Below are 68,970 nucleotides of genomic sequence, written 5' to 3' on the forward strand. Positions count from 1 at the left end.
ATCCAAATCACCAGGCAGCAGGTAGTGAAAAATACTTATATGTCCCTTGACCCAAGAATGAACAAGGAAAGGGGGCTACATTTACATAACTGAGTACTTCACAGTAAAATAATGACATCTTGAAATTTGCAGGCAAATGGATGGATCTAGAACACACTATATTGATTGAGGTAACCCAGACCCAGAAAGAAATATTGTATGTATTCACTCATAAGTAACATTTAGACATAAAGCGAAGAAACACCAGCCTAAAATTCACAATTCCAGAGAACTTAGACAACATGAGGACCCTAAAGAGGCATACATGAATCTAATATACAGGGGAAGTAGAAAAAGACAAAGTCATGACATCTGTTAGTTCTCAAACACAGTGGTGTTTGTTATACAGCTTGTTCCCACGCAATAGAAAAGAACTTTTTCTTTTTTTAATATTTATTTATTTATTATGTATACAATGTTCTGTCTGTGTGTATGCCGGCAGGCCAGAAGAGGGCACCAGACCTCATTCCAGATGGTTGTGAGCCACCATGTGGTTGCTGGGAATTGAAATCACGACCTTTGGAAGAGCAGGCAATGCTCTTAACCTCTGAGCCATCTCTCCAGCTCCTGGAAAAGAACTTTTTCAATCCTGCTATTGACATGATATTTTTATGAATTCTGATGTCATCATCACATTTCCAAACAATAATTATTTAGTTTCTACATTTCCTTATGCTAGAGGACCTGACAGACCCATGTGGGATCTAATGTGTGCTATATATATATAAGACAAAGCCTATTCCTGATTATATCTTGAACCTGAAAAAACAATGGAGTCAATTCTACATCATCTGGTATTAATTATGTGGTTTCAATATCCAAAGTTACTTTTTCTGCATATTGCAAATCAATAACTTTGTTGAGAAGTCCTTTAAAATCCCTTAGTACAGAAAATAGAACGCTAAGACAAATAACTATTAAAGGGACTAAAGATAATCTAAGATAAACTATAATTATGCTCTAAACCTACATCATCCAAACCTCTCCAGAATCACAAAAGTTCTAATCAATTGATTATTCTTGCAGAAGGCCCAGTGTAGGTGTGGCATTCTTCTGGGAACAACTGTTCACAGTTGTTTAGTCCTGTGCCATTAGGCAGAAATTCACAATGACTGGAAAGGTTACCGAGAAGTTTCTTTATGTCATGGGGACTAGAAAGCAGAGAGAAGGAATACACGAAAGGCCAGGGAAATATATAACTTGCACGGCACATCTCCAGTGACCTACTTCCTCCAACTATACTCTAAAGATCACACTAACCCCAAATGGTACCACCATCTGGGAAAAACAAGTCAATAAGCATGTGAACTATGGGCTCAATTCAATTTCAAACTCTAACCATGGCAATGAACTCCTAAGCACTAAAGCTAGACTTCACAATTGCTAGCCATTCTGTGTCATCAGTTTATCTAACATCTATCCATCTGTTCACATTGTTTTCATAATCTGCTTTCTAGGAGATCGCAGTGGGGCATGGGGGGATGTTAAAGTCCGTAGTGCAAGAATTAGATACCTGATTTTGGGTTCCCAGCACCCAAATAAAATGTCAGGTTCTGGATGCCTATGCCTGTAATTCCAGGTCAGGGGAAGAAGCAGACAAGAAGATTCCTGGAATTTATTGATTAATTAGAGTAGGAGAATTTGAGCGCTCCACTTTGAGATACTGTCTCAAAAAAATTAGAAAGACAGATTGATAGGTACATAGATAGGTAGGGAGATAAAGCACTTGGAGTCCAATCTCACGGCTACATGGAACTATCTGACAAACTAAACCAAAACTAAACAATGCTGACAGAATATCTGTAGTTGAGAGGCCTGAGAAGACAGGTGAGATTTTCTTGTAAGAAGAAGGAACTCAGTTTGAGCCCAAGAATCCATGCTGAAGAGAAAACGAAAAAAGTCACAAGGACTTTTAACACTAGTAATGGGAAAGGGACATGGAGACAAATGAGTACCTGGGGCTTGTTGGTCAGCTAGCCTAGTCTACTTGGAAAGTTACAAAGCAATCAGAGACCCTATCTGAAAAGAAATAGAAAATAAAAGTTGATCAAATCAAAGGCCTGAAACCAGAGATTCACTTCTGTCTTCCAAATATATACACACACATATGTACAATCACATACTTATATTTCCACAAGTACATACACACAGAATGCCCAAACACACACAGAGATGTACAATAGCACATAGAAATTCATACAATAGTACATACAATTCATTGCTAGCTTTGATTGTGTCTTTCTATGGTTATTTATGCTGGTTTGTATTTGTAACGCACACATTCTCAGCTATTGAGTAGGTCTGATGTAAAAAAGATATCAGCTTCGTGACAGGTTTTGAATATTTTGCAAAGCAAATCTCATGTACAAGGAACATCTGTGGTGGGGTGATTATTCTGTTGTATACTCTGAAGAATTGTCACTCAATTTGCTTAAATAAAGCAATGACTGGCCAGCAGATAGGCATGAGACAGAGGGAGCATGTCTAGATTGTGTCATGCTAATAAATGTTTTACTATGTGGAGAATATGTGTTAACTTAAAAATGTGACAGGTAGTTAGTAATAAGCCTGATATATTGGTCAAGAATATTCAATTATTAAAAGCCTTGATGTAGTTACTTTGAACTGGTATGTAGGAAAGAAAAGACTGTGAAGGCGTAAGTCACAAACAATGCCACACCAATTCGGGGTTATGATTATTAGGGTGGTATTTATTTAAAGGGGAAAAAACTTACAGATCACTGTCCCAGGCAACAGCCCTCTACGCAACCAGGAAAGGAGTCTAGTCACAGGCGGAGCAGGAAGTGAAGAGAGAGAGGAGAGGGAAGTGGCCGCTTTTTTAAAGGGAGAGAAACCACGCCCCAGTGGGCTGGTACCTCAGCGGTGATAGGCTGGAGGAGTGGGAGGACCTCCCGCAACAAGACTGTTTAAAAATGGCATTCGGGAAGAGCAGAGGCGTTCTGTAGGGCTGGGTTGAAAGCCTCTGTCCAATAGCATCCGCCTGACCCCCAGTTGGGGGGCACCTAGCCAGGGGCTGTCCTCCCTTACTCTAGCCTTGCATGTACTTGGTATTAACCTAGACGTGGAGAGCGGGTCTCGCTCGGGGGTCAGAGAAGGAGGAGAGTGACCAGTCCTGGGCCCTTCCTGCATACCTGGTGGCGACCTGAACTCCAGCCCTGGGGAGTGGGCAGGACCTCTAGCCACACCTCGCTCCCTGCTTTTCCTCTCCTTCAGCGTTGTCTACTAGCTACTTTTCCTGCTCTCTGTCCCAGGAGACGAACGTTTGAGCCTGAGATGGCAGCCACCCTGCTCATGGCTGGGTCCCAGATCAGACTTAATGCCAATGCCTTCTCGACATTTCTAACCATGTCTCTAATTTCAAGAAGAAAGGCTGGGACTAAACTCCTAGATGCTAAGTAGTGAGGAAGCATTGTGTGATTTCAGGCCCCTGTGACATTTGAAGATATGGCCATGTACTTCACTCAGGAAGAATGGAGACCTCTGGATCCTACACAAAGAGACCTTTACAGGGACGTGATGCAGGAGAATTAAGGAAATGTTGTCTCACTGGACTGTCAGATCAGGAACGAGAACGAAACAACCCGAAAGAAGAGCTTAGTGAAGATGTGGAGTTTGTGACCATGTCCGAAGAGCCTATTGGGGATGCTGAGAAGAACCCGGAAAGCGAAGAAGTCTTTGAAAGTGGGGACAGGTCCGAAAGACAGTGGGGAGAGCTGACCGCAGAGGAGTGGGTCAGCTACCCTCTCCAGCAGGTCACTGACCTGCTGGCCCACAAAGAAGTTCACACAGGCATCCGCTATCACATATGTTCTCTGATGGAGGAAGGTCATTGGTTAAATAAAAAGAAACTGCTTGGCTCTCATTGGTTAGAAGATAGGTGAGAGGAGTAAACATAACAGAACGCAGGGAGTAAGAGGAAGTGAGCTCAGACTCCACAGCTCTCCTCTCAAGAGCAGACGCCTCAGAGAGACGCCATGCTCCCAGCTCCCGGGAAGATGGATGTGATGAAGCTCAGACCCAGGATGGACGTAGGCTAGAATCTTCCCGGTAAGCGCACCTAGCTGTGCTACATAGAATATTAGAAATGGGCTAGTCCAGGTGCGAGAGTTAGCCTAGAAGAGGCTAGATAGAAATGGGCCAAGCAGTGATTAAAAGAATACAGTGTCCGTGTAATTATTTCGGGGCATAAGCTAACCAATCAGGCTGCCGGGGTGCTGGGAACGCAGCCCCGCTGCTCTTTTTACTACAGTTCTCAGTGTGGGGAGGCCTTCAGTCAGATTTCAGACCTCAATCGACACCAAAAGCGCACACGGGACACAGACCCTACAAGTGTTACAAATGCGGCAAGGGCTTCAGCCGCAGCTCCCACCTTATCCAGCATCAGAGAACACACACGGGCGAGCCACCCTATGACGGCAACGAGTGGGGGAAGAGCTTTGGAAGGAGCTCTCACCTCATTCAGCACCAGACAATCCACACCGGGGAAAAGCCGTACCACTGCAACGAGTGCGGGGAGAACTTCAGCCGCATCTCGCACTTGGTCCAGCACCAGCAGAGGCACAGGGGAGAGAAGCCCTACGAGTGCATGGCCTGTGGGAAAAGCTTCAGCCACAGCTCCCATCTGATCACACACCAGAAAATTCACACCGGGGAGAAGCCCTATGAGTGTAACGAGTGCTGGCGAAGCTTCGGGGAGAGGTCAGATCTCATTAAGCACCAGAGGACTCACGCGGGAGAAAAGCCCTACGAGTGTGTGCAGTGTGGAAAGGGGTTTACACAAAGCTCCAACCTCATCACCCATCAAAGAATTCACAGGGGAGTGAAGCCTTACGAATGTACCAAGTGTGACAAGAGTTTCAGCCGGAGCTCAGCTCTTATTAAACACAACAGAGTCCATACCGACTAAGTCCTATATTCCTGAGTAAGAAATGACTCGTGGAGGTAGTTATATTTGATTTGATATCAGTGAGCTTCCTTTAGATTGACTTTCCTTATTGTTGGCCACGTTTTCAAACATGGTAGAATACGACCCCTTTGAAATTCCGACCCACAGCGTTGGGGAAGTTTTCCCCTTCTCCAAAATAGTTAGTTTTCTTCACTGGTTTTATTACAAGAATCGCTTCATCAGAAGCAGCCCCCGTTCCTAGTAACTTGAAAGCTGAAGACCATAGGACAAGATGCTGGTGGATGCTTAGTCCTGGAAATGGAGTAGGTTTTTAAAAAGTTGTTTTTTCCTCTCGTATCTTTGGCCCCAAAAGACTGTAGTGGGAATGTAGAACTGGACTAGGGTGGCCGCAGCTGCTCTGGAAGAAGGCATGCGGACTTGTCCTGGGTAGCCACTGTTCACACACCGCAGTGGCCGGGCTCATGCACTTCCCTTCCAAAGGGCTTTTTCCTTGAGTAGCTCATATTGGTACCTTGCCTTCTTGTGCACAGGATTCTGCACGCTGAAAGCAGTGACTGAATCACTTCCCTTGTTTCTCACTTGTATATAGCTTGCACGCTTTTGAAAGCTACCCGAAGACACAGTGTGAAAGGAGAAGGGTACAAGGTTGAGGACCAAGGGCCCTTGGATGGTGGTGACCTTAGCAAGAGATACCCATTGATGCTGTCATTAATCAGGTTTATGAATTGTCTTCAGAAATCACTTTAGAGATCGCAGTGTGGAAACTGCCTTTAGGAAAGGACAGGACCGCAGGTGATGATGGAAGGAGTAGAAGTGGGTTGACTCCTTCAGGGAAGGGAGCACCGAGCCCTTCCCAGGGAGCGACAGTCCTTTCTGTGTCCTTTGCCATCTACCTTTAACAGTTAGGTCACTCGCCCTTGTACTGCTAACTCTAGGGTTTGATAGGGCCACGCCCCAGTCTTTATCATAGCTCGCTTAAAGGAATGTGTATGTATAGTGAAGTGTGTATTCTAATAGCAGAGACCGAATTCCTAAGAATCAGCATGTTCTTACGTGATGTAGACCATAAGATAGAACTGTAGGCATACTCCATGTGAGAGAATTCCTTTACTTTTCTTGTGTTATGGGAAAGAATTTGAACACTGGTGCGCAGGCGTGCACTCTCCTGTAAGGCTTGGTTTTGTACAGAACTAAACTCTTGCTCGTATGTGTCCATCAGTTGTGAGACAATGACTGGACAGTTAGGTCCTTTGCCCTTTCTCAGACTGAGTTATCTTCTCCTGTGATGAAACCTCTTTGGCCTCATCAGAAGAAATGAATAAGCCTAAAGAGGAGTGTGTTTCCCGCCTCCAGGTACAAAGAGTTACAGTGAGAGTTGCCCAGTGTCGCCCAGTACCTCAGTTCTCTTTATCTCAGCCCAGGCAGGAATTATGAGTAGCCCGGATATTGGTGCTTACTCCGTCCCCTGGGGATGGAAGGGGATGGGGCCCAGTGCATTTTATGGTGCTTAGTGCAGACTTGCAAATGTTAACATGTTTTTTTTTTTCAAGAAACCTTTTTTTTTGCAGGGGTGGGGATTGGGGGTGGCACATGCCTTTAATCCCAGCACTTGGAAGGCAGAGGCTGGCAGATCTCTGTGAGTTCAAGGCCAGCCTGGTTTACAGGATAGAGTTCCAGGACAGCCAGGGCTACACAGAGAGTCCTTGTCTTGGAAAAAACAAAAAAATTTTTTGTTGAAGTTCTTTGGGATTTGGCATTTAGTGCTTTCACTACAGAGTCATTGTGAGTGAAGCTGGGTGACACCTACCGTGTCATTCACTAGTGACAGCCTCAAAAGCAACCAAATGAAAAGCACTCCGATTGGCCCCTCCCATTTGAGCATGAACTTGGGGCAGGCACGTGGTTTCTATTCTGTACGACATCTAGCCTGCTGTGGGTATTCACATTTTAACCGTTAGGTGACTTATGTATTCTTGGTAACTAAACTCAGATATGGCATCTGTATGTAGCCAATGACTTGGTTGAGTCATTGTAAGTGTCTGCTTGGGAGTAGCTTTTAGAAGACAGCACCTCTGATCCAACTTCATTTTACCCCTTTCTCTACCCGGTCCCCATCCCCCCAGCCCTGCAACACCACCTCCAGCCTAAAGGTTTTGCTAGTGTGCCATTTGCTGCTTTTGCCTTGTAGATGAAAGGCTCAGGGAGGGTCTCTGATTGCCTTCCCATCTCCCCATACCTGTCTGCACCAGCTGAGTGCCCTCCCTCCTGCAGTCATCCGCGGCCCACTCCCAGTGCTGAGCTCTGTGGAAGTCATGCCTTTGTCACACTTCACCAATGCTGTTTGCATGACTGCTGTTTGCAGGCCCCTGGCTGCTCCTGCACATACCCAGACACTCTGTGCCTGTGTTCTGTGGTTGTGGAGAGCGGATCCCGTTGGTATTGGTCAGTTATCCTAGTGTCTTGTCTATGGCTGTATTATCCTAACAATATTCTATAATTAAAGGTATAATTTTTAAAGTAAAAAAAATAAAAATGGCATTCCAATGTGTGGCCAAAAATTTCAGATAAAATCTGAAATACCTTGGAAAAGGAATCTAAACACAAAACTACATAGACAAATGCAGCTTCTCGGTAACTGCCTTTATTTGGTGGGCTATGCTGGAGATCTGTGATCAGAGGCTCGCCTCCTATTACAGATGGCTTTCTAAATCAGCATTTGCAGAAAATAGGCAGTTCTTTAAAGAGACATCAAGTTTACTCATATGGTGTCTTCTTTCTCTTTCTGACCTGAGAGTCTAGGTTATGAACCTGCTGGCCACACCCCTGTATTTCTGCAAATCAAAGAATGTGTGGATCCCTGACTTGATTCTCCAGGACAGACATGCTCAGGAGTTAAGGTCATGTGTTTGTGGCTGAAGCCCACCTTTAGTCTTTTATTCAACATGACTGCATCTTGAATAGTTTCTAGATAGCATTATTGGGAATTACCTTCAACACCTTCACAGAAATGTCCTTTCTTAGTCACTGCACTGATCTTCTTTGCTACTGTGCACTATATCATACAGAAATTTACCATACAGTTCTGTGTTCAAAGATATGATTGCTGACTTCTACTGCAGAATGGTATTTTCCCCATTTTTAATTCTGTGTCCAATTTCTTGATAGTTCAGAATTTTGAGTTATTTAAATGCATGATGATTGATTATGGTCTATAAACAAAAGTCAGGATAAGAGAAAATTTTAAACTTTGAATATAAAAGTGATGTGTTTACTGTCATTAATAGGTGCCACCAATAAATGATAACAACATGATTGCTCTTTCTGGCCAGCCAAGAATGATCTACAACCTCGTAGAATGAACTTAAGCATGGGTACACCTGAATAGTAAGTATTTATGTTCCAATTATGGCCAATTGCTTTGGTTAAATAGCCAACTATCTTTTATTTATATTTATTTATTTGTTTGTTTGTTTGTTTGTTTTTCGAGACAGTGTTTCTCTTTGGCTTTGAAGCCTGTCCTGGAACTAGCTCTGTAGACCAAGCTGGTCTCGAACTCACAGAGATCCGCCTGCCTCTGCCTCCCGAGTGCTGGGATTAAAGGCATGCACCACCATCGTCCGGCCGCCAACTATCTTTTAAAGACTTACATTTTCAGCTTGTTTCCTGATTATTTGTTTTGTTTTGTACTTTTCCCTCAGTTGAGGAATATTTGGGCTCAGAAATTCTTTAAGAAGAAAGACTGCCAGGCGATGGTGGCGCACGCCTTTCATCCCAGCACTCGGGAGGCAGAGGTGAGTTCGAGACCAGCCTGGTCTACAAGAGCTAGTTCCAGGACAGGCTCCAACACCACAGGGAAACCCTGTCTCAAAAAAAACCAAAAAAAAGAACAAAGACTAAATTAGTTTCCAATACTATCAGTCCTTTATTTCTTTTGGGCAAAGGATGAGTTAAGATGAACTTCGATCAGCCTTTTATACCTTACTGTTATAAATGACATGTTCATGAGGCTGAAAAGAAGGCTCAGCTCTTAGAACATTGGTGACTCATCCAGAGAATCTTTGATACCCAGCACCCATAAGACAGCTCACAACTGTCTGTTCCTCCAGTCACAGGAGAGTAGACACTGTCTTCTGGTCATCACTAGTACCTGAGATACACTTGCTACACTCACTGGTCAAACTCCTACATCTAAGTTGAATTTCATTCCTTTTTAAGGTAACAGGCACATAAAGAAAACCTATTTAAAATATAGAATCAAATACACATCTGTCTTTTCAGTATTTGCCCATTTTGTACCCTAAGAGGCCAGAAGAATGCACCCGATCTCCAGGACCTCCAATTACAGGGAGTTCTATCCAATCAGATATGGTGCTATGAGTCAAACCTGGGTACCCAAGAGGAGCAGTACTCCTGAGACAACTCTCCAGGTCCCACATGTGTCATTATAATTCTTAAGGTAGAGGAGTCACATTGTTCCTTCTGTCTCTTATCACTTGAAGGATAAAGTCCACTATAGATGGTTGTCAAAGATTCAATGGAAGGAATGTGAATGTAATTTGTATATTGCTTCTTATTTTCATTGTTAAGAGACTTCTCTTTATGTGAGGGAATATTTAAAATGTTGGTTGAAATCAGTCTGACTCCAGGCAGATTTTATTAGGAAAACTTCCATAATTTGGGAGTCTTTGTCTTTTGTGATGTTTTTGAGATAGGATATGTCCACATAGCCATTGATGCCAGGTATGCATTATGTGGAACAAGCTGGCATCAAACTCACTGAGATTGGACCCACCCACACTCCTGTGTTCTGTGATTAGAGCCATGCACCTCTATGTTGAGCTGAAATGTTTGTAAAGGACTTATTGAGTAAAAAAAAAAACACATAATGAAAGACTTAAAAGGGAACATCATTGTTTTGATAAATAACAATATTTCTTCAAATTGTATTATTTAAATGGCCAAATAATTTCATATGTTCAAAATAATGAGTCATTGTTATTGCATTGTCAATTCCATCCATTTAAAAATGTTTGAAGTGTGCTTTTGTGACTACACCTGCGACATGATGTGCATGTAGCACAGATAGGAAAACTAACAGGGGTCTATGATCTACGTCCACGTTGTGAGTTTTAGTCCTTAAACCTTGGGAGTCATTTGACTGCAAATACACTGAAAGAAACTTCTTTTGGTTTAAAAATTATTTGTGAATGAGATGATGTAGGAGTGTGTATAAGTAACTGATGAAGTCAACAAATATGAAAAAATTCGTAAGAGTATTAGGGTAAACAAGATATAGAAGCCAGGTTATCAGACTTAGAGGCAATGAACTTTAATAAATGATGCAATTTTCTGGCATGTAATTTTGGTTTTGAGAAAGTATAAATACATGTCTTGTTCTCAGAATGAAGAAATTAAAAAAATCTGTGCTGGTAAGAATATTTTCACATGCATAGCAGATTGACTATTCAAATTGTCCCATGGTCCTCTCTTGTTGTATGAAATTGCATTTACAATTTGAAAAGAAAATAAGACTCTACTGTTGTAATATTTCTTCTAATTGAATTTGAGCACCAATGAGATGACTCAGTGGGAAAGGACTCTTATGGGCAAGACTAGAATCCCAACCTCGATTACATGTTGAATTTTTCAGGAAAATGGATGGAGCGAGAAAACATCATTTTGAGAGAGCTAACCCAGACACAGAAGACAATTATCACATGTAGTCAGTCATTAAGTGGATTTTAGTCATAAAGCAAAGAAACCCAGCCTACAAATCACAGTCCCAGAGAACTTAGACAACATGAGGACACTAAAGAGACATACAAAGTTCTAATATACATGTGAATTAGAAAAAGACAAGATCTCCCGAGTAAATTGGGAGGATGGGACCTTGTGAGAGTACTGAAGGGAAGGGAAGAGGCAGGAGGGGAGCAGCAAAAAAATGTAGAGCTCAATAAAGATCAAAAAAATTTACAAGAAAAGAACATTAAGTTATGGTGTCAGATAAACAGATGATTGCTGATTAGACTACGTTATTACATCTATAAAACATGAATGAAAATACTTCTTTAAGTACACATAAGGTATTTAACATTTCTTATTATTTATTTTATCAGTCATTTTAATGTGAATACTGTCAAATTCTGTTGAAAAACCACATACATTTGGAGTTCATCATCGACCCTTGGACTTGTATACAGGGGGCAGACATATGAGCATCATGAATTCAAAATAATCCCTGAATTTTTCCTGACATCCAAGCTAGGATTAATAACAAACAAAAGCTGAAGGGAATTTCTGAAAAGATAAAAATCTAAACCAGAAACAACCCAAAACATTTACTCAAAAAGTATGTTCCCACATGGCCTGACACTTCAATAACCAATGGGAAACAAGTATGATGGGTTTACCATTCTATACATTATAGCAAAAAAATACCCATCACTTGGTAAAGGCACAAAAAAAGATGAACAAAATCCATAGAAGTAATATAAAGACTACAAAATAGAATTCACTAAATGGATTTGCCACACATATAGCTCACTTTAGTACACACTTCAAATATTTCAATGTAGAAACCATAATGCAATGATCTCCACCAGTCTTGATTAAACATGGTATGTAATTTACTTCCCTCAAGGTTATGATAAAAATTTTTACTTAAAGCTAGAGAAAACTGTGATTTCTAAAGAAATTAACCAATTGTTGTCATGAATTGAACTTTCTTTTTTCTAAGAGTGTGTTCCTATTTCCAGACTTCAAAAAGATATAAATAGACTAAAAATATATGAGGCACTAGAGTCACGCCTAGGTGAGAACTAATGTCAGATGTTTGACAGCTTCCTGTAATTTCTTCTGCAATAATATCCAAGGTATTATCTTTATGTGGATACAGAATGCACATTCAAATACACACAAATACACACACATACATCACATAACTACAATGAACAAAACTTTTAAGACAGTTTTTCACTCATGAAAACATTTCTCCTGTAAACATTCATTCATTTCTGTAAAAGAGGAGCTGAGAGTCATCGTACAGCTTACTTACACAATGAATTGGTTCATGTAAAGAAAAAGCAAACTTAGACTTGAAGTAAAAGAAATTAATTCTTCTAAGAAAGCTTTCCAGGCCGGGCAGTGGTGGTGCACAACATTAATCCCAGCACTTGGGAGGCAGAGGCTTTTCTAGGACAGGCCCCAAAGCTACAGAGAAACCCAGTCTCAAAAAACAGAAGAAAAAAAAACAAAAACAAAAAAAGAAGAAAGTTTCCCAGTAGAAATATCTGGTTCTGATCTCCTCTACTCTCAAGGGAATATTTCATAATATATGTCCAATTACTCTGTCATCTTCTGAACTAAGTTCCCAAACAGAGGCATCAATTGTATCTTGGCTCAACTCCAGGAGTTTCTGAAACATTCCAGTAAAAGAGGTATTCACATAAATCTTGAATCAGATTTATTTGAGAAGGAAGAAAACATGAGTATGAATACCTCTGCAAAGTGTGGAAAGGGACAGCTGCATGCTTAATGAGCATAAGGCTCAAATAGGACTTCTTAATAACCGAGAGCAAAGGAAATTTTGATGGTGGGAATTTGCTGGATTTCAATACCTGATCCTGAAAAAGCTCCGGGATGGGCTTGATTTTATGCCGAGGGATTCATTGCTTTTGTGCGCAGTGGACAAGGATAGAGTTTGTTTTTATGGATCTGATTTGAGAGCCAAATTGTGTTTCTTTACTGGCCCCTTTTAACGTTGGCTGTTTTCAGAGAGATGTTGTTTCTTTAACTACTTCTAGATTCAGAGACAAGGTACTTTCTTTTGGCTCTGGTTTCAGGACCAATGTATGTTTCTTTAAATACCCTTTCTCCAACCAATAATGCTTCATAAAATGTTTGTCCATTAGTTTGCTACTTCAAACTAAAATAATAAGAGGTATCATGATGCTTGAACAAATTGTTGACACTATAAAATTCTTTTCTATACAATAACTGTTTTTGTTTAAAGAATAATTTACAATAAGCCCTCAGTTTTTTCCTCAGGTCCTAAGATTATGGTAATATGCACCACAAACTTAATCAGATTGATTACACACAAAAAGTCTTACTCCTATATGAAGCACAAATCATTCTGACACTGATTTTCATAGAGTATCACTACAGTATGATTTTTCTCATGTTTTTAAAGAACACACATATTAAACTCAGGGTTTCTCTATAAGATGTCTTATTTTACATATTTGGAGATGATTGGGAAAAAGGATTCAGGACAGATTTCATTCACATGTATCTCTCCAGTATGTGTTCTTTTATGCAATTGAAGATGATTGTGACATGCAAGTCCTTACCACATTGATGGCATTTATAGGGTTTCTCTCCAGTATGGGTTCTTTTATGATTTTGAAGAGCACAGTTGTGAGCAAAGACCTTACTTCATTGATTACATTTAAAGGATTTCACTCCAGTATGTGTTCTTTTATGCCTTTGAAGATGACTGTGTTGAGCAAAGGCCTTACCACACTGATTACATTCATAGGGTTTTTCTCCAGTATGTGTTCTTTTATGTTTTTGAAGATGACTAAGATATGCAAAGGCCTTACCACACTGATTACATTCATAGGGTTTCTCACCAGTATGTGTTTTTTCATGGTATTGAAGGTGACTATGATGGGCAAAGGCCTTACCACACTGAATACATACATAGGGGTTCTCTCCAGTATGTGTTCTTTTATGCATTTGAAGACTACCACGGTGAGCAAAGGCCTTACCACACTGATGACATTCATAGGGTTTCTCTCCAGTATGTGTTTTTTTATGACTTTGAAGAGTACTAGGTCGAGCAAAGGCCTTACCACACTGATTACATTCATAGGGTTTCTCACCAGTATGTGTTCTTTTATGCATTTGAAGAGTACCACGGTGAGCAAAGGCCTTACCACACTGATGACATTCATAGGGTTTCTCTCCAGTATGTGTTTTTTTATGACTTTGAAGAGTACTAGGTCGAGCAAAGGCCTTACCACACTGATTACATTCATAGGGTTTCTCTCCAGTGTGTGTTCTTTTATGCCTTTGAAGATGACTGTGTTGAGCAAAGGCCTTACCACACTGATTACATTCATAGGGTTTCTCTCCAGAATGTGTTCTTTTATGCTCTTGAAGATTACTAAGATATGCAAAGGCCTTACCACACTGATTACATTCATAGGGTTTCTCTCCAGTATGTGTTCTTTTATGGTATTGAAGGTGACGATGATGTGCAAAGGCCTTACCACACTGACTACATTTATAGGGTTTCTCTCCAGTATGTGTTCTTTTATGCATTTGAAGAGTACCATGTTGAGCAAAGGCCTTACCACACTGATTACATTCATAGGGTTTCTCTCCAGTATGTGTTCTTTTATGCATTTGAAGAGTACTAGGTCGAGCAAAGGCCTTACCACACTGATGACATTCACAGGGTTTCTCTCCAGTATGTGTTCTTTTATGACTTTGAAGAGTACTAGGTCGAGCGAAGGCCTTACCACACTGATTACATTCATAGGGTTTCTCTCCAGAATGTGTTCTTTTATGACTTTGAAGAGTACTAGGTCGAGCAAAGGCCTTACCACACTGATTACATTCATAGGGTTTCTCTCCAGAATGTGTTCTTTCATGCAATTGAAGGTAATCCAGATGTGCAAAGTATTTACCACACTGACTAAATTCATAAGGCTTCTCTCCATTATGTGCTCTTTTATGCATTTGAAGATTACTTTTCTGAGCAAAGGCCTTACCACACTGATTACATTCATAGGGTTTCTCTCCAGTACGTGTTCTTTTATGTGTTTGAAGATTATCCTGACATGCAAAGCATTTACCACATTGAAAACATTCATAGGGTTTCTCTCTAGTATGTGTTCTTTTATTCTTTTGAAAATGACTGTGATCAGCAAAGGCCTTACCAAGCGCATTAAATTTATATGATTTTTCTTCATTATGTGTTCTTTTATGACTTTGATGAGTTTCATAATGAACACAGTCTTTACCATCTTGACTATATTCATAGGGTTTCTCTCCAGTGGGTGTTCTTTCATGCATTTGATGATGACTGTGATAATCAAAGGCTTTACCACATTGCTTAATTTCACAGCATTTTTCTCTGGTATGTGTTTTTTCATTCCTTAGAAGGTGAGTGTCATAAGACAAGGTTTTAGCATAGTGAGAACATACTGAAAATTTCTCTCCAATTTGATTTCTTTCAATCCTGCAAGGATAATTTACACATGTAAAAGCTTTACCACATTCAATATACTGTTGAACCTCAGATCTGTATGAATTAATTTCATAATTTGTTCCAGTTGTAAAAATGAATCAAATATTAATGTCTTATAACTTCATTTAAAATCATGTTTTCTTCTTTCATTAGGAAAAATATTTGTGATGATAATTCCTTTGTGTCATGGTTTACCATTTCATCTATACCTATCTCTATATTTTTCTATGATTTTTTCACATTTTTTAAAAGAAATGCATACACTGAGTGCCTTACGATCTTTACTGCATTCATAAATTTTACTGTGAATCCTTATACATTGACTAAGTGAACTAAGACACTAAGAAGTATTGGCAGACTTAGAACTCATGGGGCTTTTTTTTTTAATGTGAAGTTGTTTATGTATTAACAATGATGGTAAAATACCAATTACTGTATACTTGCACTTAATTGAACAAGTATACTCTCCATGGGAACTACAGTTTATCTTCTAATTGTTCTTAATGAGTCGTATGCTACATCTTTCCATATCCATATTCTCATATGCTTGTATCAAGAGTTCACATATGATATACATAGTAAGGAAGAATAGTAAATAAAAGATTTCCACATTGAATCCTCATGGTTTCACTTGCTGTTCCTCATAGACTTGTGGTATAGATATTAAGGTTTCTCCACAACAACTGCCCATTGACCCTTGACTCTAACTGCCACTTTCACTAAACTTAACAAGTCACAAAAAGTCTATGAGTAATCCAAGTCTTACCATGAGCTATTGATTTAGGAGAAAGTTTGCAGCTACACTCATCACTGAAATGTGTATAAAGTTATTGTCATAAGTAGCAAGAAAGAAATGACCTGGCAGATCTACTACATAGCCCTCACGTTGCTATGATTCAAATGGTGATTATCTGTTTAGTCATTGCTTCCTTGACTTTTTCTTTTTCTTTTTTTTTAGTTTTTTTCGAAACACGGTTTCTCTGTGGTTTTGGAGCCCATCCTGGAACTAGCTCTGTAGACCAGGCTGGTCTCAAACTCCCAGAGATCCGCCTGCCTCTGCCTCCCGAGTGCTGTTGACGTTTTCTTAAATGAATGCCTTGCACATGCAATTCACCTATGAGAAATTGAGGAATATGGATTTGTGAGAATTTAATAACCATCAATGCATTTAAAGCTGTGCTTATTTACAATGCTGCTTTTGATTCATTGTTCCAGGACATATTAGAAACTCATCAGAGGCACATTGTTATAAACTTGCACAGGAAAATTACCTTGTAGGTCTTCTAGAGCATTGACTATGTTCTTCAGTGTTACAGACCTCCAAAATGTACCCTGAAATACAGTACCAGAATATGTATGTTATATTATTTAATATTGTACAACAATTAGGTCATTCTCTTTTTTTAATTATTATTATTTTTTTTTGTTTTTCGAGACAGGGTTTCTCTGTGGTTTTGAAGTCTGTCCTGGAACTAGCTCTTGTAGACCAGGCTGGTCTCGAACTCACAGAGATCCACCTGCCTCTGCCTCCAGAGTGCTGGAATTAAAGGCGTGTGCCACCACTGCCCAGCTAGCTCATTATCTTAAGTGCACCTAAGAACTATGATTGTGTTACTCATCTCATTTTCTTCTTTCTAAATCAAATTACAGAACAACATTATAAGGCAAGGAAAGGTTGTCTCCATATTTTGAAACATGAAGGAAATTCATTTTTACCTGTAGTAGTGAGGTTCCTGAAGGTCTCCAGCATCACATCTTTGTAGAGATTTTTCTGGGAAGGACTCAGCAAATCCCACTCTTCCTGAGTGAAGTTGATATGTAGATCATCATAGGTCACTGCCTTCAAAAATATACCATACGTGTGTACATGTAAGCATGACAGTGACATCATTGGAAATGCATACTTCTTTGAAAGTACAGTTGTATGATTCTGGTGCTCCCCATTCTTATTCTGTGATATAGTCAGTTACTTTAGAAGTAAATTGAAAATTAGAGTCAATTCTGTCATTTCTATACAATCTGAATGGGATTTCACCTTATAAGAACAATATCTATTAACAGGGTGAGACAAGAAAAAAGATCAACAGTAAATTGTATGCATGAGAAAATTGTATGAAAAATTCCTCATTATAGAAAGAAAAAAAGATACACAAATGGGTGTATTGGTTTATTGTGCCTTTAACCACAACACTGAGAAAACAGAGGTGGGTATATTTGTCTCTGAGTTGAATGCCAGTCAAGTCAATGCAATCAGGTCCAGGAAAAGTGGCAGTACACATTAAGACTCTGTCTCCATTGCAAACCTCAATAAAACAAACAATGGGATAGAAAAACTAACAGGCTTTTATTGAAGTTTCTACAAAGAGTTGTTTTCACTCCAGTTCTGTAGTCTTCTTCCAGACCCTGAAGTACCCTAATATAAACTTCAATACCAATAACATTTTGTAGAAAAAGAACTTCCTGTATAAAACAGTTAAAAGTGGACAGATGAAAACAGTAGAAATATATATGTTGGTCATAAATAATCAACACAGACCTGGAGAGGGGGCAGATTAATTCAGCACTCTTGCTGATCTGGAATGGAGATGGACAAATTTGCCTGTACTTACATGGGGATTATAACTATCCATTTTCCAGGGTAAGGATTTCTGATATTCTTTGATCACTTTCATGGTACATATCCATGCAGGCATATAAAACAGTCATATTGATTTAAAAAAATCAAAGCAAGCATAACAAGCAAGAAGATGTTCATACAGCTGCAATTTAATGACTCAAAATACTCAGGCAGTATTAATGCTATCAATCCATGGGATGGTATCCTGGGAATCAGAGAGATACCCTCTGTCAAATTTTAAAATTCAAGATAAGCATGAAGCTCAGCACAGCAGCATATACTTGACATAAAAAATACCTGCATTCCAGGGCCATCATCCAATAACATCACAACAAATAGAGCGAGGAATGATGCCTCCCTTTACTTTCAGGAATTTAGAGCCACACAATGACTCAGATAAAACAGCAGGTTACCAAACACTTGAGCACTGAATAAGAACTCTTTCTGCTATATCTTATGTGATTTAGAGATTGAGCCCATAATGATGGTAAACACATTTCAGTATAAATAGGAATTTGGCTGATTAATGTCAAGCACAACACAGTAGATATAAATGTCAGGAAATTACTTTAGGGTATTGAAACTCATAGCATACAATGAGGAATTTTATCTAGAAAGGCTTCTCCTGGTAAGGATCCACAGAAAATTGAAATAAAACCAATAAGGAGAGAAAGTTCTTCAAATACATGATATTTTCTGGTGGGTTGTTTATTTAATCAAGTACATTCTGAACCCAGTCACTATTGGTCCATGGTCAACAAATGAAAGAAATCATTTCATCACTTAGAAGATTCACATTTAATGATCCTTAAAGAAGGACTCTTAGAAGAAATGCAATACTAGCTCAGAATTGAGAAATAGATGTTTATTTATTAGGGATAGACTCACAAATCAGAATCCTATGCTCAAACTGAGATCAGAAACCGAATCATGCAGCCAGAAAGAGGCTGGACTCATGCTCTATACTGGCCTATATAAGAGGCCATGCCTTAGTGGTCAGGAAACCACTGGCTGTAAGATTTCCTACAGCGCCTTCTCCTTTTGTTTAAATAAGAGAGTTCTAAGCCCAATACACAATTCTATACTATGAATAAGAACAATATATTCATTAATTATCCTATCCTAACTAGTTTATGTCTTGTATAAAAACTTAGCCAAGTCATGAGAGGAAAGTAACTTCAACTATCTAGTCTTCAACCCCATCGAAGATCCAAGAAGGGAAATAATATTACTTGAGTAAGCAGGAAGTGCAATCAAGCAACTTTCAAAATGTGTAACAAATTACAGAGACAACTGGCTCCCTGGGCAATCATCCAAAGTCTCATTTGCAATGTTGAAGCAACCAACTTTGGCAAAGACCTAGAATAACTGACCGACAACTTAAGGAGGTAGGAAAATTTTAAAAACCATCTTATCCTATCTTGGCAAGATTTAACAATCCTGCTTATCCATTTTGGATATCATGTATCTTGTCAGTAGTTGAGACATGAACATGTCTTTGCCTAAAGGCCAGTTTTGGTAAGAAGAAAACAAGCTCCAAGTGAAGTGACCGGTGTTCAACATTCTCTTGGAAATAGAATGATGCTACTAGGAGCAATTTTGTCTCACTTAAACATAATTCAAAGTTATTTAAATGCCATAATCTACAGCTCTTTGAAGTGGTTGAAGATTACCTATATATGAATATAATCTCTATGTATCTAAAGAACCTGATTATTCCAACTATAAAAACCATAAATGACTATTGATCTATAATTCTTAATACCTATAAACTTAAAAACTAAGGCTCATATTAGAATATTATACAAGGGGACTGGAGAGATGGCTCAGTGGTTAAGAGCATTGCCTGTTCTTCCAAAGGTCCTGGGTTCAATTCCCAGCAACCACATGGTGGTTCACAACCATCTGTAAAGAGGTCTGGTGCCCTCTTCTGGCCTGCAGGCATACACACAGACAGAATATTGTATACATAATAAATAAATAAATATTAGAATATTATACAATAAACAACTGAAACAAATGAGGACAATGACTTCAAAATGTAAACAATGTATAAGTATCTTGATCAGAGGTAGAAATGTATGTTGCAATATGATAAATATATATTAATCCATAAAAATGTTTTTAAGCAGAGGTAGAAGCATGAATGCATACAATATTCAATATAATATCACATTATATTAATATACAATAATCTATACCAATGCAATTGCCTATAAATAATAACTCACAATATTCACTCTATTTACTCACTATTATTATTAGTGTGAGTAAGCTCACACTAATCTATTATCCCATCCAATTTTCCCATTTTTTTTCAAAGTGATCCCTCAGCCTCTAAAATTTTCTCTCCATCTTGCAACCCTATACCAATTATAATCAACCCCTAAATGATATCCCTAATTCTGAGAACAAACTTTGTTGGGAGAGGAGACCTTGTCTTTTAGAATTACTTCCAGCTGTCATGGGGGGGAATTTTCTTTCTATGGGATCCTGTGAAAGTAAAATGATGGTTAAGTTCCAAGATTACTGTCTGGTATAATTGCAAATAGTCTCTGCATATTTGGTAAGGTTTTTCTGAGCTTCCTATTAGGAGGTCTGTCCAGAACATTGTAAAAAGTGCACCATTTCAGCTAACCAAGTTGGAACCACCTTGAGTAGCTGGTTCTCAAAACAGATCTTGTAGTAGCGCTATCATCATCATGACGTCATATCAACCAGGTTGAGTTGATGTTCTGGGGCCCCATCTTCTTCCTGGAAATTTCAAAATTCACTGCAGGAAAATTTATTGTTCATTGTGCAAACCTTCAACATTAATTATATAGACATATACAGACAAATATATTCAGTGACATGGACAATAGAGACAAAAATAGATATAAAGAAAAGTAAATTTTTTTTCTAAATTCTTTTTTATTTCTGTCCCATGCTCCTGACATGAGACAGAAACTCTGAATTTTTCTTTTAACGTGTTTGGATTTATAGAGGGACAGAGCCAGTGTCCAACTCCAAAGCCAACTCTATATATTCATAAACATTTATCCACCTACAAAAGGCACCCAAGGTAATGATAGAAAAAAAGTGTAGATTATTGAATCTACTCTTAAAAAAATCAAGAGGCATATATATGTATGATGAGATAAAAGGGTAGATCATTAAAATTAATTTAAAAAGTAACTACTTATTTAAATATTTTACAATGATATAGATATGTATGCTTCCTTTTGATAGTAATTTGATATTATTTTTGTTAAAACATACTGTCTATGATGTTATATATATATACTCAAGATATTTTACCTAAAACAACTAACTTAAACATGTAGTGAAAATGGTTGCCAGGCAGTGGTGGCGCACGCCTTTAATCCCAGCACTCTGGAGGCAGAGGCAGGCAGATCTCTGTGAGTTCGAGACCAGCCTGGTCTACAAGAGCTAGTTTCAGGACAGGCTCCAAAATCAGAGAGAAACCCTGTCTCGAAAAAGCAAAAAAAAAAAAAGAAAAGAAAAGAAAATATTTAGTCCTTGAAAGTTATTATTATTAAAGTACTGCATATTAGTAGTTTGTTACTTATTACAGTTGAAAGTATAATCATATTAGGTATGTTTTAACATTATACAGAATTTTATTATGCCTGCTGTTCTTCTTCCAGGAACCTTGATGGTGGTGAATAACATCTGTGTTAGCCAACAGAAAAAGCAGTTATCTCAAAGTGACCCTTAAACTGTTGTTTCTGACCTCTAATTACTGATCTATCTTCCAACGACAGAAGTCTCATGATATGGATATTCTCTTAGCAAACAAAAGAGATCTCTTGTGATGGCTCTCCCGGCCCTAGTGCTTTCTTCTGGTTTAGATAAATGCTGCTCCACTATTACCCAATCCCAAACAACCTAGAGAAATGATTTGAAGAAAAGTGGGGGAAGCAGGTGGTTGGGGATCCCTGCCTGAGAAGTGGGCTTTTGGGGAGACTGGGAATGAGGATCCTTCAGCTACAGGTTCTGGGATGAGTTGGGGAGTCCCCAGAAGCCAGAAGGAACACTTCAAGGACAGCATCATTGAGGACCCAGAGCTAGAAGGTGATCAAAGCTTCAGGGAGTCAGGGAGATAGAGGAAGAGGATGAGAAATTAAAGGAGCTACAAAATGAGGTAGAGAAGCAGATGAATAAGAATACAACCCCAAAATAAGAGTACAACCCCAGGCAATGCTGGCTCAGTGATCTCATCTCTTGAGGAGAAGATGGAGGCTGATGCCAGTTCCATCTATGTTGGCAATGTGGACTATGGTGCAACAGCAGAAGAGTTGGAAGCTCACTTTCGTGGCTGTGGTTCAGTCAACCATGTTACTAATTTGTCAGTCTGTGACAAATTCAGTGGCCTTGGCAAAGGGTTTGAAGATGTAGAATTCATAGACAAAGAGTCAGTGAGGACTCCCTGGCTTTAGGTGAGTCCCTGTTTAGAGTGAGACAAATCAAGATGATTCTCATCACTACAACAGACAGGGGTTTCCCACAAATCCAATACCATGCCCAGACTACTAATTACAACATCTCCCTGTCTTGATTCTACAGTGGTATTAACAGCAGGCCCTGGGATCAAGTCTACAGGGGCCAGGCTAGAGTGATATCATGGTATTCCCCTTACTAAAAAAAGTATTGGAAAAAGAGAGGGGGAAAAAAGAGGAAAGAAGGGAAAAAAGAATGTAAAAAGATAGAAAACAAACGATGACCTCGATGGGAAAAAATCTTTTTAAAAAAGGTATACTGGGGGGCTGAGAGATGGCTCAGAGGTTAAGAGTAATGACTGTTCTTCCAGCGATCCTGAGTTCAATTCCCAGCAACCACATGGTGGCTCACAACCAATTATAATGACATCTGGTGCCCTCTGCTGGCCTGCAGGGCTAAATAAATAAATAAATAAATAAATAAATGAATCTTTAAAAAAAGTTATACTGTGGAAGGGGGAGAATCCCAAAATTAACTGTAGGGACCTGCTCTGGGCAGTAGGAGAGGCCCAGGGAATGGGGCAGGTGTGACATATTTCCTATGGAGATTCAACATGGACACTTCTCAAATGTGCAAACTGTTTCCTGTTTCTCTGCTCCACTTCACTCTCTTTAGGACTGCTCAAGGGTAGGTGGGTACGGGTGGTAGAAGAACTTCTTTTACACAGAGTTCTGGAAGGGCACCAATCTGTTCAGCTTATTTTCTTCCCTCATCTTCTCTCTGTCTTTTGCAGTCCCTGCCTGCTTCTGATTTACCAGGTCTAGGCACACGCCTAGGGCTCCAGCCTCTCCAGTTTTTTTTGGTGAACTATTTTGTTTGCTTTTTTGTTTATTTTTCTGTCTTGAGTGTCTTTCTTTGCAGGTTTTTGTACCAGAAAGAACTCACTCCCAGTGGATTCAGTGTGAATTCTACTTACCTTAGAGGAATACAGTACTTTGTTTTGTGAAGTTTTGCAGTGTTTTTTTTTAATTTATTCATCAGGTGTTCTGGTTTTATTTTATCTTTACATTTTCCCCTTTTATTTAAAAGGAATGGGAAGAAGTGGGAATAAGGAGGTGGGAGCTGGATTTTGTTTATTTTCTTAAACTCATTTAAAAGGGATGGGTTTTTTAAAATAATGTGTCATGGAGAATGTTGTTTATGGAAAACAAAAAAAAAATGGTTTAAATTTATTTTCTGCTACATGGATTATGGTCCAAGATGTGGATTAAGCTCTATCTACCTGTCCAATACAATGCACACCTGAGAAATCTCTGCAGATCAGAAAATCCTTATTCCCCTGGAAGTAAGCTTCACTGGATCACACCATTGCAGCAAGTGGCAGGATCACAATAAAAGCATTCTGATCATGCATTGCTAGAAGGTCAATATCATCATTTCCTACCAGTTCCTAAACTATTTGTAATCCTTATAACACAAACCTGAAATTGGAATGCAATATTGAGAAATTCTGGAATCTAGACGTTCAGTTTTCTAATCTCTCTTCCCACTGCACACCAAGAGCAGTGTCCACGTGTGTACTCTGGACAATCACGATCATATGCTGAATTTCCAGAGACTCCTCTGCCCCAATAAATTCATATACAGGGAGGCTCAGAGAACACGGGCCACTGCCAACATGAACCACATGGACCAACATAACTACATGCTGGCTCATGATCAGGCCAAGTCACAGCAGAAATGACAGTTCAACAGACCTGAACACCTAACACTCACGATGGTATAGCTTGTGATCTTCCTTCCAACTCCAACTGCAGAGGCAGAATAGAATCATGGAAAGAACCCACACACTGTCTGCTACTAGTATTCCCTATTTCTAACCCTTCCCAGAATTCCTTACTGGTTAGGGCCACGTGGCTGAGCCTCAAAATATTAGCCGCCTCTCTATAGAAGATTCAGATATCAAAAGACTCCAGTTCTGCCCACCCAGCCCAGAAGACAGGGGCCTAGATTTTTTTTTTTTTGGTTTTTCAAGACAGGGTTTCTCTGTGGTTATGGAGCCTGTCCTGGAACTAGCTCTTGTAGACCAGGCTGGCCTCGAACGCACAGAGATCTGCCTGCCTCTGCCTCCCAATTGCTGGGATTAAAGGCGTGTGCCACCACCGCCCAGCCAGGGGCCTAGATTAGAACATTTGTCTTTAGTACACATTATTCCACTCCCCTATAGCACATCCTATTCTTCATCCAAAGCACAGGGTCCTTTGTGTGCACATTGCCTTGCACACTCACTTTCCAGTGCAGCCATTCCATTCCCTCAGAGATGGGAAATCCTGAAGACAAACACAGGTCACAGTTATAAAGGAATCACTGTTCCTGTGTAACTGTGGTTACTTTGTAACTGTTGTTAAACAAAAACAGACCATGAATTAAAAAACAATCAGGATATGTTACGGCTTGGAGTGAGCAAAGACAATGTGGACATGATGAAGTTTTAATCTCAAAAATTATTTTGAAAACTTGAAACACACTGTATGGTCATGTGCTCCAGAGACGAAGGATTTGTATTAGAGCACAATAAATATTTCTCATGTATTTTCCCTAAATATGAAGATCGTATTCCAGAAAAGTAATGGTCCTGTTAAGCAGGGACACAACATTTTACCCAGATCATCTATTTTGGATAACTACTGTAAATATCACACATTAGGTTTCAAGATAAGGTCAGTCCATATCCAGATTGCCATTGTCTGTGGACTGCAAACAATGGTCAATCAGGATAATAATACAGCATCACAATTGACTACCTGATTCCACATAAGTAATCTCAGTCGAAAGAGGAAAGCTCTCACCCTCAGGCTAACCTCTCACTTCCTGTACTGTGTCTCCACCAGCTTCAAAGTTGGTCAATGAGTTCAATTCTTATAACAATCCCTCTATATTTCTATGTTCCCAGTAAAAGTCAGAAAGATCAACAGACACTCATTAACTGCTCTATTTTTCTTTCTATCTGACTAGTGAAGGACAAACCTGGAAGGAGTTGCAGGACTGTCGTCCCAGAACTGGGCAGCAGAGGCAGAATTAGGTGTTCAAAATAATTCTCAATTTTTTTTTTTCGAGACAGGGTTTCTCTGTAGATTTGGTGACTGTCTTGGAACTAGCTCTTGTAGACCAGGCTGGCCTCGAAGTCCCAGAGATCTGCCTGCCTCTGCCTCCTGAGGGCTGGGATTAAAGGTGTGCGCCACCACCGCCCAGCAAAATAATTCTCAATTACACAGCATGAGGCAAGCCTAAAATATAGGAGACATTGATCTACATAGAAATCTACATAACTGGAAAGAAATGAAATGAAACTATTAATGACTTAGAAACAATGGATAACAGAAACAAATAGAGATAAGAGCAGCAATACACTTAAAGAAAGTGTTTGAGCAGGGCAGTGGTGGCGCATAATTCTATAAAAAATGGAGTAAAGACCTAAACAGAGAACTCAACAGAGGAATCTAAAATGGCTGAAAGACACTTAAGGAAATATTCAATATCCTTAGTCATCAGAGAAATGCAAATCAAAACAACTCTGAGATTATAACTGACACCTGAATATATGGCTAAGATCAAAAATACTGATGACAACTTATGCTGGAGAGGTTGTGGGGAAAAGGGAACATTTCTGCATTGCTGGTATGAATGCAAGCTGGTACAGCCCCTTCAGATGTCAGGGTGGCAATTTCTCAGAAAATTAGGAAACTACCTTTCTCAAGACCAAGAAATACCACTTTGGGGAATATATCCAAAGGATGCTCAATCGTGCCACAAGGACATGTGCTCAACTATGTTCATAGCAGCTTTGTTTGTCCTAGCCAGAACCTGGAAACAACCTAAATGCTGCTCAGCTGAAGAATGGATAAGAAAAATGTGGTACATTTACACCATGGAGTGCTACACAGCAGAAAAAATAATGACATCTTGAAACTTGCAGGGAAATGGATAGAACTTGCAAACATTATTTTGCATGAGGTAACCCAGACCCAAAAGACAATTATCACATGTACTCACTCATAAGTGGTTTTAAAGCACAAAGCAAAGAAAGCTAGCCTACAGACTGCAAATCCCAGATCTTAGACAAAAATGAGGATGCTAAGAGAGACTTACAGAGCTCTAATCTACATGGGAAGTATAAAGTATAAAAAGACAAGATCTCCTGAGTAAACTGAGTGCATGTGGACCGTGGGAGGGGTTGAATAGGGGAGTGGAGAGGCAGGGAGTGAAGAAAAGAAAATTGTAGAGCTCAATAAATACCAATAAAAAAATAGATCATATCTGCAAGGGATAGTTATCTAATTGCAAATTCAATGTTTCTTCACTCAAGATAACCTTCCTAATCTGGACACCCACACAATCTGGTCTGTGTTCATTCACATGACATTAATTTACACATGCTGGGCAATTACAAACCACTCCTGCTACCACAGTCAGGCCCTTTTACATAGTGGTGGCTCCAACAGCTGATTGCCTATGCTGTGCCCCCTGCAGTGCACACAATAATCTATTCTTCCTATTGTGATCTGAGGACAGAAGAAATGCTCCATATGCAAATCCTTTTCCTGCGACTGCATTAGGCAGTCAACTACACGCCTTGAATGCATTATTTTACTTCACTGGGTTTTTTTTATTTTGATACAAGGTATCTCTGTAGCTTTGGTGACTGTCCTGGAACTAGCTCTTATAGACCAGCCAGGCTTCAAACTCACAGAGATCTGCATGCATCTGCCTCCCAAGTGCTTGGATTAAAGGCATGCATCACCACTGCCCAGCAAATACATAATTTTAATACTGTGAATTGGTACAGTCATTTAAGAACTTTGAAGGAGTAATATAGAGGACACTCAAGGTTGCCCAGGAAAGCAACAAAGAGGGACCAAAGCCACCTGAGTCAACATAACAGAAGTTGTCTCAGAAGCAATATTTCTATCGGGACAGAAATGCAGCTCTTCTAGAATTAATATGCCTTCCCTCTGAGAAATCACATCACACACTTAGGAGATTAATAAAGAAAGTATCTTTAATGATGTTATGCCTTGATCTCTGTCCAATGCTCAAGGGACAGAAGTTAGATAGATTGTGCATTCAATATATACTGTTAGTCATAAGTATCCCATAGGATAATGGTCCAGATTATACTCTGAACAATTGAAATAGAAACAGGCAACTTGCCAGTCTAAATATATAGGCAAAAATATTCTCAGAATATTTTCTTAAGTATGCCCGTGACCTGTTACAGCAGGTCATTCTTCACTGCCATGGTTCTAAGGTGAAGATGACAAGAGAGGAGAAAGACTGGACTGGACAAGTAAAAGATAAAAAAGATAGGGTGGGGAGGTGTTGCAGAAGATACGTCCCAGCCAAGTAAGCTTCTTAAGAAAAATAGCATCTTAGCTGAGCAGTGGTGGGGCATGTCTTTAATTCCTGCCAGCAGATCTCTGTGAGTTCAAGGCCAGCCTAGTCTATAAAAGCTTGTTCCAGGATGGGCTCCAAAGCTACAGAGAAACTTGAAAAACCAAAAAAAAAAATGAAAAAAGAAAAATAGCAACTTGTCAGGTGGTGGTGGCCTATACTTTTAATCCCAACACAGGAAGAAGAACCCTGTGCCTCTCTGTGAGTTCAAAGCCAGCCTGGACTATTACTTCCTAGGGGGAAATGAAGGAATTACATGAAGTCAGCAGAAACTATGATACAATGAGACAAATTTAGGGAGAGGCTAGTCCAACAATTCTACACAAAGAGTATACAGGTTATTTCGAAATCTTTGCTACGTCCAGAATGGCCTTGGTACTGAGAACCATAGCTCCATATGGTGGGAAAGGTTGAGTTGTCAAGATCTGAAGCAACCCCTCCACAAAGGCCTGGGCACCAAACCATTATGGGCTCTCCAATACACAGTCCTGTGATGGAGGAAGATCATTGGCTAATAAAGGAACTGCCTTGGCCCATTTTATTGGTTGAAAGATAGGTGGGAGGAGTAGGCAGAACAGGACGCTGGGAGGAAGAGGAAGTGAGGTCAGTCTAGACAGCTCTCCTCTCGGGAGCAGATGCCTGAGAGACGCAATGCCCTGCTCCCGGGATGAAGCTCCGACCCAGGATGGACATAGGCTAGTATCTTCCTGGTAAGTGCACCTTGGGGTGCCATACACAGATGATTAGAAATGGGCTAAATTAATATGTGAGAATTAGCCTAGAAGAGAATGGGCCAAGCAGTGTTTAAATGAATACAGTTTGTGTGTTGTTATTTCGGGCATAAGCTAGCTGAGCAGGCGGCTGGGGTGCTGGGAACGCAGCCCCGCCGCCCTTATTACTACAGTCCTGGTTTTAGAGAAAGAGCTCTGTTTTAGTATCAATACATCAGATCCTTAGGGAAACTCACAGGCTTATGTACCAGGCTGTTGCTAGGTCAGCAAGAATGTCCCTCCTCCCTGCCTGAGGTCCTAAAGGAAAGCCTTGATTGCTCAGGCTAGTCCTTCACACAACACTGTTTTACATTTCAAATATATGTCACCGGTAATATTGGTCTTCTGATAGAACTATGCCTCTCTCAAAAAGAAAACTGGAACTTTATGGCATGCCAGGTCTTAAGGTTGGTTGTGACCTGTAATGTCTCCTTGAGCAGCTTGTTAACAGGTCTATTCTTTGATATTTGGGTGGGTCTAGTAATTTTTTTTTATTTTTCAAGACAGAGTTTCTCTGTATCTTTGGAGCCTGTCCTGGAACTCACTCTTGTAGATCAGGCTGCCCTTGAACTCATAGAAATCCACCGGCCTCTGCCTCAAGCGTATTGGAATTAAAGGTGTGCACCACCACCACCCAGCAGTGACTTTTTATTTTTAACTCAGTGATGGCTTCTTTGAAATGGTTTGGAGTCAAATATCTGGACAATCCCGATAAACAATGTATACCCAGGTATTCTAATCTCTACCAGCCCTCATTAGCATAGACTCACAGTTTGGGTGTTTTAGACGCATTTCTCCCTCTGATAAATTCTACTGTGTGAGAGTTAAATAATTTTTAAGCATTGGTAAATCTATTGTATCACCAATTCTACTCTTCTCCATTATGACACAGTAGTGGAGAGCTACACGACATGTAAGATGCCTTTGATAACATCCACAAATTTAAATATAAATTCAAATTATAGTTAAAGCTTAAATGCAAAGTGCTCGATATCGAGAAGATACTGGAGAAACGAGGCTTCCCTGAGTTTGGCAACTTGTTTCCATGAATGCAGGAAACGTGTTGAAGTTGACTAGGAAGGTGTTTTTACACGCAGCTTTCCACTCCCAAGACTCAAATGAGATGAAGCCACAGAGCAAAGTTATTCAGAGGCCTGCCCCTAGGTCCAGGAGTTAGCAGGGCCCATGAGGGACTTCACAATACAGGCAATATGGCGGCAGGTTCCCACCCAGGCCCATGGAGTTCACACCATAGTGTTTTCCGCACCTCACCCTCTGCTCCTCCCCATCAGGAGACATCATTCCCTCACTCACCATGTTGTGCTTCTCCATTTTCCCAAAGTTCTCAGCTCATCATCTCCCTGCAACAGCAACTGCACCCGAGAACAGGAATCCACTGGCTCCAGCTCCTCTTCAAAGCCAAGACTGAAGGCGGCTGCCAGGAAGAGACCTGCACTGCTTCTGACTGGCAGGTCATCTGGAGTGCTGATTGGCTAGTGAGTCCTGAGTGGCTAGAGCCCCGCCCATATAGGGTACAGTGTGCTTAAAGAGACAGAATACTAGCTCCTGTCCATTCCATTCACCCCAAGAGAGAACTTTCCAGATCTGAGAATACATGCATTTTAATAGCACTGGCCCCTGGCTACTAAAGCAATCAATGTCATCTTCTTGCACTCCTAGCAACTTTCCCTTTTTCTTCCAGCATTCTGTGTGACTTATACGGTGCACTGTGCTAGGTGGGTGGAGCAATTTCCTGTCTCACAGATGTAAGGATGCCTAGAATACTAACAACTAAAGAGAGTTTTAAAGTTACAAAATGAAATATTTGTTCTGTGGTCAGGACCTCTCCCACAGCATATTTAGGTGGGATCCTAGAGGCGAAACACATGGCTCCCAGTTTGCATGGGCTCCCCCGTCCTGATTCCCTGATTCCCAACATGGGATCAACCACTAGAGGGTGCTGTACTTAATAAAATGATGGATATTTTGATTTGTTTTCATTTCACCTAATTGAACTTCTATGTGCTAGCAGAGCTGCGCAATCTTAGGATTTTTTCTTACCAAGAAGGAAGCACAAAACACACAAGAAACACTCTTAGGAGATTATTAGAGGGGGCATGTAGAGGCCTGGGAAGTTAGTGTTCAGAGACAGGGAGGACGATGGCTCATCTAGATTTTAAAAGCTGCCTGGTGCATGCACACAGGGGTTGACATGGCTCCATCATATGCAGATGATCGGGCTCAAGGAAGCGGGCAAGGGTTTAGCTGAGTCATACGTGGATCATGCAGGAGGGAACCTTTAACATCCCCAGGTGACTGAGGGCTTGTGTGCCCCTGCATGACCCCTAGAACCTAGAAGTACCAACCATATGTGGCTTAATCCATTGCAGTCACCACCTTACCAAGTGATTTGAAATGCCCATCATGAGCTGAATATTACTGGATCTATCAAGTTATAAAGTAGGACATTTACAGCTACAACCTGTTATCAAATGGGAGTGGTATATTAGAGATCAGGACCACGTAGGTCCTGAAGACACAAGGAAGATACATGAAGAAATGGCCAACTTCCAATGGTTTCTACTCCTGTTACAATGCCTTCTGCTGTCAAGCATACACCTATAGTCTATTCCCTATGATTGGTTGAATGAGGAAGAGATGACTAGGTAGTGGGATTTTCTGAGTTTGAGACGAGTCTGGCATACAGAATCAGTTCCACAATTACACAGAAAAATCCAGTCTTGAAATCACCAAAAAAAAAAAACTGAATCAAACAATAACTATGACCCAACTTCAATCAGCATCTTACATTCTAGCAGCAGCAGTCACATATAAAGTATTTTGAAGAAGAAAAGTCTCTTTTTGCCTCTGTGCTTTGGCTCTGGCTACCAAGCTCATTCCTGTACTAGCATTAGTGCCTACGTCATTGTAATTTTGGTGAATACTTAAAATGAGCTGAGAAGTCAAGGTTTGTGGGCTGAACAACTGCTGGATTCTTCACTTGATCTTAGAGAAAAGGCTGAGAAGCAATCTATTGGATTCTTCAATTGCCATTGGTAAGCAGCTGTTCTTAAGTTACCTGGACCACAGCTTGTAAGACATTCTAATAAGCTCACTTTTTACATCCATGGTGAGAATCATTCTACCTGTTCTGTTCATGTAGAGAATCTTGAATACTGCAGCTGTATATTTTATTCACCTAACTATAGAGGAAGATATGCCAGCTGACAATAGTGCTCATGAAGTCATTCTTTCTAGCTCCATTATTCTCTACATATTCAAATTTCCATGAACACTACCCTTTTTATAATTATTCATTCGCCTGGAGTTTGCTTCGAATTTAAGGAATAAAACCCATAAACAATGGAGTCATCATCCAGCTTTCCGATGGGGGAAAGACCAATCATCTTGAGACCTGGTTCCTGCTTTTCTCCTTCCTGTTGTGTAAAATCCCTGTGAAAACCATGTAAAAAGTACCTTCAGTTCATCTGACCTCAGAGTGAAGCCACAGAACAAATATTTCATTTTGTAACTTTATTTTTTATTTATTTATTTATTTATTTATTTATTTATTTATTTATTTATTTTTCGAGACTTGGTTTCTCTGTGGTTTTGGAGCCTGTCCTGGAAATGGCTCTTGTAGACCAGCCTGGTCTCAAACTCCCAGAGATTCCCCTGCCGAGTGCTGGGATTAAAGGCGTGCACCACCACTGCCCAGCTCATTTTGTAACTTAAAAACTCTCTTCTTGAGGGGCGGGGTGGAGCCGCGGCAGGAAGGCGAGGGGCGGGACCTGCTGGGAGCGCGGCGGCGGCGGCAGCGTGCGCGGGCACGAGCGACGGGCCTGCTTCGTGCTCAGGAGCAGCGGGCGCGCGCTGCGGCGGGTGTGCGGGACGCGGTCTGTTGTGCTCCCGGTTCTGCTCGGTCCCTCCTCGGTGGCTGGCGGAGGCCCCGAGCGCTGCGCTGCGGGGCGCGTCCCTTCCTTCCCTGCTCGTCCTGCCAGGCTCCTCTCGCACTGAGCGGTCTCTCGGACGCCACACCGGCCCGGATATGGGTCGTGGACAGCAGAAGATTCAGTCTCAGCAGAAAAATGCCAAAAAGCAGACTGGACAAAAGAAGAAACAAGGACATAACCAAAAGGTTGCTGCGAAAACTGCCTTAATATACACCTGCACAGTCTGTAGGACACAAATGCCAGACCTGACTCTTCTACTGTCTCAGACCTAGGTAACAAACCTGCAGCTGCTTTTTTTTTCTTTCTTTCTTTTTTTTTATTTTTTTTTTCGAGACAGGGTTTCTCTGTAGCTTTTTTTTTTGGGGGGGGGGGGGGTTCCTGTCCCGGAACTAGCTCTTGTAGACCAGGCTGGCCTCGAACTCCCAGAGATCCGCCTGTTTCTGACTTCCGAGCGTGCGCCAGCACCGCCAGGCTGCAGCTGCTTTTTGTAAACAAACTGTTGATCAGCAAAAATAAAGGGGCTACAGAAACACTCATTTTTATGCTGTTCCCTTTGGGCTTCATGCAAAGACAATTCTGTGTAAGTGTATAGTCAACTCTGATTTGGAAATCTGAAAAATCAGTCCATTCTTATAAAGTTTTTTTTACAATTGTAATTATATTGATGTTCATATTGTGTAAAATAACTCATTCAATAAAGTAGTGCTTTGATTTCACAACATCACAAGAAAAAAGAAACTCTCTTTAGTTGTTAGTGTTCTGGGCATCCTTACCCTTGCGGGACAGGAAATTGCTCAATCCACCTAGTACAGTGCTCCATACAAGCTAGTGAGTCACCATTGCATCCAACAGGAAAAAAAGAAAGTTCCTCTGGAGAGCTAGAAGATGACATTGATCACTTTAGTAGCCAGGGGCCAGTGCTATTAAATGCATGTATTCTCAAATCTGGAGAAGTTCTCTGTTGGGGTGAATGGAATGGACAGGAGCCAGTATTCTGTCTCTTTTAGCACACTGTACCCCCTATGGGCGGTGCTCTAGCCACTCAGGACTCACTAGCCAATCATGCACTCCAGGTGACCTGTCAGTCAGAAGCAGTGCAGGTCTCTTCCGGGCAGCCACCTTCAGTCTTGGCTTTGAAGAGGAGCTGGTGCCAGTAGATTCCTGTTCTCGGGTGCAGTTGCTGTTGCAGGGAGATGATGAGCTGAGAACTTTGGCAAAATGGAGAAGCACAACTTGGTGAGTGAGGGAACGTGGTCTTCTGATGGGGAGGAGCAGAGGGCGAGGTGCGGAAAACACTATGGTGTGTCCTTCCGTCATCTGCATGGAAACCTGCCGCCATAGTCCCTGTACTGTGAAGTCCCTCATGGTCCCTGCTAAACTCATGAGTCTAGGGGCAGGCCTGTGTATAATTTTGCTCTGACTCAATCTGCTTAAAGTATTGGGAGCAGGAAGCTGTGTTTAAAAACACTTTTGTAGTCAACTTCAGCAGGGTCGATGCATTCACGGAAACAAGTTGCCAAGCTCAGAGAGGCCTAGTTTCTTCAACATAGTTTCAATATTGAGCACTTTGCATTTAACCTTTAAATGTAATCTCCATTTATATTTAAATCTGTGGAGGTTATCAAATACATCTCACATGTTGGGTAGGTCTCCACTACTATACGATAATGTAGAATAGTAGAATTGGAAATACAAAGGATTTACCAATGCGTTTGAAATAATTAAGTCTCACAAAGTAGAATTTAGCAGAGGGAGGACTGTGTCTAAAACACCCAAAAGCTAAGTATATGCTAATGAGGGCTGGTAGAGATTAGAATGCCCAGGTATACATTGTTCATCAGGATTGTCCAGATATTTGACTCCAAACCATTTCAAAGAAGCCAGCACTGATATTTTTTTTAAAAAATTGCCGGTGGGCAACGATGGTGCACACCTTTAATCCCTGTAATCCTGAGGAAGAGGCAGGTGGATCTCTGTGAGTCTACAAGAGCAAGTTCTAGGACAGGCTCCAAAGCTACAGAGAAATCCTGTCTCGAAAAGTCAAAAGTAAATAAATAAACATCACTAGGCTCATCCAAATATCAAAAAACAGACCTCTTATGAAGCTGCTCAAAGAGGCATTACAGAGTCACAGCCAACCATAAGGCCTGGTCTGATTTCAAGTTCCTGTTTTCCTTTTGAGAAAAGCATAGTTCTACCAGAAGGGCTATATGACACCAGGTGACCTATATTTGAAATGTAAATCACTGTTGTGTGAAGGACTGGCCTGAACAATCAAGGCTTTCATTTAGAACCTCAGGCAGATAAGAGGGACATTCTTGGGAGACCTAGTAACAGCCTGGGACATAAGCCTTGTGAGTTTCCCTAAGAACCTGATGTATTGATAATAAAACAGAGCTCCTTCTCTAAAACCAGGAATATGCATTGGAGCTGGTAATGGTCTGGTGCCCAGGCCTTTGTGGAGGGGTTGCTTCAGATCTTGACAACCCAACCCTTCCCACTAGATGGAGCTCTGCACTTAGCCAAGATTTCAAAATACCCTGTATATCCTTTGTGTAGAATTGTTGGACTAGCTTCTTCCTAAATTTGTCTCATTGCATGATAGTTTCTGCTGACTTCATATAATTCTTTCATTTCTCCTCAGGAATTAGTATACAAAATGCTAGACATCATCTTCTCTCTCCCTGTATTCTTTTTCTTGATACAGTGTTTCTCTGGCCTTGAACTCACAGAGAAACACAGGGCTCTTCTCCCTGTGTCTTGGGATTAAAGGCATATGCTACCACCACCTGGCTATTTTTCATAAGAAGCTTATTAGCATGGGACATATCTTCTGCAACACCCCCCCCGGTCTTTTTTTATTTTTTACTTGTCCAGTATTTCTCATCCCTTGTGACCTTCACCTTACAACCCTGTCAGTGAAGAATGACCTGCTGTAACAGGTCACTGGCGTACTTAAGAAAATATTCTGGGAATATTTCTTGTCTAAATATCTAGACCAGCATGTTGCCTGTTGCTACCTCAATTGTTCAAAGTATAATCTGGACACAGTGGTGGCGCATGCCTTTAATCCCAGCACTCGGGAGGCAGAGGCAGGCGGATCTCTGTGAGTTCAAGAACAGTCTGGTCTACAAGACCTGGTTCCAGGACAGGCTCCAAAAACCACAGAGAAACCCTGTCACGAAAAACCAAAAAAAAAAAAAAAAAAAAGGGCTGGAGAGATGGTCCAGTGGTTGAGAGCACTTGCTGCTCTTCCAGAGGTTCTGAGTTCGATTCCCAGCAACCATATGGTGGCTCACAACCATCTGTAATGAGATCTGGTACCCTCTGGCTTGTGGACATACATGGAGGTAGATTGTTGTATACATAATAAATAAATCCTTAAAAAAAAACAAAGTATAATCTGGACGAAGTGCCTAAGAGATACTTAAAAGATAACAGCATATATTGAATGCAAAATCTGTCTAACCTGGTTCCACTTGAGCATTGGACAGGGATTTATGCATACTGTCATTAAAGAGACTTTTTTTCATTAATCTCCTAAGTGTGTGATGTGATTTCTCAGTGAAAAGGCATATTAATTCTAGAAGAGTTTCATTTCCATCCTGATAGAAATATTGTTTCTGAGACAAGTTGTGTTATGTTGACTCAGGTGGCCTTGGTCCCTGTCTGCTGCCTTACACAGCAGTGACCTTGAGTGTCCTCTATATTACACCTTCAAAATACTTAAATGACTAAACCAACACACAATTTTAAAATTATGTATTTGCTGGGCAGTGGTGGTGCATGCCTTTAATCCCAGCACTCAGGAGGCAGAGGCAGGCAGGTCTCTGTAAATTCAAGGATAGCCTGGTCTACAAGAACTAGTTCCAGGACAGACACCAAGACTACAGAAAAACCCTGTCTCAAAAAACAAAAACAAAATGAATAAAATTATGCATTTGAGTCATGTAGTTACAGTCAAATGCATTTGCAGGGAAAGGATTTGCATATGCAGTATTATTTCTGTCTTCAGACCACAGTAGAAAGAATAGATTATTGTGTGCACTTCAGGGGGCACAGCATAGGCAATCAGCTGTTGGAGCCACCACTATGAAAAAGGGCCTGATTGTGGTAGCAGGAGTGATTTGTAATTTGCTAGCATATTTAAATTAATGTCATGTGAATGAACACAGACTAGATTGTGTGCTATACATATTGGGAAGGTTGTCTTGAGTCAAGAAATATTGAATTAGCAAATAGGCAACTATCCTCTGCAGATATGATTGATCTTGCTTGACACAGTTATTTCGGCTCAGTGATTTGAAAAACAGGCCATTGACTAACTCTATGTGTCAAGTTACAGATCTCAGCAGCCAACATATGTATATGGGCACCATCAATCTACCTCTTATTAATGACATCCCCTCCCCTAGGGAAGGGCCTTCTCTTTTTTCAAAGTTATTATAGAAAATTTTATTTAATCTTAAAAGTACATTATTATCATCACTTCAAAAATCACTTTTTGGTATCAGTTTCAAATACTTTCTTTAAGTGTATTGCTGCTCTTTTCTCTATTTGTTTCTGTTCTCTAATGTTTCTAAGTCATTAGTAGTTTTATTTCATTTCTTTCAAGTTATGTTCATTTCTTTGTAGAGCACTGTCTCCTGTAGCTTAGGCTTGCTTCATGTTGTGTAATTGAGAATTATTTTCAACACCTAATCCTGCCTCTGCAGCCCAATGCTGGGAAGACAGTCCTGTAACTCCTTCCAGGTTTGGCCTTGACTTATCAATGAGAAAGAAAAATAGCAGTTAATAAGTGTCTGCTAATCTTTCTGGCTTTTATTTGGGAACTTAGAAATGAAGAGGGATTGGTATAGGCTTGCAGTCTTCTGTTCCTATTTAAAGTGTTCAGAGTGTGGAGCCTGAACCTAAAAGATGCAAAGATGGCAACATGTGGAATGCAGAATCTCTTCTAGCCTGGCTTCTCTTCGAGCTGCATCTAGAGATGGGTGTACCATATAATCATAGAGACTTATTTATTGATCTCTCAAATGTGTAGAGTGAATTCTCTCTGGGGAAGTCCTATCAGTTCTAAACAACCGTAGTTTCAGGCTTTCAGAAATTCCTTTCCGAGACTAGCTATCTTACCCTGACATAAGTGGCTTTGGTCCCAGACTTTTCCTCTCCAGGGCAATGACCTTGTTGTCCTGTATGACACCTTCAAAATCTTAAATTAAATGATTGTAGCACCTCAGTTTCAAAGTTACACATTTGAGTCAGGAAACTGAATATCCACTGCAGGAAAAATATTTGCATGTGGAGAGTGGTCTCTCTCTTGAGATCAGAATAGAAACAACTATCTCTATTTTTTCTCTTCTCCAATGTTTCTAGGTCATTAATAGTTTCATTCCATTTTTTAAGTGATGTTGATTGTTGATTTCTTTGTAGAGCAATGTCTTCTGTGGCTTAAGCTTGCCTCATGCTAAGTAATTGAGAATTGCTTGAACACCTAATCCCACCTCTGTTGTCTACCACAAGTCAGAAGCCAAATTTGGGCGATAACACATGTTATACTTGTACTGGAAACAAGAAAGATGCACAATCTATAAGTGATAGAATCTTCTTCTGAAGTTCGCTTCAGCACTGTTGCACCAATCTGTTTTGCAGAGTTGGAAACTCAGTTAAGATTCTGTGAGAGTTTACTGAATGAATTTGTAAAAATGGAGCCACAGTTGTATGATGCGATGATAGGATGTTGAGATACCAAGCTATGAGACATATGCCATAAAGAGCTTCATACAGGGAGTGGAAGCAGCAAAAGAGAGACATCTACAGGAATAGAACTATGTAAGCCCTTTGAGAATGAAGTCCTAACAGCCTGAGACAGACCTACATGATTCATTGTTTGCCCTGATAAGTTTTAGTCTTACCTTGGTCAAATACCCTAACTGTACTCATATTCCTTTTTTTAAAATTTATTCTTCTCTCATACTATACAATGAGTCAATACACCCAATTTTTCATCTTATTTTTCCTTTTAGTAGTTAGTAATTCTTCATTCAGTTTCAGTTTTCTTATGTGTACTGTGTACATTGATCTGCTTCCTTGCCTCTCTCTGTTAATAGACATTTCTCTTGTAAGGTGATATCTTATTCAAAGGGTACAGAAGTATAGAATCCTGAACATAATTAGCTGTTAGTCTAGGACCAGGAAAATGGAAATAAATGTTAGGAATAATGGCAGAAATTGAGTATTGTGGTCATAGGATTTCAGTTGGAAATAAACTCCAGAAAAAAAATTAATCCTGAGGTCGTTTGTGTGATATTTTGGCTCAAATCTTTCTTCCTCTGCCTGTGCTCTATAAATTGAGTAAGACAGAATTAAAAAATAATGAGCTAATTTCTTAAATGGAACATTGAATATGTTCAAAGGTTATCACTGATGGCTTATTCAGGTGCACAGTGGAAAAAACAAGTGAGCAAAAATTAATAAAAATGAGAAGGTAGTTTCAGACAGCAGTCATGTGTTGAGATAGGCAGGGATTTTCAAGGTGTTTATCACCATTATAGAGAAGGCCCATGCTATGGAATGGAAGCTTATCAAGGTGCCACAAGCATAAGACTCTGGCCACAGAAAACTTCAATTTAGGGAAGGTGTGAGCAAAGTGATTCATAGTCTCAGGAAGCTACTTTTGGAGACAGGGTTTCTCTGTGGTTATGGAGCCTGTCCTGGAACTAGCTCTTGTAAACCAGGCTGGTATCAAACTCACAGAGATCCACCTGCCTCTGCCTCCCGAGTGCTGGGATTAAAGGCATGCGCCACCACCACCTGGCAGGAAGCTACTTGTTTCAAAACTTTCTGCACCTGTGGTCCAAGCTTGTTAGTGTCCTTCACAAATAAGAAATCACACTTTTCAGCATCACCCCTATGTGTTGCTCTTGGAAACAAGAAAGAATCAAAATTTAAGATCATGAATTTTTAGTTTATGGTTACAGTTTATCATTGTTGCAGGCATCTATGTTATGCAGAGTTAGAAGCCCAGAGAGGAGACAGTGAGAGTTCATTGCATGGAGCTCTGAGGATTGAAGCCTGGCATTGTTGGTTGTTTTCTTTTACTTCTTTCTCTATTGAGAATCTGCTACCCATTTATCAAATAAATCTCACACATGGAGGCTTATGTTTTCTTTCCTTTTTTTTTTTTTTTTTTTTTTTTGGTTTTTCGAGACAGGGTTTCTCTGTTGTTTTGGAGCCTGTCCTGAAACTAGCTCTTGTAGACCAGGCTGGTCTTGAACTCACAGAGATCCTCCTGCCTCTGCCTCCCGAGTGCTGGGATTAAAGGCGTGCGCCACCACCGCCCGGCTGGCTTATGTTTTCTTATAAATGTCTGACCTTGCTTTGCTTTGGCTTCTTTCAAGGATGGTTATTTTAAACTTAATTTTTTCTTTCTATCTTTTCACTCTGGCCTTCATCTTTCTCTATTCTGTATTCCCTTCTTTATTTCTGACTCCATCATTTGCTGTGTAGCTAGGTGAATGTCTCCTGTTGTTCTCTCCTTTTCTTGCCTTGTCTTCACTTTTTCATCCCAGAGTTCTCCTTTCTTTTATTCTCTTTGGCTGCCAGCCCTCTCTATGCTTTCTTGTCGTTCTCTTGGTCCTTCAGTTCTTTTCCATATAAACCAGGTATTTTAGATAGGCAAAGTATCACAACTTCACAGAGCTAAACCAATGCAGCATAAAAAATGGCAGCACTTCTTTGCATCATTAAATCAAAAGTTCTACAGCATAAACAAGTAAACACAATTAGAGATGTTATTTCACAACACACTGGATTTTCATTTTGAGCCCAAACATGTTAAGATACCTAAGTTATGACACAACTTCCATGGAAACCTAGCTGCTCATAGGGAGTGGAAGTTACCAAAGAGAGAAATGCATGAGAAGTCGCAAGGACAGGACCGTTTAAGCTATTTGAAACTGAAGCCATACATCTGACAAGGGAGCTACAGGATTTGATGTTTGTCCTGCTCTACTTCAGTCTTTCCATGGTCCAGTCTTCCCTCACTGTGTCTCCATCTTTCTCTCCTGGAATGTTAATGGGATTTTGTGCCATTCTATATTGGCAATATGTAACTAGTTTTCATGTTTTACAAGATGTTACTGTCAAGAGACAGAAGCTTCTCAGCTTCAGGATGTGCCATTTATTATCTGTGCTACTGTGGTTTTACGAAGGAAGTGGTCTACTGTGCCCATGTATTACAGGCTTCTTCCCACTTTCTCTTCTATCAGGTTCATTGTGTTCGGATTGATATTGAGATCTTTAATCCATTGGGACTTGAGTTTTGTTAATGGTGACGAACATGGATCTATTTTTATAGATCCATGTCATCCAGTTATGCCAACCCCATTTGTTAAAGATACTTTCTTTCTTCCGTTGTATAATTTTAGCTTTTTGTCAAAAATCAGGTGTTCTTAGGTTTGTGGGTTAATAGCTGTGTCTTCAATTCAATTCCATTGGTCAACGTCTTTTTTTTTTTTTTTTTTGGTTTTTCGAGACAGGGTTTTTCTGTGGTTTTGGAGCCTGTCCTTGAACTAGCTCTTGTAGACCAGGCTGGTCTCGAACTCAGAGATCCACCTGCCTCTGCCTCCCAAGTGCTGGGATTAAAGGCATGCGCCACCACTGCCCGGCAACGTCTCTGTTTTTATGCCAATACCAAGCTTATTTTTTTTTTTGCTTTTGTTTTTTTTTTTTTCAAAATAGGGTTTCTCTGTAGCTTTGGGGCCTGTCCTGGAACTAACTCTTGTGGACTAGGCTCATCTTGAACTCACAGAGATCCACCTGCCCTGCCTCCTGAGTGCTGGGATTAAAGGCATATGCCATCAGCATCCAGCCAATACCAAGCTTTTTTTCATTGCTGTAGAGTTTGATGTTAGGAGGGTCATGCCTCTGGAAGTTCCTTTATTGTATAGGATTGTATTGGCTATCCTGGGTTTTTTGTTTTTTCCATATAATGTTGATTATTGTTCTCTCAAGATCTGTGAAGAATTTTGTTGGGATTTTGATAGGGATTGCACTGAATCTATAGATTGCCTTTGGTAGAAATGCCATTTTACTATGTTGATCCTACCAATCCAAGAGCATGGCAGATCCTTCCATTTTCTGGTCTCCTCTTCAATTTCTTTTTTGGAAGACTTAAAGTTTTTGTCAAAGAGATCTTTCACTTCCTTGGTTAGAGTTACCCCAAGATATTTTATGCTATTTGTGGCTATCATTAAAGGTGATATTTCTCTGATTTCCCTCTCCACTTCTTTATCTTTTGTGTATAGGAGGGCTACTGATTTCTTTGAGTTGATCTTGTATCCTGCCACATAACTTAAGGTATTTATTAGCTGTAGACACTCTCTGGTAGAGTTTTGGGGATCACTAATGTACACTATCATATCATCTGCAAATAACGAAAATTTAACTTCTTCCTTTCCAATTTGAATCCCCTTGATCTCCTTATGTTGTCTTATTGCTATTGCTAGAACTTCAAGCACCACATTGAAGAGATATGGTGAGAGTGGACAGCCTTGTCTTGATCCTGATTTTAGTGGAATGGCTTTGAGTTTCTCTCCATTTAATTTGATGTTAGCTGTCAGCTTGCTGTATATTGCTTATATTATATCCAGATATGATCATTGTATCCCTATTCTCTCCAAGACCTTTATCCTCAGTATGGAAGCAGGGCCTCTTGCTGGGCTCCAAGGACCTCACAGAGAAAAAGGCCATGCATCATTCTTTGTAGGAACTTCAGTAAACATCTCTGAATTCTTTCATTTGTTCTTTCATTGATTTTATTCAATGGATACAGTGTCTTAATGTATACTTCCACCTGTCCTGGACATGATTCCATAGACTTGGCTGACATTCAAACCAGGAAAATATATCCACCTGTGCTTCAGAAATTCTGAGTTTAAAGGCCTGAGTCAATACACCCAGTTTGTCTACTGTATTTTTTTTGTGATTAGTATTTCTTCATACAATTTTCTCATGTGCACTATGTCCTGTTGATCTATTTCCTTTGTCTTTCTATTAATAGTTCTTTTGTGAGGTGATATCCCATTCAAAGGGTACAGAAATGACAGAGGTGAATCTCCTATTCAATTTCCTTCTAAAGTGATTGTCTGTGTCTTGGAATAATACCAGAATTTTATGACTATACAGTCAAAGAAGTATACATTTACGATGTTGTCACCATCATGCTTTCTATTATACATGTGACTGAAATATTTTAGAGGGCAGTGACCTATGATGATGTGCATATCAACTTTACTCGGGAAGAGTGGAATTTGCTGGATCCTTCCCAGAAGAATCTCTACAAAGATGTGATGCTGGAGACCTACAGGAACCTCACTACTATAGGTAAAAATGAATTTTCTTCATGTTTCAAAATAAGGGGATAATTTTTTCTTGTTTAATGATGTTCTTCTGTAATTTGATTTAGAAAGAATAAGAATGAGTTGAATAAAGCAGTCATAGTTCTAAGGCTCCCTTGAGATAACAGTTTAAATATTGCATAATTTTCAATAACTTAACATATATTTTCTGGTATTATATTTTAGAATGCATTTGGGAAGACCATAATAGTGAAGAACATTGTCAATTTTCTAGAAGACATGAAAGGTAATTTTCATGTGCAAGCTGATAACAGATGATACTTTTTAAGGCATAGCACCATGAGAGCTTTGTTGTAGATCTGCAAATAAATTTCTTTTTGCTACTCATAATATAAAAGTACACACATTGAAGCAATGATAAGTATATCTGCAAAATTATTTACTAAACCAATAGCCCATAGTAAATCTTGTATTCCTTGTACACTTCTTGTGACTGTGCTAAGTTTAGTGAGAGAAGCAGTTAGAGTTGAATCATTGGCAGTTGTTCTGCAGAAACCTTTATCTATACCATAAGTCTGTGAGGAACAGCAAGTTCCTTTAGAACTCAACGTGAAAATATTTTAATTGAAATTCTTCTTTACTATGTATACCATAGGTTACTCTTGATACAAGAATATGAGCATAGGGATATAGAGAGATGTAGCATCCCACTCTCTAAGAATAATTAGATAACCAATAGTCCCCATGTTGAGTATACTTGTTGAATTGGATTAAATTATACAATTAATTGGTTTTCCACCATCACTGTTAATATATGAACAAACTCTCACTGCAAGAAGCCCTATGAGTTCTAGAACTGTGCAAATACTGTTGGGTGTCCTAGTTCACATAACATATGTAATATGGTTCATGGTATAGGAGAATTCATGAATGTTAAAGCTGAGTTTATCCAGTTCTCTTCGCCTTTGTGTAAATTATCATAGAAAAAAAGATTCTGTGACTATAAAAAGGTAAGCCATAAAAGAAAGGGATTTGCCATTGGAGGTATCTTTCAAGTTGCAAAGCAGTGCCTAATCAAAGAGCAAAACATGAGTTTAGACAGACTTACAAAAACATAGTATCTGATTCCTCTTTAGAATTGGAACATATTATAAAATTCATAGAAATGTGTAGGCACAACAGTGTATTCAATGTAGTAAAGCTTTTACATGTGCCAATTATTCTTACAGGAGTGAGAGAATTCAAACTGGAGAGAAACCTTCAGTAAATTTTCAATGTGATAAATCCTTGACATATCACAAGCACCTTAAATGGAATGAAAGAACACATACTGGAGAGAAACCCTATGAATGTAATCAGTGTGGTAAGGCCTATGCTTACCGCAGTACTCTTCAAAGCCATGAAAGAACACATACTGGAGAGAAACCCTATGAATATATACAATCACATACTTATATTTCCACAAGTATATACACACAGAATGCCCAAACACACACAGAGATGTACAATAGCACATACAAATTCATACAATAGTACATACAATTCATTGCCAGCTCTGATTGTGTCTTTCTATGGTTATTTATGCTGGTTTGTATTTGTAACGCACACATTCTCAGCTATTGAGTAGGTCTGATGTAAAAAAGTTATCAGCTTCGTGACAGGTTTTGAATATTTTGCAAAGGAAATCCCACGTACAAGGAACATCTGTGGTGGAGTGATTATTCTGTTGTATACTCTGAAGATTTGTCACTCAATTTGCTTTAATAAAACAATGACTGTCCAGCAGATAGGCATGAGACAGAGGGAGCATGTCTAGATTGTGTCATGCTAATAAATGTTCTACTATGTGGAGAATATGTGTTAACTTAAAAATGTCACAGGTAGTTAGTAATAAGCCTGATATATTGGTCAAGTATTTTCAATTATTAAAAGCCTTGATGTAGTTATTTTGAACTGGTATGTAGGAAAGAAATGACAGTTTAAAAATGGCACTCCGGAAGAGCAGAGGCATTCTGTAGGTCTGGGTTGAAAGCCTCTGTCTAATAGCATCGGTCTGACCCCCAGTTCGGGGGGCACCTAGCTGGGGCTGTCCTCCCTTACTCTAGCCTTGCATGTACTTGGTATTAACCAAGATGCTGAGAGTGAGTCTCGCTCGGGGGTCAGAGGAGGAGAGTGACCGGTCCTGGGCCATTCCTGCATACCCCGCGGACACCATAACTCCAGCCCTAGGGAGTGGGAAGGGCCTATAGCAGCGCCTGGCTCCCTGCTTTTCCTCTCCTTCAGCATTGTCTACTAGCTACTTTTCCTGCTCTCTTTCCCAGGAGACGAATGTTTGAGCCTGAGATGGCAGCCACCCTGCTCATGGCTGGGTCCCAGATCAGACTTAATGCCAATGCCTTCTCGACATTTCTAACCATGTCTCTAATTTCAAGAAGAAAGGCTGGGACTAAACTCCTAGATGCTAAGTAGTGAGGAAGCATTGTGTGATTTCAGGCCCCTGTGACATTTGAAGATATGGCCATGTACCTCACTCGGGAAGAATGGAGACCTCTGGATCCTACACAAAGAGACCTTTACAGGGACGTGATGCAGGAGAATTACGGAAATGTTGTCTCATTGGACTTTGAGATCTGGAGCAAGAACGAAACAAATTTGAAAGAAGAGCTTAGTGAAGATGTGGAGTTTGTGACCATGTCCGAAGAGGCTATTGGGGATGCTGAGAAGAACCCGGAAAGCGAAGAAGTCTTTGAAAGTGGGGACAGGTCCGAAAGACAGTGGGGAGAGCTGACCGCAGAGGAGTGGGTCAGCTACCCTCTCCAGCAGGTCACTGACCTGCTGGCCCACAAAGAATTTCACACAGGCATCCACTATCACATGTGTTCTCAGTGTGGGGAGGCCTTTAGTCAGATTTCAGACCTCAATCGACACCAAAAAACGCACATGGGACACAGACCCTACAAGTGTTACGAATGCGGCAAGGGCTTCAGCCACAGCTCCCACCTTATCCAGCATCAGAGAACACACACGGGCGAGTATCAAGGTTATGATAAAAATTTTTACTTAAAGCTAAAGAAAACTGTGATGTCTAAAGAAAGTAACCAATTGTTGTCATGAATTGAACTTTCTTTTTTCTAGGAGTGTGTTCCTATTTCCAGACTTCAAAAAGATATAAATAGACTAAAAATATATGAGGCACTAGAGTCATGCCTAGGTGAGAACTATTGTTAGATGTTTGACAGCTTCCTGTAATTTCTTCTGCAATAATATCCAAGGTATTATCTTTAAGTGCATACAGAATGCACATTCAAATACACATAAGAAGATGCAGGGCTGGTTCAACATATGAAAATCTATTAATGTAATCCATCATATAAATAAACTGAAAGAAAAAACCATATGATTATTTCATTAGAAGCTGAAAAAGCATTTGACAAAATTCAACACCCCTTTATGATAAAAGTCTTGGAGAAATTAGGGATACAAGGGTCATACCTAAACATAATAAAAGCTATATACAGCAAGCTGACAGCTAACATTAAGTTAAACGGAGAAAAACTCAAAGCCATCCCACTAAAATTAGGAACACAACAAGGATGTCCACTCTCTCCATACCTCTTCAATATAGTGCTTGAAGTTCTAGCAATACCAATAAGACAACATAAGGGGATCAAGGGGATTCGTATCGGAAAAGAAGAAGTTAAGCTCTCGTTATTTGCAGATGATATGATAGTATACAAAAACTCTACCAAAGAACTCCTACAGCTGATAAACACCTTTAGTATTGTGGCAGGATACAAGATCAACTCCAAAAAATCAATGGCCTTCCTATACACTAAGGATAATGAAACAGAGAGGGAAATCAGAGAAGCATCACCTTTCACGAGAGCCTCAAATAGCATAAAATATCTTGGGGTAACTCTGACCAACGATGGGAAAGATCTATTTGACAAGAACTTTAAGTCTTTGAAGAAAGAAATTGAAGAGGACACCAGAAAATGGAAGGGCCTCCCTTGCTCTTAGATTGGGAGGATCAACATAGTAAAAATGGCAATTCTACCAAAAGCAATCTATAGATTCAATGCAATCCCCATCAAAATTCTTCGCAGATCAGGAGAAGACAATAATCAACTTTATATGGAAAAACAAAAAACCCAGGATAGCCAAAACAATCTTATACAACAAAGGATCGTCTGGAGGCATTACCATCCCTGACTTCAAACTCTACTACAGAGCTGCAGTATTGAAAACAGCTTGGTATTGGCATAAAAACAGAGAAGTCGACCAATGGAATCGAATAGAAGACCCTGACATTAACCCACAAACCTATGAACACCTGATTTTCGATAAAGGAGCTAAAAGTATACAATGGAAAAAAGAGAGCATCTTCAACAAATTGTGCTGGCAAAACTGGATGTCAACTTGTAGAAGAATGAAAATAGATCCATATCTATCACCATGCACAAATCTCAAGTCCAAATGGATTAAAGACCTCAACATCAGTCCGAACACACTGAACTTGATAGAAGAGAAAGTGGGAAGTACTCTACAACACATGGGCACAGGAAACCACTTCCTACGTATAAACCCAGTAGCACAGACATTAAGGACCTCATTGAATAAATGGGACCTCCTGAGACTGAGAAGCTTCTGTAAAGCAAAGGATATTGTCGCTAAGACACAAAGGCAACACACTGACTGGGAGAAGATCTTGACCAGCCCCGCAACTGACAAAGGTCTGATCTCCAAAATATATAAAGACCTCATGAAACTAGACCGTAAAAGGCTAATCAACCCAATTATAAAATGGGGCACGGAGCTGAACAGAGAATTCTCAACAGAAGTCCAAATGGCCAAAAGACACTTAAGGTCATGCTCAACTTCCTTAGTGATCAGGGAAATGCAAATCAGGACAACTTTAAGATACCATCTTACACCTGTCAGAATGGCTAAAATAAAAAAAACACCAAGGATAGCCTTTGCTGGAGAGGCTGTGGAGGAAGGGGTACACTCATCCATTGCTGGTGGGAATGCAAACTTGTTCAACCACTTTGGAAAGCAGTGTGGCGGTTTCTCAGGAAATTCGGGATCAACCTACCCCTGGACCGAGCAATACCACTCTCGGGAATATACCCTAGAGAGGCCTTATCATACAACAAAAATATATGATCTACTATGTTCATAGCAGCATTGTTTGTAATAGCCAGAACCTGGAAACAACCTAGATGCCCTTCAATAGAAGAATGGATGAAGAAAGTATGGAATATATGCATATTAGAGTACTACTCAGCAATAAAAAACAAGGGCTTCTTGAATTTTGCATGGAAATGAACAGAAATAGAAAACACCATCCTGAGTGAGGTAAGCCAGACCCAAAAAGAGGAGCATGGGATGTACTCACTCATATTTGGTTTCTAGCCATAAACAAAGGACATTGAGCCTATAAATAGTGATCCTAGAGAAGCTAAATAAGGAGAACCCAAAGAAAAACATATAGGCATCCTCCTGAATATTATCCTTCATCAGGCGATGAAAGGAGACACAGACAGAGACCCACAATGGAGCACTGGACAGAAATCTCAAGGTCCAAATCAGGAGCAGAAGGAGAGAGAGTACGAGCAAGAACTCAGGACCGCGAGGGGTGCACCCACACACTGAGACAAAGGGGATGTTCTATTGGGAACTCACCAAGGCCAGCTGCCCTGGGTCTGAAAAAGCCTGGGATAAAACCAGACTCACTGAACATAGCGGATAATGAGGACTACTGAGAACTCAAGAACAATGGCAATGGCTTTCTGATCCTACTGCATGTACTGGCTTTGTAGGAGCCTAGGCAGTTTGGATGCTCATCTTATTAGAACTGGATGGAGGTGGGGGTTCCTTGGACTTTCCACAGGGCAGGGAACCCTGATTGCTCTTCGGGCTGAGGAGGGAGAGGGACTTGGTTGGGGGAGGGGGAGGGAAATGGGAGTTGGTGGCGGGGAAGAGACAGAAATCTTTAATAAATAAATAAATTAAAAAAAAACAAATACACACAAGACACACACACATACATCACATATCCACAATGAACACAACTTTTAAGACAGTTTTTCACACAATGAATTGGTTCATGTAAAGAAAGAGCAAACTTGGACTTGAAGTAAAAGAAATTAATTCTTCTAAGAAAGGTTTCCAGGCCGGGCAGTGGTGGTGCACATTTTTAATCCCAGCACTTGGGAAGCAGAGGCATTTCCAGGACAGGCCCCAAAGCTACAGAGAAACCCAGTCTCAAAAAACAGAAGAAAAAAAAACAAAAAAAAAAACAAAAAAATGAGAAAGTTTCCCAGTAGAAATATCTGGTTCGGATCTCCTCTACTCCCAAGGGAATATTTCATAATATATGTCCAATTCCTCTGTCATCTTCCGAACTAAGTTCCCAAACAAAGGCATCAATTGTATCTTGGCTCAATTCCAGGAGTTTCTGAAACATTCCAGTAAAAGAGGTATTCACATAAATCTTGAATTGGATTTATTTGAGAAGGAAGAAAACATGAGTATGAATACCTCTGCAAAGTGTGGAAAGGGACAGCTGTATACTGAATGAGCATATGGCTCAAATAGGACATCTTAATAACAGAGAGCAAAGGAGATTTTGATGATGGGAATTTGCTGGATTTCAATCCCTGATCCTGAAAAAGCTCAGGGATAGACTTGATTTTATGCCGAGGGATTCATTGCTTTTCTGCTTAGTGGACAAGGATAGAGTTTGTTTTTATGGATCTGATTTGAGAGCCAAATTGTGTGTCTCTACTGGCCCCTTTTAATGTTGGCTCTTTTCAGAGAGATGTTATTTCTTTAACTACTTCTAGATTCAGAGAGAAGGTACTTTCTTTTGGCTCTGGTTTCAGGACCAATGTATGTTTCTTTGAATACCCTTTCACAAACCAATAATGCTTCATAAAATGTTTGTCCATTAGTTTGCTACTTCAAACTAAAATAATAAGAGGTATCATGATGCTTGAACAAATTGTTGACACTATAAAATTCTTTTCTATACAATAACTGTTTTTGTTTAAAGAATAATTTACAATAAGCCCTCAGTTTTTTTCCTCAGGTCCAAAGATTATGGTAATATGCACCACAAACTTAATCAGATTGATGACAAACAAAAAGTCTTACTCCTATATGAAGCACAAAACATTCTGACACTGATTTTCATAGAGTATCACTACAGTAAGATTTTTCTCATGTTTTTAAAGAACACACATATTAAACTCTGAGTTTCTCTATAGGATGTCTTATTTTACATATTTGGAGATGATTGGGAAAAAGGATTCAGGACAGATTCCATTCACATGTATCTCTCCAGTATGTGTTCTTTTATGCAATTGAAGATGATTGTGACATGCAAAGTCCTTACCACATTGATGGCATTCATAGGGTTTCTTGCCAGTATGTGTTCTTTTATGATTTTGAAGAACACAGTTGTGAGCAAAGACCTTACCTCATTGATTACATTCAAAGGGTTTCCCTCCAGTATGTGCTCTTTTATGCCTTTGAAGATGACTGTGTTGAGCAAAGGCCTTACCAGACTGATTACATTCATAGGGTTTCTCTCCAGTATGTGTTCTTTTATGGTATTGAAGGTGACTATGATGTGCAAAGGCCTTACCACACTGATTACATTCATAGGGTTTCTCTCCAGTATGTGTTCTTTTATGTCTTTGAAGATTATCCTGACATGCAAAGCATTTAGCACATTGATGACATTCATAGGGTTTCTTGCCAGTATGTGTTCTTTTATGATTTTGAAGAGAACAGTTGTGAGCTTACCTCATTGATTACATTCAAAGGGTTTCTCTCCAGTATGTGCTCTTTTATGCCTTTGAAGATGACTGTGTTGAGCAAAGGCCTTACCACACTGATTACATTCACAGGGTTTCTCTCCAGTATGTGTTCTTTTATGCCTTTGAAGATGACTGTGTTGAGCAAAGGCCTTACCACACTGATTACACTCATAGGGTTTCTCTCCAGTATGTGTTCTTTTATGGTATTGAAGGTGACTATGACGTGCAAAGGCCTTACCACACTGATTACATTCATAGGGTTTCTCTCCAGTATGTGTTATTTTATGCATTTGAAGACTACCACGTTGAAGAAAGGCCTTACCACACTGATTACATTCATAGGGCTTCTCTCCACTATGTGTTCTTTTATGGTATTGAAGGTGACTATGATGTGCAAAGGCCTTACCACACTGATTACATTCATAGGGTTTCTCTCCAGTATGTGTTCTTTTATGCATTTGAAGGTGACTATGACGTGCAAAGGTCTTACCACACTGATTACATTCATAGGGTTTCTCTCCAGTATGTATTCTTTTATGGTACTGAAGGTGACTTTGATATGCAAAGGCCTTACCACACTGATTACATTCATAAGGTTTCTCGCCAGTGTGTGTTCTTTTATGGTTTTGAAGAGTACCACGTTGAGCAAAGGCCTTACCACACTGATTACATTCATAAGGTTTCTCGCCAGTGTGTGTTCTTTTATGGTTTTGAAGAGTACCATGTTGAGCAAAGGCCTTACCACACTGATTACATTCACAGGGTTTCTCTCCAGTATGCGCTCTTTTATGGTATTGAAGCTGACTATGACGTGCAAAGGCCTTACCACACTGATTACAGTCATAGGGTTTCTCTCCAGTATGTGTTCTTTTATGGTATTGAAGGTGACTTTGATGTGCAAAGGCCTTACCACACTGATTACATTCATAGGGTTTCTCACCAGTATGTGTTCCTTTATGGTTTTGAAGAGTACCACGTTGAGCAAAGTCCTTACCACACTGATTACATTCATAGGGTTTCTTTCCAGTATGTGTTCTTTCATGCAATTGAAGATAATCCAGACGTGCAAAGTATTTACCACACTGACTACATTCATATGGCTTCTCTCCATTATGGGCTCTTTTATGCATTTGAAGATTACTGTTCTGAGCAAAGGACTTACCACACTGATTACATTCATAGGGTTTCTCTCCAGTATGTGTTCTTTTATGTCTTTGAAGATTATCCTGACGTGCAAAGCATTTACCACATTGACTACATTCATAGGGTTTCTCTCTAGTATGTGTTCCTTTATTCTTTTGAAGATGACTGTGATCAGCAAAGGCCTTACCAAGCAGATTAAATTTATATGATTTTTCTTCATTATGTGTTCTTTTATGACTTTGATGAGTTTCATAAAGAACAAAGTCTTTATCATCTTGACTATATTCATAGAGTTTCTCTCCAGTGTGTGTTCTTTCATGCATTTGATGATGACTGTGATAGTCAAAGGCTTTACCACATTGCTTAATTTCACAGCATTTTTCTCTGGTATGTGTTTTTTCATTCCTTAGAAGGTGAGTGTCATAAGACAAGGCTTTACCACTGTGAGAACATGTTGAAAATTTCTCTCCAATTTGATTTCTTTTAATCCTGCAAGGATAATTTACACATGCAAAAGCTTTACCACATTCAATACACTGTTGAACCTCAGATCTGTATGAATTAATTTCATAATTTGTTCCAACTGTAAAAATGAATAAAATATTAATGTCTTATGACTTCATTTAAAATCATGTTTTCTTCTTTCATTAGGAAAAATATTTGTGATGATAAATTCCTTTGTGTCATGGTTTACCATTTCATCTATAACTATCCCTATGTTTTTTCTATGATATTTTTCACATTTTTTTAAAAAAAAACTGCATACACTGAATGCCTTAAACTTACTGCATTCATAAATTTTACTATGAATCATTATACATTGGCTAAGTGAACAAAGACACCAAGAAGTATTGGCAGACTTAGAACTCTTGGGGCTTTTTTGTAATGTGAAGTTGTTTATGTATTAACAATGATGGTAGAAAACCAATTACTGTATACTTAGTCTTAATTGAACAACTATACTCTCCATGGGAACTACAGTTTATCTTCTAATTGTTCTTAATGAGTCGTATGCTACATCTTTCCATATCCATATTCTCATATGCTTGTATCAAGAGTTAACATATGATATACATAGTAAAGGAAGAATAGTGAATAAAAGATTTCCACATTGAATCCTCATGGTTTGACTTGCTGTTCCTCATAGACTTGTGGTATGGATATTAAGGTTTCTCCACAACAACTGCGCCTTGACCCTTGACTCTAACTGCCACTTTCACTAAACTTAGCAAGTCACAAAAACTTTATGAGTAATCCAAGTCTTACCATGAGCTATTGATTTAGGAGAAAGTTTGCAGCTACACTCATCACTGAAGTGTGTATACAGTTATTGTCATAAGTAGCAAGAAAGAAATGGACTGGCAGATCTACTACATAGCTCTCACGTTGCCATGACTCAAATGGTGATTTCTGTTTAGTCATTGCTTCCTTGACTATTTCTTTTTCTTTTTTTGGTTTTTTTGAGACAGGGTTTCTCTGTGGCTTTGGAGACTATCCTGGAACTAGCTTTGTAGACCAGGCTGGTCTCAAACTCCCAGAGATCCGCCTGCCTCTGCCACCCGAGTGCTGTTGACTTTTTCTTTAACGAATGCCTTGCAAATGCAATTCACATATGAGAAATTGAGGAATATGGATTTGTGAGAATTTAATAACCATCAATGCGCCGGGCGGTGGTGGCGCACGCCTTTAATCCCAGCACTCGGGAGGCAGAGGCAGGTGGATCTCTGTGAGTTCGAGGCCAGCCTGGTCTACAAGAGCTAGTGCCAGGACAGGCTCCAAAGCTACAGAGAAACCCTGTCTCGGAAAAACTTAAAAAAAAAAAAAAAAAAAAATAACCATCAATGCATTTAAAGCTGTGCTTATTTACACTGCTACTTTTGATTCATTGTTCCTGGACATATTACAAACTCATCAGAGGCACATTGTTATAAACTTGCACAGGAAAATTACCTTGCAGGTCTTCTAGAGCATTGACTATGTTCTTCAGTGTTACAGTCCTCCAAAATGTACCCTGAAATACAGTACCAGAATATGTATGTTATATTATTGAATATTGTACAACAATTAGTTCATTATCTTTTTTTTATTTTTTTTAATTAATTAATTAATTTATTTATTTATTTTTTGGTTTTTCGAGACAGAGTTTCTCTGTGGTTTTGGAGCCTGTCCTGAAACTAGCTCTTGTAGACCAGGCTGGTCTCAAACTCACAGAGATCCGCCTGCCTCTGCCTCCCGAGTGCTGGAATTAAAGGCGTGCGCCACCACCGCCCGGCTAGCTCATTATCTTAAGTGCACCTCAGAACTATGATTGTGTTATTCATCTCATTTTCTTCTTTCTAAATCAAATTACAGAACAACATTATAAGGCAAGGAAAGGTTGTCTCCATATTTTGAAACATGAAGGAAATTCATTTTTACCTATAGTAGTGAGGTTCCTGAAGGTCTCCAGCATCACATCTTTATAGAGATTTTTCTGGGAAGGACTCAGCAAATCCCACTCTTCCTGAGTGAAGTTGATATGTAGATCATCATAGGTCACTGCCTTCAAAAATATACCATACGAGTGTACATGTAAGCATGACAGTGACATCATTGGAAATGCATACTTCTTTGAAAATACAGTTGTATGATTCTGGTGTTACCCATTCTTATTCTGTGATATAGTCAGTTACTTTAGAAGTAAATTGAAAAGGAGAGTCAATTCTGTCATTTCTATACACTTTGAATGGGATTTCACCTTATAAGAACAATATCTATTAACAGGGTGAGACAAGAAAAAAGATCAACAGTAAATTGTATGCATGAGAAAATTGTATGAAAAATTCCTCATTACAGAAAGAAAAAAAGATACACAAATGGGTGTATTTGTTTATTGTGCCTTTAACCACAACACTGAAAAAACAGAGGTGGGTATATTTGTCTCTGAGTTGAATGTCATGCAAGTCAATATAATCAGGTCCAGGAGAGGTGGCAGTACACATTAAGTCTCTTTCTCCATTGCAAACCTCAATAACACAAACAATGGGATAGAAAAACTAACAGGCTTTTTTTGAAGTTTCTACAAAGAGTTGTTTTCACTCCAGTTCTGTAGTCTTCTTCCAGACCCTGAAGTACCCTAATATAAACTGCAATACCAATAACATTTTGAACAAAAAGAACTTCCTGTATAAAACAGTTACAAGTGGACAGATGAAAACAGTAGATATATAAATGTTGGTCATAAATAATCAACACAGACCTGGAGAGAGGGCAGATTAATTCAGCCCTCTTGCTGATCTTGAATGGAGATGGACAAATTTGCCTGTACTTACATGGGGATTATAATTATCCATTTTCCAGGGTAAGGATTTCTGATATCCTTTGATCACTTTCATGGTACATATCCATGCAGGCATATAAAACAATCATATTGATTTAAAAAATTCATAGCAAACATAACAAGCAAGTAGATGTTCATACAACTGTAATTTAATGACTCAAAATACTCAGGCAGTATAAAAGCTATCAATCCATGGGATGGCATCCTGGGAATTAGAGAGATACCCTCTGTCAATTTTTAAAATTCAAGATAAGCATGAAGCTCAGCACAGCAGCTTATACTTGACATAAAAAATACCTGCATTCCAGGGCCATCATCCAGTAACATAACAACAAATAGAGCCAGGAATGATGCCTCCCTCTACTTTCAGGAATTTAGAGCCACACAATGACTCAGATGAGCAAACAAAACAATTAAAACAGCAGGTTACCAAACTCTTGAGCACTGAATAACAACTGTTTCTGCTATATCTTCTGTGATTTAGAGATTGAGCCTATAATGATGGTAAACACATTTCAGTATAAATACGAATTTGGCTGATTAATGTCAAGCACAACACAGTAGATATAAATGTCAGGAAATTACGTTAGGGTATTGAAACTCATAGCATACAATCAGGAATTTCATCTAGAAATGCTTCTCCTACTAAGGATCCACAGAAAATTGAAATAAAACCAATAAGGAGAGAAAGTTCTTCAAATACATGATATTTTCTGGTGGGTTGTTTATTTAATCAAGTACGTTCTGAACCCAGTCACTATTGGTCCATTGTCAACAAATGAAAGAAATCATTTCATCACTTAAAAAATTCACATTTAATGACCCTTAAAGAAGGATTCTTAGAAGAAATGCAATACTAGCTCAGAATTGAGAAATAGATGTTTATTTATTAGGGATAGACTCACAAATCAGAATCCTATGCTTGAACTGAGATCAGAAACCGAATCATGCAGCCAGAAAGAGGCTGGACTCATGCTCTATACTGGTATATATAATATAAGAGGCCATGCCTTAGTGGTCAGGAAACCACTGGCTGTAAGATTTCCTACAGCACCTTCTCCTTTTGTTTAAATAAGAGAGTTCTAAGCCCAATACACAATTCTATACTATGAATAAGAACAATATATTCATTAATTATCCTATCCTAAATAGTTTATGTCTTGTATAATAACTTAGCCAAGTCATGAGAGGAAAGTAACTTCAACTATCTAGTCTTCAACCCCATCGAAGATCCAAGAAGAGAAATAATATAACTTGAGTAAGCAGGAAGTGCAATCAAGCAACTTTCAAAATGTGTAACAAATTACAGAGACAACTGGCTCCCTGGGCAATCATCCAAAGTCTCATTTGCAATGTTGAAGCAACCAACTTTGGCAAAGACCTAGAATAACTGACCGACAACTTAAGGAGGTAGGAAAATTTTAAAAACCATCTTATCCTCTCTTGGCAAGATTTAACAATCCTGCTTATCCATTTTTGCATATCATGTATCTTGTCAGTAGTTGAGACACGAACATGTCTTTGCCTAAAGGCCAGTTTTGCCAAGAAGAAAACAAGCTCCAAGTGAAGTAACCAGTGTTCAACATTCTCTCGGAAATAGAATGATGCTACTAGGAGCAATTGTGTCTCACTTAAACATAACTCAAAGTTATTTAAATGCCATAATCTACAGCTCTTTGAGGTGGTTGAAGATTACCTATATATGAAGAATATAATCTCTACGTATCTAAAGAACCTGATTATTCCACTATAAAAACCATAAATGACTATTGATCTATAATTCTTAATACCTATAAACTTAAAAACTAAGGCTCATATTAGAATATTATACAAGGGGGCTGGAGAGATGGCTCGCTGGTTAAGAGCATTGCCTGTTCTTCCAAAGGTCCTGAGTTCAATTCCCGGCAACCACATGGTGGTTCACAACCATCAGTAAAGAGGTCTGGTGCCCTCTTCTGGCCTGAAGGCATACACACAGACAGAATATTGTATACATAATAAATAAATAAATATTGGAATATTATACAATGAACAACTGAAACAAATGAGGACAATGACTTCAAAATGTAAACAATGTATAAGTATCTTGATTAGAGGTAGAAATGTATGTTTCAATATGACAAATATATATCAATCCATAAAAAGGTTTTTAAGCAGAGGTAGAAGCATGAATGCATACAATGTTCAATATAATTTCACAGTATATTAATATACAATAATCTATACCAATGCAATTTCCTATAAATAATAACTCACAATATTCACTCTATTTACCTACTATTATTATTAGTGTGAGTAAGCTCACACTAATCTATTATCCCATCCAATTTTCCCATTTTTTTTCAAAGTGATCCCTCAGCCTCTAAAATTTTCTCTCCATCTTGCAACCCTATACCAATTATAATCAACCCCTAAATGATATCCCTAATTCTGAGAACAAACTTTGTTGGGAGAGGAGATGTTGTCTTTTAGAATTACTTCCAGCTATCATGGGGAGGAATTTTCTTTCTATGGGATCCTGTGAAAGTAAAATGATGGTTAAGTTCCAAGATTACTGTCTGGTACAATTGCAAATAGTCTCTGCATATTTGGTAAGGTTTTTCTGAGCTTCCTATTAGGAGGTCTGTCCAGAACATTGTAAAAAGTGCACCATTTCAGCTAACCAAGTTAGAACCATCTTGACTAGCTGGTACTCAAAACGGATCTGGTAGTAGCACTATCATCATCATGACATAATATCAACCAGGTTGAGTTGATGTTCTGGGGCCCCATCTTCTTCCTGGAAATTTCAAAATTCACTGCAGGAAAATTTATTGTTCATTGTGCAAACCTTCAACATTAATTATATAGACATATACAGACAAATATATTCAGTGACATGTACAATAGAGACAAAAATAGATATAAAGAGAAGTAAATTTTTTTCTAAATTCTTTTTTCTTTCTGTCCCATGCTCCTGACATGAGACAGAAACTCTGAATTTTTCTTTTAACATGTTTGGATTTATAGAGGGACAGAGCCAGTGTCCAACTCCAAAGCCAACTCTATATATTCATAAACATTTATCCACCTAGAAAAGGCACCCAAGGTAATGATAGGATAAAAGTGTAGATTATTGAATCTACTCTTAAAAAAAATCAAAAGGCATATATATGTATGATGAGATAAAATGGTAGATCATTAAAATTAATTTAAAAAGTAACTACTTATTTAAATATTTTACATTGATATAGATATGTATGCTTCCTTTTGATAGTAATTTGATATTATTTTTGTTAAAACATACTGTCTATGATGTTATATTTTTACTCAAGATATTTTACCTAAAACAACAAACTTAAACATGTAGTGAAAATAGTTGCCAGGCAGTGGCGGCGCACGCCTTTAATCCCAGCACTCGGGAGGCAGAGTCAGGCGGATCTCTGTGAGTTTGAGACCAGCCTGGTCTACAAGAGCTAGTTTCAGGACAGGCTCCAAAATCAGAGAGAAACCCTGTCTCGAAAAAGCAAAAAAAAAAAAAAAAAAAAATTTAGTCCTTGAAAGTTATTATTATTAAAGTACTGCATATTAGTAGTTTGTTACTTATTAAAGTTGAAAGTATAATCATGTTAGGTATATTTTAACATTATACAGAATTTTATTATGCCTGTTGTTCTTCTTCCAGGAACCTTGATGGTGGTGAATAACATCTGTGTTAGCCAACAGAGAAAGCAGTTATCTCAAAATGACCATTAAACTGTTGTTTCTGACCTCTAATTGCTGATCTATCTTCCAACGACAGAAGTCTCATGATATGGATATTCTCTTAGCAAACAAAAGAGATCATTTGTGATGTCCCTCCCGGCCCTAGTACTTTCTTCTGGTCTAGATAAATGCTGCTTCACTGATACCCAATCCCAAACAACCTAGAGAAATGATTTGAAGAACAGTGGGGGAAGCAGGTGGTTGGGGATCCCTGCCTGAGAAGTGGGCCTTTGGGGAGACTGGGAATGAGGATCCTTCAGCTACAGGTTCTGGGACCAGCTGGGGAGTCCCCAGAAGCCAGAAGGAGCACTTCAATGACAGCATCATTGAGGACCCAGAGTAGAAGGTGATCAAAGCTTTAGGGAGTCAGGGAGATAGAGGAAGAGGATGAGAAATTAAAGGAGCTACAAAATGAGGTAGAGAAGCAGATGAATAAGAATACAACCCCAAAATAAGAGTACAACCCCAGACAATGCTGGCTCAGTGATCATCTCTTGAGGAGAAGATGGAGGCTGATGCCAGTTCCATCTATGTTGGCAATGTGGACTATGGTGCAACAGCAGAAGAGCTGGAAGCTCACTTTCGTGGCTGTGGTTCAGTCAACCATGTTACTAATTTGTCAGTCTGTAACAAATTCAGTGGCCTTGGCAAAGGGTTTGAAGATGTAGAATTCATAGACAAAGGGTCAGTGAGGACTCCTTGGCTTTAGGTGAGTCCCTGTTTAGAGTGAGACAAATCAAGATGATTCTCATCACTACAACAGACAGGGGTTTCCCACAAATCCAATACCATGCCCAGACTACTAATTACAACATCTCCCTGTCTTGATTCTACAGTGGTTTTGACAGCAGGCCCTGGGATCAAGTCTACAAGTGCCAGGCTAGAGTGACATCATGGTATTCCCCTTACTAAAAAAAGTATTGGAAGGAGAGAGGGGGAAAAAAGAGGAAAGAATGGAAAAAAGAATTTAAAAAGATAGAAAACCAATGATGACCTCGATGGGAAAAAATGTTTTTTAAAAAAGATATACTGGGGGGCTGAGAGATGGCTCAGAGGTTAAGAGCACTGGCTGCTCTCCCAGAGGATCCAGGTTCAATTCCCAGCAACCACATGGTGGCTCACAACCACCTATGATCTGGTGCCCTCTTCTGGCAGGCAGGCATACATGCAGACAGAACATTGTATACATAATAAATAAATAAATTAATTAATTAAAAGGCCGGGCAATGGTGGTGCATGCCTTTAATCCCAGCACTCGGGAGACAGAGGCAGGCATATCTCTGTGAGTTCAAGACCAGCAGACTGGTCTACAGAGCTAGTTCCAGGACAGGCTCCAAAGCCACAGAGAAACCCTGTCTCAAAAAAAAAAAGACATGAAGATGGACCTAGGAACTCATTTCATGGCAATGACAGGAAAGAGAATTGGATCGGATGCAGGGATGATTTATAAATCTAGTGACATGGAACTCATGAGGTACTTTGTATTTCTTAATGTGGAAAAGTATGGAGGAAGCAAGTATAACACCTCTGCTGGCTGAACCTGCCATGGATGGTTCTACAACAGGAAGGAAAAAGATTGGCACAGAAATTAATGATATAATACTGAAAATGAATGAGAAATGCAATGAAGTCATAATATGATTCTTTAGAAAATGGTAATCAAATCCTAAACTTTTAGAAAATAAGACTCATGATTTTAGAATCAGAAAAGGAATGGGAGAAAATACTCCATATTTGCAGAATAACAATCATAAAGTAATACTGAAACATGTTGTAAAAGATGAAAACCTAAAAATGTTAACAATGTTTTTACCATGAAGTGAAATATGACAGGCATGAAGAGTCAAATCTCTCATGTGTTCACTTGTATGTTTTGCTTAAAATTTCCCTTAGAAGTTGGTGGTATAATATGGCTAGCAAAAGATTGTGAGTGGTCCTCAAGAAGGCAGCTAGAAGGTGGTTACAAGGAATATTTTTTTGAAATAGAAAGATGGCTACAATTAGTATATCATGGAAACAACACACTTAACAATAGCCACAAATAATATAAAATATTGTGGAATAACTCAAAAAATGGAAGGCATGTATGATAAGAACTTTACACTTTGGAAGAAAGAAAATGGATGGAGAGATCAGAGAATGGGAATATCTCCCATGCCCTTTGGTAGGTTGATATTAATGTAGTAAAAATGAAAATCTTTCCAAAAGCAATTCAACTGGTTCAATACCATTCCCATGTAAATCTCAGCAAAATTATTCACAAACCTTAAAAAAATACTCACCTTCATATAGAAAAGCAAAAAACCCACAGCATAAATCCAACCACAGTGAATCATAAAATAAGAGAATGTGGGAAGTATTTTGAGTTCATTCACACAGGAGACTATTTTCTAAATATAACCCCAGTAGCACAGACAAAGAGAGTAATAATTAATAAATGGGCCCTCCTGATACTGAGAAATTTCTGTGAACCAAAGGACATGATCAACAGTACAAAAAAAGGCAGCCTATAGTATGGAAAAAGATCTTCACCTACCCCACGATGGACAGTGGAATGATCTCCAAAACATACAAAGAACAAAAAAAAAAAAAAGTCACCAAAAGAACAAATAATCCAATAAAAATGGGGTACAGACCTAAACAGAGAACTCTCAATGCATGAATCTAAATTGCCTGAGAGACACATAGGGAAATTTCCAACATCCTTAGCCATTAGAGAAATGAACATTGAAACAACTCTGAGATTCCATCTTACATCTGTTAACAATAGCCAAGATCAAAAACACTGATGACAACTTAAGCTAGAGAGGATGTAGGGGTTAAGGGAATATTCCTCCATTGCTTATGGGAGTGCAAACTTGTACAGCCACTTTGGATATCAGTATGGTGATTTCTCATAAAATTAAGAAGTAAACCACCTGGTGATGGGGCATACCTTTAATCCCTGCACTTGGGAGGCAGAGACAGGCAGATCTCTGTGATTTTGAAGCCAGCCTGGTTTACAAGGCTTAGTTCCAGGACAAGCTCCAAAGCTACAGAGAAATTGTGTCCTAAAAAAACAAGCAACAAAAACAAAAAGACAGAAAATAAGGTAACAACCTATCTCAAAACACAGCAGTACCAGTTTTGGGTATGGACCCAATGGATGCTCAACCATACTACAAGGACAAGTGCTCAACTATGTTCACAGCATCATTATTTGTCACAGCCAGAACCTGAAAACAACACCTCCACTGAAGAGCTGATAAAGAAATTATGGTACATTTACAAAATGGAGTACTACACAGTGGATAAGAATAATGAATCTTGAAATTCGTGGGCAAATTACTGGATCAGAAATCATATGAGAGTGAGTTAACCCAGACCCAGAAAGACAAAATAAAATATGTTCTCGCTCCTAAGTGTCTTTTAAATATAAAACAAAGGACAAACATCTTACAATTCACAAAGACAGAGAACATAGACAACAAAAAGGAAAATAAGAAATACATACATGGGTCTATTCTACATAGGACATAGAGAAAAACTATATCTGAGTAAAGATGGAGCATGTGGATCATGGGAGAAGGGGAGTGGAGAGGAAAGGAGAGTAGTGGAAAAATATATAGTTGAAAAAAACAGTTAAAAAATCCTTGCTACACAGAAAATCACGGGTGAATTATCCAAAGTGATAGTCATAAATGAATATCAGAAATATGGAACTTTGCTTAATTATGTAGCTGAATAAAATAACTCCTCATGCTAAGGGAAACTGATTTATGACACCTGATTAAAAATAATCCACACATATTTTGCAAGAGAAAATTGAAGATTCTGGGCTATAGAGATGGCTCAGTGGTTAAGAGCATTGCCTGCTCTTCCAAAGGTTCTGAGTTCTGTCTGAGTGTATGTCTGCTGCCCTCTTCTGGCCTGCAGACACACACGCAGACAGAATATTGTATATATAATAAATAAATAAATGTAAAAAAAAAAGATTAAAAAGAAGAAAATAGATTCTGCTTTTGTTGCCACAAACTTTCCAGGTTAATATTATGTCCTTCTGGGTTCTTTGATTGACTTCAAAACTATATATAGTTATAGTTTTCTTTAGTTATGGTGTGTGTAAATTAGATATAAAAGTTGAGACTCACAAAGGTAGGATAGATGATATACATTAATTTGCTAAATGTAAGTTGACTAAATATTGTAATTATAATTAAACCAATTAAAATGCCCATGTTTTATTAAGCACAGCACTCTTGGGTGGCTGAGACAGAAAACCTGGGTGCACATGCAAACCTGGGACTATGGATTCCTCCTCCAGAAGCTCACTTAAATACCCTGTTGGAGTGGTCTTGACCCTCCCTTTAGGAGGGTTCAGGACCTGGCATGCTGGGATTTGGAGTCCAAACCAATGAAACTCCCAGGCTGTGGTCTGTGTTGGATGCCAGGGGCTAGGGTGATGCTCCCAACTTAACATTCCAGACTCTTTGGATATAGGGGTTACAGAAAGTTGAGATGATAATTTAGGATCTCTTTGGAAAAATGGGTGTAAACTCAAGTCTGGCTAATTCCTGTGGGCATGGGATGACATGGGAGGGGCAGAGGTGAAAGTTGGTGGCTGTAGAAAGGCATTCTGTTCACTATCATCCCAGAAATGGCAGGCACCTGCTTCTTGAGGGAGGTAAGAAGGCAAGTGTCTAGGAGAAAAAATATTGTTATTCCTGGCCCTATAAAATTGAGCTATCCATGGGATTTGACACAATAGCAGGTGAAACCAGATTTTAGTTGGCAGGTATTCTTAATCCAGAAGAGTTGTAGGTGTCCTTGATCTAAGAAAGCTGGTACCAATGGTAAAGTCCTAGGATCTGGTATAGTTGCTTACAGAATGCCCTGTAAGTTGGTCTCTAGTTAGGCAGCAGGAATTACCTACACAATATGCTTAAAACTGGCTGGGGTGCTGGGCGGTGGTGGTGCACACCTTTAATCCCAGCACTCGGGAGGCAGAGGCAGGCAGATCTCTGTGAGTTTGAGACCAGCCTGGTCTACAAGAGCTAGTTCCAGGACAGGCTCCAAAACCACAGAGAAACCCTGTCTTGAAAAACCAAAAAACAAAACAAATAAACAAAAAAAAAAACAAAAAACAAAAAACTGGCTGGGGTTAGTGTAACAGTAAAACAATTAAAAATTAAAAACCCTGGGGGGTGGGCCCTTTGTTCGCGAGCTAACCAGGCAGCGCGGAGTTTCGATCTGGGCACCGAGTGAAACATCATTGTGGTGAGTGAGTGCTGCGGCAGCTGGGAACATACCTCAGCCCGCCCACACTTCCAGGCCATCCTACAGGGGCTATACTGCCCAAACCGCCTCTCTATTTCTATCCCATTCAGCTTACATCCAGATCCCCACACCCCCTGTCTCCCTCCCTCTCTCCCTCCTTTGGGGCATAGCGCCTCCCTACCGAGCATGCTAGGACGCTGGGACCAAACCGGGAGGACAAAGGGGTGGCCGGTAGCTCCTTTGTTCCCATAGCTTGCCCGCAGCGAGCGGGGTGGGCCCTTTGTTCGCGAGCTAACCAGGCAGCTCGGAGTTTCGATCTGGGCACCGAGTGAAACATCATTGTGGAGAATCATCTCTGGGGAGTGACATCACTGGGAAGGTACATCAGTGGGCAAGAAGACCTGATCCTGTAAAAGAAGATCCAAAAGGGAGTATTGGGAGGAAGAGATGGGAAGACGCCAATGCAGGAATTCTCCCAACAATCTGAAAAACAACATGAAACCACCAGAAGCCAGTGACCCCACAACAGGAGGACATGAACACCTTAATCAAGAAGAAGTAGAAAAAACTGACTTCATGAAAGTGATTGACACCCTTAAACAGCATATAAAAAACGCCCTTACAGAAATGGATGAGAAGTATAATAGAAAGTTCGAGGAATTGAGTAAATCAGTGAATGATACCCTAGGAAACCAAGGAAAAACAATCAAGCAGATAAAGGAAACAGTTCATGACTTGAAAACTGAAATGGAGGCAAAGAAGAAAACACAAACAGAGGGCTGGCTGGACATGGAAAATCTAGGTAAACGAATAGAGACTACAGAATCAAGTATAACCAGCAGAATACAAGAGATAGAAGAAAGAATCTCAGATTCTGAGGATAACATAGAGAAAATAAACACTCTGATCAAAGAAAACAGCAAGTCCAACAAACTCTCATCACAAAACATTCAGGAAATATGGGACACAATAAAAAGACCAAACCTAAGAATAATTGGAGTAGAAGAAGGAGAAGAAGTGCAGCTCAACGGTACAGAAAATATACTTAATAAAATTATAGAAGAAAACTTTCCCAAACTGAAGACAGATGTACCTATGAAGGTTCAAGAAGCATACAGAACACCAAATAGGCTGGATCAAAAGAAAACATCCCCTCGCCATATAATAATCAAAACACAAAATATACAGAATAAAGAAAGAATTTTAAGAGCCGCAAAGGAAAAAGGCCAAGTTACTTATAAAGGTAAACCTATCAGACTTACACCTGACTTCTCTATGGAAACCATGAAAGCCAGAAGGTCCTGGATAGATGTTCTCCAAAAACTAAGAGACTACGGATGCAAGCCCAGACTACTATATCCAGCCAAACTTTCATTCACTATAAATGGAGAAAACAAAATTTTCCGGGATAAAAACAAATTTAAACAATACGTAGCCACAAATCCAGCCTTACAGAAAATAATAGAAGGAAAATCACTAACCAAGGAGTCCAACAATGACCACAATAACTCAGACATCTAGAGACTCTTCACCAGCGCAAATCAAAGAAGGAAAACACACAAACCCTACTACTAAAAAAGTGACCGGAGTTAACAACCACTGGTCATTAATATCACTTAATGTCAATGGGCTCAACTCACCTATAAAAAAGCACAGGCTAAGAGTTTGGATAAGAAAACAGGATCCAACATTCTGCTGTCTACAAGAAACACACCTCAACCACAAAGACAGGCACCTACTCAGAGTAAAGGGCTGGGAAAAGGCTTATCAAGCAAATGGACCTAAGAAACAAGCAGGTGTGGCCATACTAATTTCTAACAAAGTTGACTTCAAACTTAAATCAATCAGAAGAGATGGAGAGGGACATTTTATACTCATAAAAGGAACAATTCATCAGGAAGAAGTCTCAATCCTGAATATCTATGCCCCTAATATAAAAGCACCCACGTACGTAAAAGAAACATTACTAAAACTCAAGGCAGACATCAAACCGCACACACTAATAGTAGGAGACTTCAACACTCCTCTCTCACCAATGGACAGGTCAATCAGACAGAAACCTAACAGAGAAATTAGAGAATTAATGGAGGTAATGAATCAAATGGACTTAACAGACATCTATAGATTATGCCACCCAAAGAGGAAAGAATATACCTTCTTCTCGGCAGCTCATGGAACCTTCTCAAAAATTGACCATATACTTGGTAACAAAGCTAACTTACACAGTTACAAAAAAATATTAGTAACCACCTGTGTCTTATCAGATCACCATGGATTAAAGTTAGAATTCAACAACAATGCTACCCCCAGAAAGCCTACAAACTCATGGAAACTGAACAGTCAACTTCTGAACCATACCTGGATTAAGGAAGAAATAAAGAAAGAAATTAAAGTCTTCCTTGAATTCAATGAAAATAAAGAAACAACATACTCGAACTTATGGGACACTATGAAAGCAGTCCTGAGAGGAAAGTTCATAGCACTAAGTGCCCACCTAAAGAAAACAGAGAAAGCACATACTGGAGACTTAACAGCCCACTTGAAAGCTCTAGAAAAAAAAGAAGCAGACTCACCTAGGAGGAGTAGAAGACTGGAAATAATCAAATTGAGGGCTGAAATCAACAAAATAGAAACACAGAAAACAATCCAAAGAATCAATGAAACAAAAAGCTGGTTCCTGGAGAAAATCAACAAGATTGATAAACCCCTATCCAAACTAATCAAACGACAGAGAGAGAACACGCAAATTAATAAGATCAGAAATGAAAAGGGGGACATAACCACAGACACAGAGGAAATTCAGAGAGTCATTAGATCTTACTACAAAAGCCTGTATGCCACAAAACTGGAAAATGTAAAAGAAATGGACGCTTTTTTAGATAAATACCATCTACCAAAACTAAACCAGGACCAGGTGAACAATCTAAACAGACCTGTAAGTCACCAAGAATTAGAAGCTGTTATCACAAACCTCCCTACCAAAAAAAGTCCAGGACCAGATGGTTTCAATGCAGAATTCTACCAGAACTTCCAAGAAGACCTAATACCTATACTCCTTAATGTATTCCACAATATAGAAACAGAAGGGTCATTACCAAATTCCTTTTATGAAGCCACAATTACTCTGATACCAAAACCACTCAAAGACTCAACCAGGAAAGAGAACTACAGGCCAATCTCACTCATGAATATCGACGCAAAAATCCTCAACAAAATACTGGCAAATCGAATCCAAGAACACATCCGAAAAATTATCCATTATGATCAAGTAGGCTTCATTCCTCAGATGCAGGGCTGGTTCAACATACGAAAATCTATCAATGTAATCCAGCATATAAATAAACTGAAAGAAAAAAACCATATGATCATTTCATTAGATGCTGAAAAAGCATTTGACAAAATTCAACATCCATTTATGTTAAAAGTCTTGGAGAGATTAGGGATACAAGGGTCATACCTAAATATAATAAAAGCTATATACAGCAAGCCGACAGCTAACATCAAATTAAACGGAGAGAAACTCAAAGCCATCCCACTTAACTCAGGAACACGGCAAAGCTGTCCACTCTCGCCATACCTCTTCAATATAGTGCTTGAAGTTCTAGCAATAGCAATAAGACAACATAATGGGATCAAGGGGATTCGAATTGGAAAGGAAGAAGTTAAACTTTCGTTATTTGCAGATGATATGATAGTGTACATAAGCGACCCCCAAAACTCCACCAAAGAACTTATACACCTGAAAAACAGCTTTAGTAATGTGGCAGGATACAAGATCAACTCCAAAAAATCAGTCGCCCTCTTATACACAAAGGATATGGAAGCAGAGAGGGAAATCAGAGAAGCTTCACCATTCACGATAGCCACAAACAGCATAAAATATCTTGGGGTAAATCTAACCAAGGAAGTGAAAGATCTATTTGACAAGAACTTTAAGGCATTGAAGAAAGAAATTGAAGAGGATACCAAAAAATGGATGGACCTCCCTTGCTCTTGGATTGGGAGGATCAACATAGTAAAAATGGCAATTCTACCTAAGGCAATTTATAGATTCAATGCAATCCCCATCAAGATCCCATCAAAATTCTTCACAGATCTGGAGAAGACAATAATCAACTTTATATGGAAAAACAAAAAACCCAGGATAGCCAAAACAATCCTATACAATAAAGGATCTTCTGGAGGCATTACCGTCCCTGACTTCAAACTCTATTACAGAGCTACAGTAATGAAAACAGTGTGGTACTGGCATAAAAACAGAGAAGTCGACCAATGGAATCGTATAGAAGACCCGGATTTTATCCCACAAACCTATGAACACCTCATTTTCGATAAAGGAGCTAAAAGTATACAATGGAAGAAAGAAAGCATCTTCAACAAATGGTGCTGGCACAACTGGATGTCAACCTGTAGAAGAATGAAAATAGACCCATATCTCTCACCGTGCACAAAACTCAAGTCCAAATGGATTAAAGACCTCAATATCAACCCGAACACACTGAACCTGATAGAAGAGAAAGGGGGAAATACCCTACAACAGATGGGCACAGGAGATTGCTTCCTATGTATAACCCCAGAAGCACAGACATTAAGGGCAACATTGAATAAATGGGACCTACTTAAACTGAGAAGCTTCTGTAAAGCAAAGGACATGGTCACTAAGACACAAAGGCAACCTACTGACTAGGAGAAGATTTTCACCAACCCCACAACAGACAAAGGTCTGATCTTCAAAATATATAGAGAACTCAAGAAACTAGACTTTAAAATGCTAATTAACCCAATTAAAAAATGGGGCACTGAACTGAACAGAGAATTCTCAACAGAAGAAGTTCAAATGGCCAAAAGACACTTAAGGTCGTGCTC

The 68,970-nt window shown here is 39.4% G+C and overlaps 3 pseudogenes; all 3 read left to right on the plus strand.

Moving 5' to 3' along the window:
• The first annotated feature begins 3,333 nt into the window (after positions 1-3,333).
• On the plus strand, positions 3,334-45,930 carry LOC121434601 (annotated as a pseudogene).
• LOC121434604 lies at positions 21,846-22,486 on the plus strand (annotated as a pseudogene).
• Positions 45,931-55,602: 9,672 nt separating the features above from the next.
• Positions 55,603-59,760, plus strand: LOC121434603 (annotated as a pseudogene).
• The last annotated feature ends 9,210 nt before the right edge of the window (positions 59,761-68,970 follow it).

This window comes from Microtus oregoni, unplaced genomic scaffold (assembly GCF_018167655.1).
Source record: "Microtus oregoni isolate MIOR12 unplaced genomic scaffold, Mior012 000044F_001, whole genome shotgun sequence".
Taxonomy (NCBI): domain Eukaryota; kingdom Metazoa; phylum Chordata; class Mammalia; order Rodentia; family Cricetidae; genus Microtus; species Microtus oregoni.